Source organism: Silene latifolia, chromosome 8, assembly GCF_048544455.1.
Source record: "Silene latifolia isolate original U9 population chromosome 8, ASM4854445v1, whole genome shotgun sequence".
Lineage (NCBI taxonomy): Eukaryota > Viridiplantae > Streptophyta > Magnoliopsida > Caryophyllales > Caryophyllaceae > Silene > Silene latifolia.
Genome location: NC_133533.1, coordinates 3,877,308 through 3,949,090, shown reverse-complemented (window position 1 = coordinate 3,949,090; position 71,783 = coordinate 3,877,308). Strand labels below are relative to the sequence as shown.

General features: G+C 38.5%; 6 protein-coding genes across 8 annotated transcripts; 3 read left to right on the top strand and 3 right to left on the bottom strand.

Moving 5' to 3' along the window:
• Positions 1-6,248: 6,248 nt before the first annotated feature.
• On the bottom strand, positions 6,249-7,827 carry LOC141594000 (uncharacterized). Its single transcript, XM_074414217.1, has 2 exons — positions 7,589-7,827; positions 6,249-7,068 (listed from the first exon to the last, which is right to left on the bottom strand). The coding sequence occupies exons 1-2, from the start codon at positions 7,795-7,797 to the stop codon at positions 6,381-6,383; spliced, it is 897 nt and encodes a 298-aa protein (XP_074270318.1). The 5' UTR covers positions 7,798-7,827; the 3' UTR covers positions 6,249-6,380.
• Positions 7,828-30,590: 22,763 nt separating this feature from the next.
• On the top strand, positions 30,591-31,958 carry LOC141594468 (uncharacterized). The gene is made up of 2 exons (XM_074414484.1): positions 30,591-30,787; positions 31,268-31,958. Exons 1-2 carry the CDS (start codon positions 30,591-30,593, stop codon positions 31,956-31,958), a joined length of 888 nt encoding a protein of 295 aa, XP_074270585.1.
• Positions 31,959-34,791: 2,833 nt separating this feature from the next.
• Positions 34,792-48,890, top strand: LOC141596071 (ricin B-like lectin EULS3). 2 transcript variants are annotated; one of them, XM_074416092.1, is made up of 4 exons: positions 34,792-35,126; positions 35,573-35,665; positions 35,780-36,002; positions 36,114-36,359. In XM_074416092.1, coding segments are annotated over exons 1-4 (450 nt in total). In that variant the 5' UTR covers positions 34,792-34,994; the 3' UTR covers positions 36,116-36,359. The 2 variants fall into 2 exon arrangements, with proteins under 2 accessions (XP_074272193.1, XP_074272194.1); XM_074416093.1 differs by lacking the exon at positions 36,114-36,359 and adding an exon at positions 48,726-48,890 and having other exon boundaries at positions 34,796-35,126.
• Positions 40,940-48,701, top strand: LOC141596070 (ricin B-like lectin R40C1). Of its 2 annotated transcripts, XM_074416091.1 has the most exons (4): positions 40,950-41,244; positions 41,878-41,970; positions 42,184-42,406; positions 42,521-42,720. In XM_074416091.1, coding segments are annotated over exons 1-4 (462 nt in total). In that variant the 5' UTR covers positions 40,950-41,100; the 3' UTR covers positions 42,523-42,720. The 2 variants fall into 2 exon arrangements, with proteins under 2 accessions (XP_074272191.1, XP_074272192.1); XM_074416090.1 differs by lacking the exons at positions 42,184-42,406; positions 42,521-42,720 and adding an exon at positions 48,400-48,701 and having other exon boundaries at positions 40,940-41,244.
• A 1,523-nt stretch (positions 48,891-50,413) lies between the features above and the next one.
• On the bottom strand, positions 50,414-57,977 carry LOC141596069 (uncharacterized). Its single transcript, XM_074416089.1, has 12 exons — positions 57,382-57,977; positions 55,665-55,749; positions 54,642-54,772; positions 54,458-54,560; positions 54,319-54,333; positions 53,588-53,730; positions 53,300-53,498; positions 52,360-52,434; positions 51,936-52,049; positions 51,514-51,558; positions 51,239-51,337; positions 50,414-50,843 (listed from the first exon to the last, which is right to left on the bottom strand). Exons 1-12 carry the CDS (start codon positions 57,735-57,737, stop codon positions 50,823-50,825), a joined length of 1,386 nt encoding a protein of 461 aa, XP_074272190.1. The 5' UTR covers positions 57,738-57,977; the 3' UTR covers positions 50,414-50,822.
• A 197-nt stretch (positions 57,978-58,174) lies between these two features.
• On the bottom strand, positions 58,175-71,029 carry LOC141596068 (mediator of RNA polymerase II transcription subunit 16). The gene is made up of 18 exons (XM_074416087.1): positions 70,131-71,029; positions 68,019-68,087; positions 67,464-67,552; positions 66,622-66,734; positions 66,362-66,463; positions 65,934-66,024; positions 65,511-65,711; positions 64,970-65,365; positions 64,264-64,876; positions 63,681-63,760; positions 63,438-63,520; positions 62,953-63,189; positions 62,168-62,339; positions 60,785-61,278; positions 59,963-60,139; positions 59,305-59,673; positions 58,776-58,944; positions 58,175-58,647 (listed from the first exon to the last, which is right to left on the bottom strand). The coding sequence occupies exons 1-17, from the start codon at positions 70,523-70,525 to the stop codon at positions 58,798-58,800; spliced, it is 3,828 nt and encodes a 1,275-aa protein (XP_074272188.1). The 5' UTR covers positions 70,526-71,029; the 3' UTR covers positions 58,175-58,647; positions 58,776-58,797.
• Between the last annotated feature and the right edge of the window lie 754 nt (positions 71,030-71,783).

Genomic DNA, 71,783 nt, shown 5'->3' with positions numbered 1-71,783 from the left:
TTTTGCCCGTGTCATTTTCCTTTTAATAGCTCGTGCCTTTTGATGACACATGTTAGGGTTTTTGCTTGCAAAAACCCGGAAGTCTAGCTTAACAACCAAGTTGCGACCACCTTGTGAGACCGTATTAGGCCCGAGACTTGACCTAGGACCGACATAGCTACTAAAATGTGAGGATAGAGCCTCCATATGGCCGGTCCATCAAACCGGTCCCGTTTAGGTTATGAGAGTAGTTCTCCTTACGTGGTATGTCATGTCAAAACGCATAAGTATGGTGCTCATTCCATACCGTAGAAGTGTCGGTGTGCATATTGAGACAATTTTGTTCAAATAAAGTAACCTCACAATAGCCATATAAGCTTTTGTTATGCCCTTGAGTCAATTGTTTCCTTTTGTTAACCCATTTTGAGCCTAAGCCATATCGTTTCTATTGCCAACAAAACAACTACATCCCATAAACAACTCACCTTGGTTGAGTAGTTCGTCATTGTGGTTCTTTTGTGGAGTATATTTGGGTTGAATTTTTGACTCATCTTGAGGTCTATGATCTTAACGCCACATGAGTGAAATGCAACTTTGGCTACTTTTGTTTAATAAGAGGTGAACAAGTCGTGAAAAATGCAAGAAAGAAAATCAAATAGAAAAGAAAAAAAAATGAAAATGAAGAAGAAAATCAAATAGAAAAAGAGAAAAATGAAATGAAAAACAAAAAGAAAAGAACGTATATTTTTATCTCAAATAAGGGGTTGATGGATTTGCAATTGATCTTGTTTTGAAAAGAAATGAATGATTTTTTTGGAAGTGGCAATCCTTGCCAAGCTTTGTGGAAGAATCCTTTTGCATTTGGTACGGTTTAGTGAATTGGTTAGATGTGGCGACTACTCGATCTTTAGCCTCACATTTCCTAAAAATGGTGCTTGCACCAACCCCTTTTCACCGAACCAAAGCCCCATTACAACCCGGTTGTCTCTCTTGTATGTGCATCATTTAACATTTCTCTTGCGGATATTGGATATAGTACCATATTAGATTGCGGGCATGCTTCGCAAGTCGAGTTTAGGAGAGTGATTTTGGTTACTTTTTGTCACAAAAATCACCCCATTCTTTCATTTGAGTGACTAGTGAAACCTGTGAGAGTCGGTCTTTGGTCTCCTTTTGGTCAAAGGTTTGATATGAAGTCGAATCTTGTGTGTGTCGTGTCATTCTTGGGAGTATAGCTAAGTACTTCCCCTTTCCCGCCTAGAATTTGTTTCTTTGGCATCCCGTGTCGTCAATGTTGGTTACTTGAGCTAGAATTAGGGAGTCGACACCTTGGTAAGACCCGGAGGCGACATCCTCCACTAATGACTCTCTTTGTTCGGTTTTTGAAAACAAAACGGCCGCTTAGATGAGGAAAGCGGTTTGATTTTTGTGATGCATCATATATGTTGACTTGTGCTTAATTGAATGATTGCATCAAAATTTTCCGCAAGCCCCCACTTGCCTTGCATAGGAATGCATACCTCATTGTATTTCAATGTGAGTTGAAGGGACGGAGAAGGCCCGTTAAGTGCCTTTCATCGGATATTATTAGTTTAGCTATTCTTCTATATTAAGGGTCTCGGTCTAGTTTAAATGAGCTTACTCGAGGACGAGTAAGGTTTAAGTGTGGGGAGGTTTGATAAATAACATTTTAGTCACTTTTTGCCCCGCATTTATATCCTATTACAACTCGATTTTGTGTGCTTAATTGTCTAATTAGCTCATTTATTTAACTAATTTATAATAATTAGTCATTTTATTTATATTTAATAATTAGTCGGATTTTATATAATATTAGTATTACTACTATTAATTTATTATTATATTAATTTAGTGTACAGACGAGACGGAAAAACAAAGCGGAATAAAGGAAGGCAAATCGTGATGCAAGCAAGGCGAGACGGAATTTGAGAGGAAATAAAATATGGCATGAATGGAGTCAGCCTTTGACTTTGTCAAAGTCAGCTCTTGACTTCACAAACCCAATCCCACATACCAACAGTACACCATCATCAACAATTCACCTGCCATCGTTCTCCACTCACCAAAATCGTCCTTCATACCTTCATCACCATTGTTGCCCAGATTCGAGCCCGAAAACCTGACTCCATTGTCGTCCTCCACCTTCGTTCAACCCTTCATCTGCATCATCAGTCATCACCATCCTCTACAAATCCCGACTCGAATCAAAACCCGCGCCATTTCCACTCCCCTGCTCACCTCTGTCCTTCCTTCCGCTCTATCATCAACAACCTGCAACTCCACCAATAACCAGCCATCACCATTTCCCCGACACCACCATCAATCAACAATTCAACCCACACAAACAACCACGGCAACACCAGCAGCGACCACCTCCATTAAACCCGACATTCCTCAATTTGACCGCGGCTGCATCAACCTCAATAACCACCAGCAGCAACTCCACAACACTTGTTCATCAACCGCCATTTCTCATCATCACCATTTGCCCATTCATTCACTAATCAAACTCCGTCACCACAACAATCAGTCACCGGTGAATTCATCAATTTCGACCTCAGATTCGAACTCGGGATCCAAACTGAGCTTTTATGAAGCTATGTTGCTCGCTGCCGGTGCCCCGGCAGTCGACATCCTCAACCGGTAGCACGCACACCCATTTATCCTCCTTTTTGGTGAAGGCCTCGCTACCGGTATAGGGACCGGCAGCCGTCATACCGGCAAAACGCACCAATTCAACTCCCTCGCATCATTTTTGTGCTCCATGCCGGTGCCCCGGCAGCCGGCTAGCCGGCACAACACACTTCAAGCTTATTTCTTCCCTTTGCTTCATTGACCTCGCTGTCGGTGTCAACCCCGGCCGCCGGCGGGCCGGCACAAGCCCCTTGCTGCGATTTTTGTCCTTAATCGTGTTTTTCCCCTTCCCCTTTTTCCTTTTTCTTTGTTTTTCAATTGTTTGGTTTTGTAAACTTTGTGTCGATTAGTTTTGTATTTAGGATTAGATTTATTATTATTATTATTATCATTTATATTATTATTATTATTATTATTAGTGTCATTATTAGTAGTAGTAATTAGACTAGTATAAAAGACCCAACATTACTACCCATTACCACACATTAGACAACTACCTCATTAAACCCATTACTTACCTTAGAAATTAGACTAGTTCATCTTTCTCTCAAATATTTTAGAACCCTAAATTAATTTTCCTCTTACCCAAGTTGTAATCTTTACTCAAAAATTAATACAATTGTTCTCTTGTTTATCCAAGTTCTTCCCTTTTCATTAATTTACAATTAGTAATTTTGGGTTGTATTTGGGGAATTGAAGAATCCTTTCATTCTTTCAATCCAAAGTTTACACCTTTTGAAATTAAGTGGTATAATTTCTCTTCCTTATTTCATTTGTTTACATTTTGTTTTTCTCTTAATTCTTGTTTAGTTGTTCATGTTAGAATACTACTTCTTGTTGTTTAATTGATGCTAATCTCTCTCTTGTTCATCTTTTCTTTGTTTTTGCTCTCAAAGATTGAATCTTTGAGTTGCTTGTGTTAAAGTTTGTGTCTTTTTGCATTAATCTCTTTCCATCTTAGATTAATTTGTCTTTCCTTATAATTTTGTTGATTAATTGCATGATTAGCAGTAGAATTTATTCTCCCACCATGTTTATGCTTAAAGACTCCATCTTTATTCATTGCCTTGCCTTAAAAACCATGATTAGTGAGTAGTATCCTTACTAGGGTGCGATTAGACCCTAACATGAGTAATTTATCTAATTGAGTTTCATTAAATTAGTTGTTGAGGAGGGGTTGTTGGGTTTAACCAAAGGAATTGGATTGTTGTGTCTATTTGGGAGTAATTGTCGGTTTTGACCCTTGTCCACCAACGGGAGTTGGTTAGGTTGGGATTGATTACATTACCCCTTTTTGGTCGTGTGCCGACTTGGGTTGAGCCCGGGAGGGAGAACCCAAGTGGGGTGCCTTTGTTTTTCGGTTTGAAGTTCACCTTCGGGAGAAGGGTAGGGATGACCGGGAGTTTATCGCGGGCTTAAGCCCTTGATCTTGATGAGAGGTGAGCGGAGTGGGCCCACTTTGGTGAGCCTTGAGTCTTGAGTCGGGGGAAATCGAGTCATGAGCCCGGGAGGGAGTTGATTTGGTATCACTAGTGTCCCACCATGAGCCCGGGAGGGAGTTGGTGGGCGAATTAGAGGCGTCTCCACCCAATACACTTACCCCTTGACAACTAGTTGAAGGAACTCATGATTTATTACGAATGTCGGTGGTTTAGTCGTTCCCTAAGCCTTAATTAACTTGAGTAAATCGTATTTAATAGCTTGCTTTCTCGTTCTATAGTTTAATTAGTTCAATTTATTTCTTGTTATTTAGTTTAGTCCTTTATATAATCATTCATCCTTATTTTATCCGACTTAGCTAAGCATAAGAATCAAAACAATTAGTATTCACCCATGCTCCTTGTGGTTCGACCTCGACTACCCTACTACATTAGTTGAGTAAATTGTTTGATTGGGGGAGTGCGACAAAACCCCGCTTATCAGTAATCTTTTCAACTCCTTGTGGGATCGACCCTTAATAGTGTACAACGATAAAATCGTGCACTTGCGAGGTATAGCTTGACACCATCAATTGGTTATGGTTTCTTACCTTTTTATTTCTCTTCTTTGGGGGAATTGGAGGCGGATGCCATTGCACTGCTCAAGCGGATTCAGAAATATTCTCTGTCTCAGGATGCCGGAGCTCGCTGCTGCTGCTTTTATTTTCACTAGACTTAGCTTTGCTATTGGTAAGGGAGTGGGCGCCCAGATTGTATCTCGGCTACCCACCAATTTCCTGTAAACTTTTGATTGATTAATAAGAGTTTATGTTTTTATAATAATAAAAATGATAATAATAATAATAATAATGATAATAATGATAATGATAATAATAATAATAATAATAATAATAATAATAATAATAATAATAATAATAATAATAATGATGATGATGATGATAATGATAATGTTTATGATAATGATGATAATGATAATGTTTATAATAATAATAATAATAATAATAATAATAATGATAATAATAATAATGATAATAATGATGATAATAATGAAAATGATAATGTAATAATAATAATAATAATGATAATAATAATGGTAATAATGATAATAATGATAATGATAATGATAATCACGGTATTATTATTTTCTGCTTCTTAACGTATGGAATTGTATATAATGCTTTACAAGAAGAAGGTTTACACATCCAAGGTTGTTGTAGAATAGTGGTAAGTATTCTCGCCTGTCACCCGGGTGACCCGGGTTCGATCTCCAGCAACGGCGTTTTTCGTTTTTACTTCTTTTTCTTACTAGCTCGCTGTTTTAATGTTCCATGAATCCATGGCTGGTTAGCTTGATATTTTCATGCTTCCCAAAATGATCCACTTTTCATTATGTCAACGCTTGCCGTTTTGTATTCCTAGTATTAACATTTTGCTTCTTTTTTTTTGACCCATCGGGTAGAGCGTGTCGGTCATATTTCGACCTAAACTAAAAGGTTCGGGTCATGAGTCAAGATTTTTGAGTCTTGCCTAAGGGTGGTCAAAGATAAGGGCCGGCCTGGCGACTGGCCCACCCATAATCGGTCTGCCAGTTGGCCTGCTTTTAACCCGGCTCTGTTGGCCACAGCCTCTGGCCTGATCTACCCTCCCACCTAGGCCGTGCCCGGATGGCCGGATCCATCATTCACCTACCCGACAGTCCGACACGCCCTTTACTCGCCCATAAACCCGTCCTTAACCCTATCTCGGGTCGGTTCCCGGTCCACCTTCACCAGGCCCGACCCATCGCCCTATTTGGGCTATGCCTAGGCTCAGCTACTCATATCCGGCCCCTTCTTGACCTGCTCAGCCCGATCCCGCCTGCCCATTTGACCAGCCCTAATCTTAGAGCATGAAAATAACAGGTTGGGTTAGATTTTGATAGGCCATAGGTGTGTGATGTAAATTTTATGACGTGTTGCATTGTAAATAGTTTTTTTTTAAACCGTCCCATAATAACATTTAGTACTTTATTATATTTTATTTGGTCCTTTTTTTATGATTAAGAGTTATTTATTACGACTTCGTATATTTCTCAATTTATATCCTCTTGTGAATAAAAATTATTTACGACTTCGTACCATCGACCTTTACCAAAATTTCAAAAGATTTTAGTTTACAACGAAGCCTTTATTTAAATATCAAATACTAAACACGTTAAGTTTGAAAGACCGTCACATAATATACAACTACCTTATTCAGCGTGACAGTTTACACATCTTATTTAATGATAGCGGTAATATTGTCTTCCGTAGCACTTGAACATTAACTTCAGTTTCCCAAGTCCGTCACCTCTAACGTAGCAAAGCGATCCATAGTTTCGGCAGCTGCGTTCAATAAACTTTCGTACCCATTAGTGTACCTCTTAACAAACCAAGTCTTAGACATATTGAGTAACGCCACGGTATTAATGTCAATTACATTAACCCGAAACATTGCACTAGCACAATTATCGATATTATTAGGCTCAATTACATCCGCCACAATTAAATCATCCTTGTCGAGCCTCCAAAACTTGCCATAATGCTTTGATTTTATGAACACGGTACCATCACGAGAATGATACACTTCTTGTGCAATCTTCGGGTCATTAGGGTTATCGAACGAAAATTGAAGGCATGGCCTTCCGTTATGTAAGTACGCGCCTATATATTTTCCGTTCTCACCTCTAAATGCCACAATTTTAGGCAATTTGAAAACCGATGACCAGTCTATAACGCTGAAAACGTCACATGAGTCGCGATCAATGTCTTTCGATCCTGCGAATAAACACGAATTGAAAGGTTCCCCGGTCCGCCATAGGGACAAGTAATGGCCGAGTTGGACGTGCATGATTCTAACCTTTATTGTCACACCTTGCTCTATGATTATCGGCTTAAACAACGTACATGACCACTCGCTTTTGTTCTCATTTAGTTGATGAGCTGAGGCCGTTATCCAATTATGATTAGGCGACCACCTAAAAAATTAAAGACGACATTTATTTAAACTCGAATAGTTGTTGATATTTATAGAAAAATCAATAAACAAATAAATTAAAGTTTATTCAAAGACAAAAAAATACGAGTATATCATAAATAAATAAATAAAACAAATTCCCGTTTATAATATGCGAATAAAAAACTACGATATATCATAAAGAAAAAATACGAATAAAGTTTATTCATAGACAAAAAGTAAACTATAACAACATGAATTAGATATCAAAAAAGATTTTTCCCGTTTGTAATATGCATGCGAAAATTAGTAGAAACTTGTACGTCCTAGTTAGCTATGATAACTAAAAAATTTATTTTCCTCAAAAAAATAACTATAAAATTTATTATTTACGTTCCAAACATTGTTTATTTTTTATTAAAATACCCAGGAAAAAAATGTCCAAACAAATGATTAAGAATGTGCGACATTGGATGTAACGAGTAAGTTTCTATATATATTATTATCGGAAAAATTACGAGTACGTATATATAAAGTATTACCTGACTAAGAACCTATTAGTGTAGCGGGATTTGATGTGGACAAGGCCATCTCCACATTGAGCTTGAACAACTTCAAATTGAGCAAATTCAACAGAAGCTTTTTCACCGGAAAATTGTAGAAGGCCGTGAGTTTGAATGTTTTCGTGTCGATAACGCAAAAACTTGTTATTGTAGTTTGATTTCAAGCATACTAGTGCAGGCAATGCCATTTTCTTATATTATATTTTCTATTTTTTTTAATATAATGTTGGATTTTTATGCTTCTATATATCAATTTTGGTTTGCTATTTATAAGGAGTAAAATAGAACTTCAATTTTATACGTACTTTATATTGACTTGTGAGCCAATGAGGAAGCTAGCAGAATAGACGTAATATATTGGCAATTGTTAATTTTTGTATTTTTTTTATTCCAACTAAATCTCTTATTGGCTAAGAAACCAAATGTGACTAGACCTGTCAAAGACTGAACCGATCCATAAATTACCAAATTTAATACAGTATGTTTTATAAAGGCTATAAATGAACACGTGAATAAACAAATTCATTCGACTTAACAATAACCAAACATGTAATTATCTAACGGGCTTGAAAGAGTGGCCGAGCCAGGATTCAATAAACTAAGCGGGACCCAAATTTCAACGAGGACTAAATTTAAAATTTCAGTTCAACAGAGCACCGATCCCCCTAAGGCCGAGTGTACAATAACGTAAGTACGTAACTCAAATAAAGAATCGAAACCAACCCTAGGAATAATTTAACGTACTTGTAACTTGTAAGACTTTACAAGTTTGTGACGCGTCATGAGTTCGAACCCACTTAATAACTCAAACCAACCAAGGAATTTGTGTAAGCAAAAAGAGAGATTTAAACGTGTATGAGTTTCATATAGCCAGCTTATATAGTTGCAAACACGTTTATGTGGTGACTCGACACAGAAGAAATTGAAATTTGGATTGACACTTCACTCTTCTTTGTAGGTTGTACACTTGTACTATATATGTGCAACTTATGTTGATCAGTCGTCTTGCTTAACACGGTTTTAAGTCAAAACTATTAGAGATATTATTCTTAGGAAATATATTATAAGTATTCTGTCTAACTATAATATAATATTCTCTAATATTTATAATATGTTTTCCTAATAATAATATCTCTAATAAAAACCTCTTATCAGTTATTTGTGATGTCGTCGTAACTTAAAACAGTATTAAACAAGAGTTTAGAATAGTCGATTTGTATGGACAACCAAGTCGACGTAAGTAAACATTGTCTTTGTTTTCTTGCTTTTTTATGGATGGTGATAGGGTGCTGGATTTTCAACGTTTTGAGTGAAATATGACTTGAGTAGTTGAGTAATTGATTTTTACGATGAACGCACTTAAAAGACCAATGACAAAATTAAGATTTGCTCGGCCTTGTTTTTTTTTTACTTAATTTCAGCTTATTTCAGTTCAGTTTAGCTCTCTTTAACCGTATATTTACATATACCGTATTCTTTCTAGTCTCGTGATCTTTGGAATGATCTAAGCAATAATCTGTCCTGCAGATTCCTTCATTGGCCATAGTAATTAGTAAATACGTTGGTTTGGCATTACATTAAAAATTTAAAATTGATTATTGTCCCGCGTAGTAATAAATTAATATAATTACACTGAAAGTCGCAGGTTCAAATCTCTCTTTCTTTGTACCAAGTACAGCATAGTATCTATATCTATCTATATAATAATATCGTAAAAAGGCAAGTTGAGCATATGTTTGAGCTGGCAATGTCCTATATCCTCATGATGACACATGGCACCTACTTATTAGCTACTTATAATGTATGGCCTTCTTATTAATTCACCTAAAAAAACTAAATAAAAATAAAAAATCATAGTCATCATTGTCCCTTAAATAATCAAATATAAAAGCATTCATAAAAGTGAGTTAACAACAAATTAAATAGGTAGATGAACAAGCAAAAAGGTTTAAATCAATTAAATCCATCATAAAACTAAATTAAGAGCAACAGTGTTCTAATTAAATAGGTAGGTGAAGAAGTAAATGGTTTAAATATTTGGCTCTTTAATTTTTAAACCGAATAATAAGTCAAATATATATATGAATCAAATTTCAAGTCTTCGGCCACAATCACCTATTTTTTCTCTCTTAATCTCTTCTTTAAAAATCTTAATTTAAAGAATTGTGACATACTTATAAATAGTCCCTACTTCCCCTCACAATTCCCATGGTTAATACAGTAGTTAATTCAACATTATCGACCACATAACGATCAATTAAGATGGCATGGGGAGAGCTATAACAGTGAGGTCTTAATGTTTGGACATTCTTATAGTATTTTTTTGTGGATGAAGGAGATGGTTGTAGAATGCATTGACATTTGATGTGATAATCAAAGATATAAGGTCCGAGTCAAAATGATGGTCATTGGTTTGAGGGGAGAATTGTTAGGATGCAAACCCTTGTCCTACATCGGTAGAATAAAGATGGAAGATCATCTTTATAAATGTCTAAAAATATAATAGTACGAGGCCTTTTGGAAAGGAGCCAAAGAGTAAATCCGTGAAGACTTGGCCCAAAGCGGACAATATCGTATTATTATGGGTTGTGAACACCGGTGCAGCAGAGGCCAACACGAGAATATTCACGCTTTCGCACAATAGTTGACTTGGTCGTCTATAATAGGAGTATGAAACAACCATAGTAAATACGTAGTAGTTGCCAACTTGCTGATTGCTGCAATGAAGCCATGAATGTGCGATAAGGTGCACCACATAGTACAAGAAACTAACAGTGTTTTCATTTAAGGTCTCGTTCTAACTTTCAATTTTGACAGTCTATTGTTCATACTTAAACGAAATTTAACATTATAAACAAGTGACCAATATTTTAGACTTATCTAAAGTAAACTAGAGGAAGTGGCAAGATTTAAGTAACATACCCGTGCAAATTGAATGGGTTTAATACTAGTTTATTATGTAAATGAGCACGAAATTATTATGTTACGATCAACAACAAAAAAGAGTACGAAATTCAAATAAAAGGATACGAAAGATTGGTTTTTCAAACACTTATTGAAAGACGGTCTCTTACAAATTTTAGTGTTTATTATAAGGGTAATGTTAAATACAACCCAGTGTGTTGTATTTAAGCATTAAATACCTTCTAATTTGGGTATTGATTTAGGAATTAAGAACTAAATTACACATTAACTAATACAATTAATGCATATATTAAGAATTTATTTCCTCTTTTGATTTCTTAAATACAACTTAATGGGTTGTATTTATCATTACCCTTATTATTAATGATGGGGCATATTCTGCACCCGCTGACCAAGTCAACACATTGAGCAAGGTCAAAGATATCCACAGCAAGTCAACGGCTTAAATAGCCTAATCGACGCAGCCCGTCGGCCTGCCTCTTGTGCCTCGGCTAGGACACCTTGTCCGCCGGGGCACACATCCGCGAACTTATATCCAAGACCCCTCGGCGACGAGTCAACAGGGCTCCCCGGCCTGCCATGGGTCCCTCGGCCGAGGGTAGATCAGTCTTTCCACCTGCTAGCCACTTGGCCACTTGGCCACTTGGCCACTACGTGACAAAAGGTGAAAGTCTATAAATACTCTTCAACTATCATTGAGGAAAGGATCCACAATTGAACCTAAGAATCACTATTCATCTGGTAATATCTTCCTTATCTCTCTACAATACGTACTTTGCCAAGTAACAACCACTTACCTCTCTAAGTTACTGACTTGAGCGTCGGAGTGAGTTCGCTCGGCCCAAAGCCGAGCCCTCAGTTTGTTCATCGTTTCAGGAGACCGCAAGGAGGATTCAACTAAAGACGTCATTCTACAAGCACGGGTGGTAACACATAACTGCTCTGGAATTACACCCGGAACAATTAATAAGCGAATAGTGTTTTCTTTTATTTTATTTTTTTGCAGTGAAAATTTATGATGTACAAAATAGTTGTAAAAATTTATGATTTACAGGTGGTCATTTTTATACCATGCATTAAGTAGCTAGGGCCTTGTATTAATTGTAAAATTGTAACTTTGTGACATGCTTGGCTATAAAAAGGTTCTCAAACTTGACAATAATACACAAACAAATTAAACATCAATTAATCAAACTTCAAAAAAAAAAAAGTTTTGGCTGATATGGAGATGAAGAAGAATATGAGTGCGGTCGCGGTGGCGTTGTTGGCCATTTTGGTGTTAGTCATCATGACACCTGAACCCGTGATTGCTACTCGCCAATTTAATCCCCTTATGAGCATAATACTTGATGATGCATACATCCGACCCCTTACCTCGTGCAGGGATGCTGGTACTTTTTGCAATACCTTTAGAGACTGTTGCGGAACTTGTAGATGCCTACATAATTGGTTTGAGGGGAGGAGAGTCTGTCACACCGCCGATAACCATAACTCCTGCTAAGTTTACGTAATCAATAATAAATGGTGTGTTAGTTGTTACCCCCGCATGCATGTACGTGTTAGTTTATGGAATAATCCTAAGTATTTTAGGAAAATAATAGTCAAGTAGTTAAGTAAGCTTTAGTTGTTAAGTCTCGAGTACTATTTAAAGAGTTTTTGTACTCCCTTTCTAATTATCAAGCAATTAAGAAATATTTCCTTTTCCGCTATATCGATTGCCACCGTGTCATGAATGTCATTGCCCTTTTATCGGTTTTAGACTCCAACATATCATGTAATTGAACTTTGTACTATAGACTCCAAAAGGATTAATAGAATCACACCCGCTAGTCTTCTCTTTGTGCCATAGCTGCATGTATTGGCAACTATAATAATAATTAATAAACACGATATGCAATCAATGTGAAGTGTCAGAATAAAATAGATATACGCATGGACGGATTGAATAATTACTCGGTACTTGGTGAACGTCGTGGTTGCTTGGAAGTGCAAGATACAATTTGTCATGTCGAAGAGTGACACAATAATCTTTTCCATATCCCGGCCTTTTGCAATAAATCCTATAACTTGGATGTCCATGACTACCATGAGGATGATGACAACCATCATGAGGACCATGTCGACAATCGTCATGACAACCAAGTGGTGTTAGTTCAGTGATAGCCGGGTTAAACCTTAAGTTAACTTAGAAACGCAGGATTTGAGAGGTCCCGGGTTCGACTACCAGTTAGGGCGATGATCACTTGGTCACTGCAGCCCTCGAAGGGAGTTGACTTACATGGTTCATGTGGTGGTGCGGGAATGCATGGGTACTCGGGATTCAACCCCTCGTTAAAAAAAAATATTCCCTAATATACGTAGTGCTTATTTACGTTGACTTGTCGTCTATGACGTAAACTATTGGTCATAGTAAGTTGCGTGGAAAGATAATGTTAAGTTTCACATACTACAAACAACAAATTGTTCAATTTCTAATTTCTAGTTCAAGTGTTTCTACTTAAAACGTGTTTGGATAATGATATATTTGTTCATTTTCAAGCCGAAATAATTTTGTTTGGTTACGGGTTCTTGAGCTTCGTGTTATCCTTCCTATTTTCAAGTCGAATAATTTGATTTCAGTTAATTCAACTTAGTTTAATTCAATCCAACTCAATTCAGGTTATGTGTGTGGGATCACTTTAGTTATTTTTTTAGCTTAGTTTACTTTCACAATAGTAGTATGAATTATTATCATTCCCTACTATTGACTAATAAAGCTAAAAATGAAAAATGATAAGTATTGACCAGCACAGAAAAAGTAAAAACAAATACTTGCAACACTATAATTCTAAGGAGATTTCATCCAAAAAGGTTTATCACAGTAAGTAGATTATACAACCAGTTGTACAGGTTATATAGTACAGAATCCGAGCTTTATAAAGCATAACTCGAGCTAACACTTACAAATTATGAGCTTTATTTGAAAGGATCTGAGCTCCATTATAAAAATATTGAACTTAAAAAATTATAATGAAACTAAAAAATAATATATGTAAGCTCAATTAGATTTTAATATTTGACATCAAAAATTAAATATAAATGAAAAACTATAAAAGTCGGAAAAAATACACAAAAACTCATTTAAGTTTGTTATGGCCAGTTGTATAGTAGAATTTGTGGGTTTATCATGGGTGGGCTGTTTCTTTACATTCCCCTTAACCCTAATCTTATGGAGTAGTATCTATCGTCACTGGTAAAAGGTAAGTATCGTAAAGATTACTCTTACAATATCTATATTTGATTTTCAACCGCATATTCAAATATGCCATATTCCTTATCGTTTCGAAATCTTTGGAATGATGATCTATTATCAGTGTAGTAAATACGTAGCAGTTAGCAACTTGGTGGCTGCTGCAATGAAGCCATGCATGAAGATGCAATAAGCTGCAGATATATAGTAAAAAGCACAGTGATCTCATTTAAGGTCTCCATCCAACTTTCAATTTTTACACTCTTGACTTCATACTTAAAGTCTTAATTAAACGTGTCTACACGGTAGGTATTCGAGTACTGAGACAGCTTGGAATTACATTAAATTTGATTATTGTCACACGTAATAAATTAATATAACTACACTGAAGGTCGCAGGTTCAAATCTCTCATATAATCGGTTAGGATATTTTTTAATAGTTAGAGTGAAGAATAATTATTACCATGAGATGAGTTCGTTTAATTTGGTTTCAATTCGTTATTTAAGTTGGTTTGCAATAGGGTTAATTATTTCAAGCCCGATCAACTAGGTAACTATGTGTTTAGTCATTGTTAAATCGATCTTATATGTTTGTTTACGTAACCCCTACCCGTTACAAAACAGATGAAATTGAGTCGGTTTACAGGTCGGTCCATTGTTGATTGTTCGATAAGTTATTGATCATTCCGATTTCTTAGACAGTAAGAGTCGTCTTGATCTAGACAGAAAAATCAACAATTGCTTATATTATGTCTGTTCTTAGCTTCCTCATTGTCATTGGCCCTAGAAGAATGGTGTCCATTCACACTTACATAATACTCCAACTCAATAGAAAGTCGTTGACGTTAATTTTGTAAAGAATAGGATAAAAGTAATATTTGCATTGATAATTCGTATGAATACAATAGGTGGGTATATATATAATTAGAAGAACTTGACGATCAAGGTAACAATCCTAGAATTACTATAATTACAAAGATACTGTAAATATAAAATAATTACAAAAGATTACGAAGGATCTTTAACAGCCTCCCGCAAGATGGACGAGCTAAAAGCGAGACCAAGGTTGGATAACAAAAACCGATGTCGATAGCGTAGCAAAGGCTTAGTGAGGATGTCAGCTAGTTGATCATCGCCAGAGATATGTGGCACTCGAAGAGTGCCCTTTTGAACTTGCTCACGAACAAAGTGAAAGGCTAACGCTACGTGTTTCATTCGTGAGTGAAAAACCGGGTTAGCTGCATAGTGAGTGGCACTTAGGTTATCACAATAAATGACGGGAGTACCGGATGGAAGCACACGAAGCTCAGAGAGAAGGGACTTGACCCAGGTGAGTTCGGAGGTGGTATCGGCCACTGCTCGAAATTCCGCTTCAGTCGAAGATAAGGCAAGAGCTCGTTGCTTTCTAGAAGACCAAGAGATCGCATTCCGACCCAAATAGGTAACGTAACCCAATAATAATACTGTGTATTTTACAAATTCGAAATAGACCTGACTCTTATTTTATCTAAACTCAAAATAATAGGAGCCGTAACTCGTCCAATTAACCCGTTTAACAGGTCTATTTGCAGTGTTTTCATGTAACAACTTGCTGCAATGAAGCCATGAAGGTGCAATAAGTTGCACATAGTACCAAAAACAGTGATCGCATTTAAGGTCTCCATCCATGAATCCAATTTTCAATTTTTACCTTCTAGAGTTCATACTTAAACGCGTTTACAATCGTATAGCACGTGGGAATTACTTTAAATTTGGATTTTCTCTGACGTACTAATAAATCAAATAATTTATAATTTATATGGATTACGTTAAAAGTCACTAGATCAAATCTCTCTTCCTTTTTACGTTAAAATTTGGTTCAAGTTATTAAATGGTTAGATGTTACATAAAATTGTTACCTTGAGTTGGTTTATAAATTAGTTATTGAGTTAATTTGTCATAGGCTTACGTGTTTCAAGTTCGACTCGGTAACTACGTGTTTGGTCATTGTTAAGTTGAATTACTATTAACCCCAACAAATTTCTGCTATCCGATGTAGTTACTTTGTCGCTTTACGTTACGTTATTACTAAAAAAAGTGCATTTGAACAAATGAGTCAAATGTCATATGTATAATAACTCTTTTTACTACTGCCAAAAAAAGGGAAAAAAAAGTTAAATTACTATGTTTGTTAACGGGCCTTAACCTTAATAAAAACGAATTTAATTGAGTCAATTTACGGGTTGGTCCAATGTTCGAAGGTCTCCATTTCTAAGCTAGTAAAACTCTTGATCTGAAAATAAATAAATAAATAAATAAATAAATAAATAAATAAGACAATTGCTGCTTAGTAGGTTTTGCTTAAGACTATCTATTAAATAAGCTAAGACCTCTAATAACCCTCCTTTAGTTTCTGCCTCATTTAAATCGATTATGAGTTCCGTAAGATGTCTATTCTGCAGCCTCGTTGTCATTAGCCCAATGTTGTCAGGATCGGGATTCTACTTTGGATCGATGGGGAAGGTAGGATCGAATCGGTAAAATCAGATTGTAGAATCGCAAGATTCTACAAACTCATTAAATATAATTTTTTATTTGGTGAAAACATATACTTGAAACCAAAACACTTATTTATTAATATTTATTCATAAAATATTGGTAAATAATAAATTTAGTATCATTGTATGAACAACTTACACAAAATTTGGGTTTTACGGTGTCATTATATAAAAATATATATTAATTTTTTTATTATGGAATCGGATCGTAGGATCGTAAAATTGTAGGATCGTATTATGATCCCATCTCTAGAAATTTTCAAATTAATAGGATCGTAAGATTCTACAACTATAATAGAATCGTAGGATCCAGGATCGGTCAAACATTTTTTTTATCATAAAATCGTAGAATCGTTGGATCGAATCGCGATTCTGACAACAATGCATTAGCCCCATAGTCGATGGTCCCTATTCACACTTAAATAATACTCCCAAGTCAATAGAAAGTAGTTGACGTTATTATTTGTGATGGGGCATATTCTGCACCCGCTGACCGAGTCAACATACTGAGCAAGGTCAAAGATATCCAAAGCAAAGTCAACACCTTGGACAACCTAGCCGACGCAGCCTGTCGGCCTGTCACTTGGGTCCCGGCTAGGACAACTAGCCAGCCGGGGCACATATCCGCGTACTCATATCCAAGACCCCTCGGCGGCGAGTCAACAGGGCCCGCCGGCCTGCCATGGGTCCCTCGGCCGAGGGTAGATCAGTCTTTCCACCTGCTAGCCACTTGGCCACTTGGCCACTACGTGACAAAAGGTGAAAGCCTATAAATACTCCTCAACCCTCATTGAGGAAAGGATCCACAATTTAACCTAAACACCTCATAATCTGGTAATATCTTCCTTATCTCTCTACAATATATACTTCGCCAAGTAGCACACAACTTCTCTCTTTAAGTTTACTGACTTGAGCGTCGGAGTGAGTACGCTCGGCCAAAGTCGAGCCCTCAGTTTGTTCACTGTTTCAGGAGACCGAAAGGAGGATTCAATCGAAGACGTCATTCTACAAGCCACGAGTGGTAACAAACATCTGCTCCGTAATTACACCCGGAACAATTGACGCCGTCTGTGGGAAAAAGATACTAGAAGCTAGTCACATTCATTCCCAAACAAAAAAAAAAACAACAAAACAAAAACCCACCCAAGAAACTAAGAAGATGTCGAAACAGCAAGAAGTATTCGTGACTGACGAAACTGAATTCTGCCAAGATGATACCGTCCACAATTCTGGGGTTGTGCAACCCCCCACCGGCCGAGTGACTCAACCAGAGTACGGGATGCCAATAATACCAGACACGCCGCTGCCCGCCGACCAAGTCACCATCATGGGACATGTGGTTGATGCAGCTAAACTGAAGCTACTCCTGGACCTAATTGGTAGCACGCCGACTCACACTGTCACACCGACAAGAGCGGCGGCACCCGTACAGGAGACGAGGGCCCAAAATGTGACTCCGAGAAACTTGAACGGAGCACTGGAGGAAGCTAACCCTGTCAAGACGCCGGGGGAGCCCAGAGTGCTAGTGGTAGACCTTAGTCCTTCCCGCACTCGTGGGAGGACAGTGTCGCCGCGGCACCAACGAGGCATGCCCCAGAGGAGTGAAAGGAGTCCGACTCGCCAGAGTCGGAGAAGAAGCCCGACTCACGAGAGTCGGAGAAGAGGCCCTTCCCGCAACGGGGAGAGGAGCCGGACTAGGGATGCGAGGAGCCGATCGCCGCGTGCCGTTCGACACGTGGTCAGACAGCCCTTCCATGCCTATGTCCTAGAGATCCCGGTGCCGACTAAGCTGAAGTTGCCACCCATATCTCACAAAGGAGAAAGCGACCCAACCGACCATGCCGAGGCTTTCGAGTCTTACATGTCGGTGTGGGAGCAACCTGATGAGGTTTGGTGCCGAGTCTTCCCAACGACTCTGCATGGGATGGCACAAAGTTGGTACAAGGGACTACCCGACGGGTCGGTATACTGTTATGCCGACCTGAGAGATATATTTTTGGCCCAGTATTCCTGCAATAAGAGGAGGGCCGTCGAGACATCGGATCTCCTGACTATCAGACAGGAGGGAGGCGAGTCTCTCCGAAGTTATGTGAAGAGGTTCGACGCCAAGGTTCAGCAGATTCGTGAACTGAACAGCGAACTAGCGGCCTTCGCACTGATGAAAGGCCTCCCCATAGGGGACTTAAAGAACGAGCTCATCAAAAGCGGAGGCCTGGGCCTAGATCCGCCAGGAAGATGGCTGACCAAGCCATAAAGGTGGAGGACTATCATAAGACCTGGGTAGGCCACAGCGAGGCTGGGCACTCAGAGAAGAAGAGCCACCGGGAGGACAACCCGGATGAAGGACGCCGTGACAATAACAGGTCACGGTCTGACAAGTCCGCCAGGAAACAGAACTCGGCGGGCGCCGGGGGGAGTTCGGGACCATACTACCAAAAGCGGTTCAATGGTCACACCCCCCTGGTCGTATCTGCCGCCGAGGTATTCTCCCTGAGCACAAAGGAGGGTCAGAAGTGGGAAAGGCCTCCCAGGCCGAGGGGGGACGGTGACACGAGCCAGTACTGTGAGTACCACGGCCACACCGGTCACTTAACTGACAATTGCCGGCATCTGAAGAATGCCATTGAAGAGCTGATCCGGAAGGGGAGCTGATAATACCATATTTCACCGTATTTTAGCCCATACTTTATCTCTTATTTGATCAATTTAATAACTCGAGTAAGTTTTATTTAGTGATTTTAGAATAAAATAGAATATTAGTTACGTTATATTAATTTGTGTCAATGTATGCTTTTTCTCTGAATTATGGTATTGATGTTATATAGGTACCGGGTTGAGACAGAATTAAGGCGGGTTTGAGTAATCGTGTAAAGCAAATGATGCAACAAGCCAACAATGGCCAAGTCAAAGTCAACCCAAACCTTGAAAACCCAATCAACCAAAATCAATCCCCTGCTTCATTCTTTCCCCAATTTTGCAACAATCACTCTCCATTAAAAATGGCAATTTTCAATTCATTCATCATCATCATCTTCAATTCACATTCATCACCCAACATTCAGAAATTCGTCCATAATTCCTTAAACTCCATTAATAATCACCAAATTCACCACCTCTTTATCATCTCCTCTGCGCTCCTCCACCGCACACCACCATCACCTGCTCCTCCGTTTTCCGTCGCCATCAATTCAACCACCAATTCATCCACCACCATTAACCACATCAAACACCTCCAATTTCGAACCACTATCACCGTTCAACCCGACTTCAGACCACCACCGGCATCTACCGCACCCTTCAATTGAGCGACAGCTCTCGAGTCCGTCTCACCTGAAATTCACGCAATCTCAGGCGACCACCACAACCCGACTCCTTCACAACAACCATGGTTGCCATTTTCGTTCCCTGCATTAACCCAGAACCGATCTCAGCCATGAATCACCACCTCCAATCGATGCATCTCCGGAACCGAGCAACCATCTCCGCGCCGGAATCTAACGAGCCCACAACAATCCTCAACCCAGAAATCATCCACCGTGGAGAAGAAGGGAATGAGCAAGAAGCAAGAAGCAAGAAGCAATAAGAGGATTTATTGCAGCCGAGGAGCATATCTATGCCCGGGCGGGTGAACTTATGCCCGGTCGGGCGAAATTATACCCGGTCGGGTACAATCTCGGAGGAAGATGTTTTGGCTTTTTGCGGAAGAAGACAAAGGAAATGTGGAAGCTTGGATTGTTTTTGTATTAGCTGTGTGTCGTGTCCTCTTGTGACACTTTAGAGGATATATTAAATTATTATTATTATTATTATTATTGGTTGTTGTATTAGTGGTATTATTAGACTAGTATAAAAGAGACATTACATTAGACACTACCTTAAAAATTAGACTAGTTCATCTTAGTCTCTCTCAATATTGTAAAACCCTCATATTTCCTCTCTTATTTTCATTCAATAAAAAGTTGTTATCTTTCTTTAATTATTAGTTTAATTCTTCTTTTGTTCATTTGAGTTCTTCTCTTTTCATTAGTTTACAATTAGTAATTTTGGGTTGTATTTGGGGAATTGAAGAATCCTTCCATATTTCAATCCAAGTTCCTTTCTTTGCTATTGAGTTGGTATAATTTCTCTTCCTAATTTCATTTGTTTACATTTGTTTTTCTTTCAAGTTTAATCTTAATTGTTTATGTTAGATTGTTGTTATTCTCTCTCTTGTTCATCTTTTCCTTACTCCTCCTTGTTGTTTACAAGATTGAATCTTTGATTTCTCATATTAAAGATCGAATCTTTGAGTTTATTGAGTTAAAGTTTGTGCCTTTAGTTTAACCTTCATTGTCTCTTGAATTAAATTGTCTTTCCTTATAATTTAAGTTGGATTGTTGCATGATTAGTAATAGGATTTCTTCTTCCACCATGTTTATGCTCAAAGTTCCCATCTTTGTTGTTTCTCTTGCAATTAGGAACATGATTAGTGAGTAGTCTTCTACTAGGACTCGGTTTGACCCGACATGAGTAGTTTCACTAATTGATTTTCATATGGGCTAATTGTTTGGGGAAATTGGTGAGGGTAGTTTAGAGGAATTTGCATGTTTAAGGTTTGGCTTTTGGGTAGTGTCGACTTGTGACCCTTGTCCACCAATGGGAGTTGGTTAGGTTGTAAATTGGATACCCGAAATTTGACCTTGTCACCAACTAAGGTTGAGACCGGAAGGGAGAACCGAGGGAGGGTGCCTCTAGACTAGCGTTTGAAATCGACCTCCGGAAGGAGGAGTGGGATGACCCGGAATACGATGAGTACTTAATGATCTTGACCAAATTCTTGACCTCCTTGGAAAAATGCATGTTTTCGTGGTTGTTGGGTTTTGAGTTAGGAATACCAACTTTCGAACCCGGGAGGGGGGTTAGTTGGAGTAGCTAGTGTCCTTTTGCGAACCCGGAAGGGAGGTTCTAGGCGAATTAGAGCCATCTCCCCCTTACCTTTCTAACCCGTTTGATTAGCCGAGACGATTAGTATGTGGAATTACTTATATTTGTGGGAGAACCGAGTTCTAGTCCTTCTCTTTATTTGATCTAGAGGCGTCTCCACCCAATACACTTCCCCCTTGACAACTAGTTGAAGGAACTCATGATTTATTACGAATGTCGGTGGTTTAGTCGCTCCCTAGGCTTTAATTAACTTGAGTAAATCGTATTTGATAGCTTGCTTTCTCATTCTATAGTTTAATTAGTTTAATTTATTTCTTGTTATTTAGTTTAGACCTTTAGATAATCATTCTTCCTTATTTTCTCTGACTTAGCTAAACATAAGAATTTAGACAATTAGTAATCACCCTTGCTCCTTGTGGTTCGACCTCGACTACCCTACTACATTAGTTGAGTAAATTGTTTGATCGGGGGAGCGCGACAAAACCCCGCTATCAGGAGCCTCAGCAAATATGTTGCCGGAGGCCAAAAGACTGATGCCGGCGGCTCAAATAAGAAATCCGTCTTTGAACGGATAGGAGTAATCCATGTTGTCATCGGGGGCAACGAGAACGGTGGGTCCGCTCATGGGCACAAACGGCACCTGAACGAGCTGTATCAGGCCATCAACTTTGTGCCCAAAACAGCGATCCCCGCTTCCAACATCCCCGATATAACTATTGGGAAGAAGGACTACGAGGGAGTCATCGCCCCTCACAGCGACCCACTTGTAGTCCACATGGACATATCCAACCACCTGGTCAAGAGGTGCCTGATTGACACAGGCGCCTACACGAACATCATGTTCAGGGAGTGCTTTCTCAACCTCGGCCTGAAGGTTGAGGACTTGAGCCCCTGCACCAATCCATTGTACAGTTTTTCCGGGCCGGCTGGTACCCCGGGGTCAATCAGCCGCGGTGATGTTCGGCGAGGGAATGCGGCTAAGAATGTCCTATCTCGAGTTCGTGGTCATTGACGGCTCGTGCCCGCCTACAACGTTCTCATAGGCCGAGTCACTCTGAGCGAGGCCGATGCAGTAATGTCCATCCGGGCCCTGCCACTGATGTATGTCTCGGACCGGGGGGAAGCGCATAAGCTCGTCTCAAAGGACGAAAAAGACGACGTAGTCAACGTCCAGATATCCGCCAGAGGGTGCAACATGCAATCCCTCAAAGTGGCGAAGAAGTCAGATAAGGGGAAAAGCCCATCCTTACAACAGGAGGGTGACCCAATGAACACCAACAGCGTCAGCATGGTCGAGGGGGCCGAGACCGAAGAAGTAGAAATTGACCCAGGGTGCACCGTAACTGTCGGTGTCAACCTGGAGCCAAAATTCAGGGCCGCTCTCCTAGACCTGCTGAGGAAGAACAAAGACGTCTTCGCTTACTCAGCAGCCGAGATGCCAGGCGTGAGCCGGGAGGTGATTGTTCACAAGCTGAACGTGCTCTCCATCGCTCGCCCTGTGAAGCAGAAGATGAGGAACTCCTCAGCCGAGAAGGATGAGGCCATCAATGCCGAGGTAGATAAATTACTAGCGGCTGGCTTTATCATGCCTTGTACTTATCCTGAGTGGTTAGCTAATGTTGTAATGGTGAAGAAATCATCGGGGGCGTGGAGGATGTGTGTAGATTTTACCAATCTTAATAAAGCGTGCCCCAAAGATTGTTATCCCTTGCCTCGAATAGATAGTTTAATCGACGCCACGGCAGGCTACACTATGCTGAGCCTGCTGGACGCCTTCTCAGGGTATCACCAGGTATTCATGGCCGAGGAAGACATGCCTAAGTGCGCATTCATCACCGGTAACGGCACATACATGTATAAAATGATGCCGTTCGGTTTGAAGAACGCCGGCGCAACTTACACAAGACTGGTGGACAAAGTGTTCCAAAATCAGAAAGGGCGAAACATTGAGGCTTACGTCGACGACGCTATTGTAAAAAGCAAGTCTGACAGCGAGCACTTAGCCGATCTACACGAGACGTTTTGTTCACTAAGAAAATACAAGATGAAGCTTAACCCAATGAAATGCAACTTCGGTGTCTGGTCAGGTAAATTCCTCGGCGTGCTTGTCAGCGCCAGGGGAATTGATGCCAATCCAGAGAAAGTCCAAGCCATCCTGGACCTCCCGGAGCCGAGGAATCGAAAAGAGGTTATGATGCTGACCGGGAGGATGGCGGCTCTAGCCCGTTTTATCTCTCGGTCAGCCGATAAAAGCACCCCATTCTTCAAAGTGTTGAAGGGGAATAAAGACTTCACCTGGGGGGAGGAACAGAGCACAACTTTCAAGCAACTGAAAGCTCATCTTCAAACTCTCCCAACCCTGTCCAGGCCGATGCTGGGGGAGACGCTATATCTATACATAGCAGTTACCTCGGCCACGGTCAGTGCCGTGATCATCAGAGAAGAAGACAAACAGCAACACCCAATCTACTTTGTCAGCTATACACTGTTGCCCACCGAAAGGAATTACCCACTGATTGAAAAAGCAGCCTTTGCCGTCGTCGTTGCCGCAAGGAAACTGAAACCTTACTTCGACGCACATCCCGTGACGGTCTTAACCGACCAACCATTGGAGAAAGCATTGGAAAAATTTGAGCAATCCGGCAGGCTCATCAAATGGGCAGTAGAGCTATCCGGCTTCGGCATTCAATACAAGCCGAGGCCCTCGATAAAGGGACAGCGCTATTTGTACTTCCGGCCGAGTGCACATATAAAGAAGAGCAAAACCCCGGAGTATGGGAAGTATACACCGACGGGTCCTCCACGACGAACAGCTCAGGAGCCGGCATCCTTATCATCAGCCCAAACGGGAACGAGTTTGAGTACGCCTTGAAATTTACCTTCTCGGCCTCAAACAACGAATCCGAATACGAGGCGGTGATAACTGGAGTTGAGTTAGCTAGAGCCGCCGGGGCGGAACATATCATTTTGAAAACAGATTCACTTTTAGTGGCTAATCAAATCAGAGGAGAGTACGAGACTCGAGACGACGGGATGGTAAGATACTTGGAAAGGGTAAAAGCTGACACTTCAAAATTGAAATCTTTTCAGATACAATGCATTCCCAGGTCTGAGAACAACCAAGCCGACGCTCTCTCAAAACTCGCCAGTTCAACCATCAAAAATGTCAGTCGAACCGTGCTGGTGGACATCAGGAACACCAAAAGCATTACTGAGACCGTCGGCATGGTGGGCGACATAGAGACCGAGATGACGTGGATGACTCCAATAATGAAGTACAAATTGACAAATGAGTTACCGGAGGACCGCAGTCTCTCGCAGAAGATAAAGAGGATCGTAGCAAGGTACTTGGTGTTTGAAGAAGAATTATACATGAGGTCCGTGGTAAGGCCACTCTTGAAATGTGTCGGCCCAGCCGACGCGGAGCTAATACTGACAGAAATTCACGAAGGCATCTGTGGTCATCACATGGGGGCAAGAACACTAGCCCACAAAGCTCTCCGAGCCGGCTACTTCTGGCCCACCATGCTTGAGGATTCCAGAACCAAGACCAAAAAGTGCAACAACTGTCAAATGCATGCTCCGGTGATACATGCACCTTCCCGAGACCTGCAGCCGGTACTTAGTCCCCTCCCTTTTGCACAGTGGGGGATGGATCTGCTAGGGCCATTTCCAACGGCATCCAGGGGAAGAAAGTACTTGATCGTCGCCGTTGACTACTTCACCAAATGGGTTGAAGCTGTGGCGGTACCTGCGAAGACCACGGCCGCCGTAAGAAAGGTAATCTGGGAAAATGTCATAACTCGTTTTGGGTTACCCCAAGTCATGGTATTTGACCACGGCCGAGAGTTTTGGAGTGACACAATAATGAACTGGTTGGAAGAACTTGGTATCAAATTTGCATACTCCTCCGTCGCCACCCACGAGCAACGGACGATGACGGAGGCAGCCAATAAAACAATCCTCAACGGTTTGAAGAAGAAACTTGAAGACCTAAAGGGAAGATGGGCCGATGAACTACCCGGCGTCCTGTGGTCCCTTCGAACCACGGAGAAAGAAGCAACGGGGTACAGTCCATTCCACTTAGTCTACGGGTCCGGCGGCCCCGCAATTGAAGCGGCGGTGCGAGCATTCGTAACGGCCACCTTTAACCCGGTTGAAAATGATGAAGGTCTGAGAACCTCCCTAGACCTGGTCGAAGAAAGTCGAGATACAGCACGCCTCAGCTTGGCAGTATACCAAAACCAGTTGAGAAGAGCCTACAACCGAAGAGTCCACAAAAGGGACTTGAAAGTAGGGGATCTAGTCCTACGAAAGTCAGCCGCCACCAACAAAGGAAACATTCATGGTAAATTAACGGCCAACTGGGAGGGTCCCTACAAAGTGGTTAAAGAAATGAGGCCGGGTACATACCGGCTGACCGACATAGAGGGTGTGCCTTTGATGAGCCATTGGAACACTGACAACCTAAGGAAGTACTTTGTGTAGCGGCGGAGGTGTCCAAACCCATTGTGGGCACCCCAACGCGTGATATTATCTAATGAAGAATCATCCAAGTTTTCCATCAAAGTGCTTGTCCTCTCCATAATCGTTTCGAGGTAGACGCCGACGGTTAAAACCGGGCAGTCACCCCAAGAAGTAGAAGAAACGTATACTCAGTGCAGTTGAGACGCAATTCTAGCCGCCTCGGCCAACCGAAGGCCCGGCAGAGGAAGCGATCAATATGTTTACAGATACGCTAACATGTTCACAACGGCAGTTGGGAATCGCAAATCGGACGCCTCGGCAAGACCGAGAGTGAAAGAGGAAGCGACAGACATGCCAACATGTTTAAAGACGTTAAGTACAGTTGAGACGCATTCTAACTACTTCGGCCAACGCCGAAGGTAAAAACAGAAAAGAAAAAGAAGCGCTCAATTAATAACGCAAGAAGACAAGTGGAAAATCCGCTAACATGTTCACAACGGCGGTTGGGAATCGCAAATCGGACGCCTCGGCAAGACCGAGAGTGAAAGAGGAAGCGACCAACATGCCAACATGTTTAAAGACGTTAAGCCCAGTTGAGACGCATTCAAACTGCCTCGGCCAAAGCCGAAGGTAAAAACAGAAAAGAAAAAGCGCTCAATTAATAACGCAAAAAGACAAGTGAAGAATGGTGATCAAAACCCCGGCAAAACCGAGGGCCAGTAAGACAAACTTTATTAAAAAAGATTACAAGGAGAATACAGACGACGGCCGTCCCCATAGGGATAAGCCGAACACAACCTACCAAAGTTTTTACGAAAAACACAAGGAAAGGAAAAGCAAAAGGTTACAGACATGTCAATAAAGCGCCAAAAGATGGCAGGGAAGCAAGGCTTAATAATTGGCCCCCGAACAGCTAAAGCTATCCGAGATGCCGGGTGAACCTGGTGACAACCGCCCGTCTCCCTATGCCTGTTGCTGCTCGCCACCGGCGACATCAGCAGTATCATCCTTGGTGGGTGACCCAGAAGATGACTGGTCAGCCTCAGCTTCAGCTGCCCTCATTCTCTCAGCCTCCTCATGGGCCGCCTTCGCAACTTCAGCACGAACCGCTTTCTCCGCAGCCTCCTCCTCCTCTTTCTTCACCTTTGCCTCCTCAGCGGCCTTCGCCTCCGCGGCCTTCTCTTTAGCTTCGAGCTTGTCATCCAACAGCTCGTCAAATTTTTGCCACGGAAAGGAGCCATCAAGAAAGAGCTCCCCTATCACTTCCCTGGCCGCTTCTTCGGCCAAGTTCCGGTATTGGGCGCACATGTTAGGGAGAATCTCGCCTTGGAGCTTCTCAATGTCCTCCTCCCTCTGGGCGATGACAGCCTCTTTATTCCGAACCACCTTCCCCTGGGCCTTAAACATGGACTTCCATTCGTCCCTCTTCTTAGCATTGAAGTCGGCGACCTCCTGAAGCTTGTTACGCTCCTCCAGCAGCTTAGCAGTTTCAGCCGCCGCAGCCTCGGCCTTGGCTCTCTCAGCGAGGACTACCTTTTCAGCGTCCTCCCTAAGTTTTCTCTCAGCATGGACTGCCTCTTCGGCCTCAGCCTTGGCCCTCTCAGCTTTCTTCTCCGCAGCAGCGAGTTCAAGCCTGAGCCGCTCTAGCTGTGGGGCAGCTTCAGCCATGGTCTTTTCTTGCTACACAATGAGAGCACCGGCCACATCAGCCCACTTCGACAGCAGCCTGGCCAAACTCAGGCCCTCCGACCTAATCTGGGCGTGGGTAGGCTTCGGGAAGGAGGAGACAACGCTGGCATCTTTACCACCCGTCTGCACAGGACGCTTCTCAGCACGCCGATCAGCAGTGTGTCCGGCAGACGAAGGCGGTTTATCTACAAAAAATTCAATCAAGGCATCTGTGTCAACATTCATGGACATACCAGAAAGCCTGTCATCAGGAACGCCTAATGAACCGGCCAAATCTAAGCTACAGGTTAAATCTGTACCAAGCTTGGCCTTCTTGGCCGGAGGATCCATTTCTTTGCCGGAGGAGTGAGCGGCGTGCAAGAGCAGGCAAAGCAATGACAAAGCGCAATGTTAGCGGTCGTCTCTTTTCTCTTACGAAAGAGAGGAGACTCATCTGCCACGGTGACCTCATCCTCGGCAAAAATATCGACGATCTCCACCGTCACCTTTTGGACTGAAGGGAGTGGAGGTGGAACTGATGCCGACGCCGTCGCCGCCGAAGACTTTGTTTTCCGCGTTCGGCGCAAAGATGTTACCAAAGAACCTTCGCTGGGCGCCGACGTATCTAAGCCCTTCAGCTGCTGATCCATGAGATCATTCGGCGCCGGTCTACGATCACGGGGCTGGGCCTTAGGATGCAATTCAGCAACGGTCTTGTCTTTGGCAAGCCCCATTCTCCGGAGGATATCCTCAGACAGGTCTGGGTCAAAATGGTCTGCAAAAGGAACGAAACAAGAGTTAGTGAAAGAAATAAATCAAAGTTCAAGAAACAGAAACATTAAAAGCAGAATGGGCCTCACACCGACCCCACTCACCCCGTCCGAGGGCCGGTATGAGGCCGACATGGCAGAGCAGCTCATCCTGAAGAATGATCTGCGTCGGGGGAATCCATCTCTTCGGCACCCCATTCTTCTCCGCCTCAAAAATGACCTCATCGCAGACTTCTCATTCGCATTAAGAGGGACCTTGCTGGCGTCCATCTTAAGCTTACTCCGGGTGACCCATTTGTCGTGCTCCGCCTTACTCTCGCACCGCAAATTCACTTGGTGCTGGAAGGACCGGGGCAGCGGATAGTCATCCGGCACCTCAACGTACACCCACCGCTCCTTCCAGTCCTTGCAGGAAGAAAGCTTATCAACATAGACGTACCCCGCCTCCGTCTGAACGCTGTACCATCCAATGCGACCAGGGGCTGACGGCCGAAGGTGATGAAGCCGGCGGAATAAGTTAACCGTCGGGACCTCCCCCTTGAAGAGGCAGAGCCACACAAAGCCGACTATAGTCCTAATGGCCAACGGGTGCAGTTGGGCCACGGCGACGTTCATGGCTCCAATTATGGCCATAACGTATTCATTCAGCGGAAACCGGAGCCCGTACTCCAAGTGACGGATGTATACGCCGATGCAGCCCTTGGGAGGGCAACATACGGCCTGACCCTCCTCAGGGATAACAATTTTGTATCCCCTGCCGAAGTGGAAATGGCCCTCGAAAAGCGTCTCGCCAGAACAACTGGCAAACTTGTGGGTCCAAGCACGGTCAGGGCAGACCTTACAGGCGTCGCCGTGATCCATGATGTACTGCCTCCCCTCATTAGGACGAGTCCTTCCAACATCATCACCGTCATCATCATCATCATCATCATCCTCCTCCCATTCCTCCAAAACTCTTGGATCAACCTCAGGAGAAGGAGACCTAGGACCTCCAACGTTCAACGGAGTGACAACCAATACCTCCTCCTCATCAGAACGCGACGGGGAACCCCCCGGCGCAGGCTTACTAGGTCCGGCACCAGCAGAAGACATGTTCACAACAAAAACTTAAACAATTGAAAAGTTGGAAAATTTGTTTGTTTACCTTGGGAAGAGTGTCACGCCGAGTAACGATTCTGAAGATTAGAAGAGAGAGAAGCCCTTTGAAAAGTTTAGAGAGAAGAAAATTTTAGAGAAAATGAAATTGGTGGCCAATTTCAGGGGCTAACTGCCCTATTTATAGAGGAAAGCCCATGAAGAAGGACCAATCAGGGCACAGCCCATGAAACGTCAGCCAATCAGCAAACAGACACGTGTCAGACATGCAACCATGGAATGTCAATCGTCGCAACAGTTGAACGTCAATCAACGCAACAGGGACCAAACGTCTTCAACACGCCCCTTCATATCTCTCTGCCTATCCATCTTCCTCAACAAACTCCTAAGTATCCGTTCTCCGCCGGCCACTTGATCAACCAAGCCAGATAGCACCGGCCGGGGCAATCGTAAAAACAACCTAAGCACTCTCCACCCTGGTCTCGGCCAGCGTCATTTTCTTTTCCACATCGGATGTCCATTACACAACCATGTGGAGGGGGGATATGGTACGGCCATAACATGACCAAGCCGAGGTAGAAGAAGCCGGGGCAGAAAATTTTTCAAAATTGCGCAGAATACGCTCAACACTCATCGAAGGTCCATACCACGGCATAGACTACGCTGGGGGCAAATTGATGGGGCATATTCTGCACCCGCTGACCGAGTCAACATACTGAGCAAGGTCAAAGATATCCAAAGCAAAGTCAACACCTTGGACAACCTAGCCAACGCAGCCTGTCGGCCTGTCACTTGGGTCCCGGCTAGGACAACTAGCCAGCCGGGGCACATATCCGCGTACTCATATCCAAGACCCCTCGGCGGCGAGTCAACAGGGCCCGCCGGCCTGCCATGGGTCCCTCGGCCGAGGGTAGATCAGTCTTTCCACCTGCTAGCCACTTGGCCACTTGGCCACTACGTGACAAAAGGTAAAAGCCTATAAATACTCCTCAACCCTCATTGAGGAAAGGATCCACAATTTAACCTAAACACCTCATAATCTGGTAATATCTTCCTTATCTCTCTACAATATATAATTCGCCAAGTAGCACACAACTTCTCTCTTTAAGTTTACTGACTTGAGCGTCGGAGTGAGTACGCTCGGCCAAAGCCGAGCCCTCAGTTTGTTCACTGTTTCAGGAGACCGAAAGGAGGATTCAATCGAAGACGTCATTCTACAAGCCACGAGTGGTAACAAACATCTGCTCCGTAATTACACCCGGAACAATTTGTATATATGTAAACTCTAAACTGAGATATTATTACAAATTACAAATAAAATAAAGCATAAAAATCCAATCTTAAAGAAAAAAAAAAAATTTAGAAAAATGGCATTGCCTGAAATTATATGCTTAAAATCAGTGTACAATAACAAATACTTGCGTTATCGATATGAAAACATTCAAACTCATGGCCTTCTTCAATTTTCCGGTGACAAAGCTTCGGTTGGATATGCCCAATTCGATGTTGTTCCAGCTCGATGTGGAGATGGCCTAGTCCACATCAAATCGCGATATACTAATATGTCCTTAGTCAGATAACACTTTATATACACTCGTAAATTTTTAAATATGAACTTACGGAGTAATATTTATGTTTTATTTTATATGAGTAGTAACCATACATATTTGAAATAGTTCCACGCTCGTGTCCTACGAATCCCAAATTAAATTTTGGGATATTCTATCGTGTAGTCGGGAATTATGATCGGTCAAGCTTTATTCGTTCAAAAAGCTTTGACCAACCATAACTACTGGCTACGAGTTCAAAAATTGGTGATTTTTTTTTTCAAATTCAAGGCCTTGACGAGATAATTGGTTTGAAAAAAAATTGCCGTTTTCTGAACTCATAACAGAGAATTATTGTCGGTCAAAGTTTTTTTGGGAAAAACGAAGGGTACACCTTAGAAAACGAAAAAGTTCAGGGCTACACGAGAGAATATTCCTTAAATTTTAATAGTGACATGAGAATATGAGTTATATGTTGTCATTGTTCATTTTTTTAGGTGGTCGCCTAATCATTATTGGATAACGCCGTCGGCGGATGAACCAAATGAGAACAAAGGCGAGTGGTCATGTACGTTGTTCAAGCCCATAATCATAGAAGACGGTGCAACCAAAAAGGCTAGACTTATGCACGTCCAACTCGGCCATTACGCGTGCCTATGGCGAATAGGAGAGCCATTTGATTCGTGTTTGTTTGCAGGATCGAAGGACACTGACCACGACTCATGCGACATTTTCAACATTATAGACTGGTCATCCGCTCTGAAATTACCTAAAAATGTGGCATTTAAGGGAGATAACGGAAAATACATAGGCGCATTCTCACATAACGGAAGGCCGTGTTTTCAATTTTCGTTTGATGACCCTAATGACCCGAAGGTTGCGCAAGAAGTGTTTGGTACTCGTGATGGTTCCGTGTATATAAAATCGAAGTTTTATGGCAAGTTTTGGAGGCTTGACAAGGATGATTTAGTTGTGGCGGACGTAATTGAGCCTAATAATATTGATAATCATGCTAGTGCAATGTTTAGGCCTAATGTGATTGACCTTAACGTTGTGGCTCTATTAAATATGTCTAAGACATGGTTCATTAAACGGTACACTTCGAAGGGGTATAAGGACTTGTTGAATGCCGCTACTCAATCTGTGGATCGCTTTGCTACATTAGAGGTCAAAGACTTGGGAAAATGAAGTTGGTAATGGTTCATGGGTTAAGTATTATTTATCATCTTAATTTGTTTAGTAATAAAGGTTACTCAAAACCTTCATCTTGATTGTAGTATTTATGGTGTTCAATCATTCAAAAAAATGGTTATTTTCTGCTTCACGGCTCTGTTTGGTAAAACTAGTTGAAATGATAGTCGAAAATTGAAAAGTTAACTGATCACCTAGAAAACATGACTGATAATTAAGTTAAGATAGCTGAAAGTTAGGAGTAATTAATAAGGTAACTAACTATATAAAAATTGTTGACAAACGAGCTCAAAAGTTAGCTGATTTTTGGTAAAATGACGAAAAAAAGGATATGATTATTTAATATTACAGTTTTGTTCATTTAAGTTTACTTAATGTAGTTGCTATTTCATATACAAGACTGATCCGAGCAACCGTCCGTATGATTTACGGACGTTTTTTGTCGCGGGACCCTAAAATCTCGAAAATCGTGTATTATACACTTAAATTTTGGCAGTTTGGGAAGTCTTACCGAGTCATGTTTGTTTTCCTACAGTTGACACGCTTCATGAGTTACCGTATTCGATTTCTACCCTAATAACAAGTATTTATCTATTTTTAAGGAGCAATCGATTTTCGTTTCAGACTCATTTATCGCGTACTGGCACCATCAAATATCCTCTATTGTTTCTCAAAAATTGTGTGGATGCTTTACCTGACCCGAGAAACAATTCCTATGATTTACGGACATTTTGTTTCGGGACCCTGAAATCCCGAAAAACGTGCATTATAAACTTCAATTTGAGCCGTTTGGAAGGTCGTATCGAGTCATTTTTCTTTTCCTCCCAGTTTTTCTACAATCCGTATGATTTACGGACATTTTTGTTACCGTATTCGATTTTCAGCTCTAAATAAGAAGTTTTCATCTATTTTTAAGGCGTACTTGATTTCCGTCAAAAACTCGTTTATCGCGTAACGACAACCTCAAATGTCCTTTGTTGCTTTTCAAAATTTGTGTGGCTGTTTTATCTTACCCGAGGAACCGTTCGTACGATTTACAGACATTTTTGTTCCGGGACTCCGAAATCCCGAAACCCGAGTATTTGAGCCGTTAAAGAGGTCTTACCGAGTCATTTTTGTTTTCCTCCAAGATTTTATACCACATGTCAACGTTCGCTTCATGAGTTATCGTTGTCGATTTTCACCCCTAAATAAGTAGTATTCATCTATTTATAAAGAATATCCGATATTCGTCCGAAACTAGTTTTTCGCATACCGACACACTCAAATGCCTTATGTTTCTTCTCAAATTTGTATGGTTGCTTGATCTGACCCATGGAAACCGTCCATATGATTTAAGGACATTTTTGTTCCGGAAACCTTAAATCTCGAAAACCGTGTATCATACACTTACATTTGAGCCGTTTGGAAGGTCGTACCGAGAACCTTAAATCTCGAAAACCACGTGTCAGCCGTCAGGGATCGCTTCATGAGTTACCGTATTCCACTTTCAGCACTAAATAAGAAATATTCATCTATTTTTAAGGCGTACTTGATTTTCGTCCGAGACACGTTTATCGCGTACCGGCACCCTCAAATGTCCTTTAATGCTTCTCAAAATTTGGGTGGCTGTGTTATCTGACCTGAGACATTTTTGTTCCGGGACCCTGAAATTCCGAAAACCGTGTATTATACACTTAAATTTAAGCCGTTTTGGAGGTCGTACGGGGTCACATTTCTTTTCCTCTCATTTTTTCGACCACGTTTTAGGGGTCATTTCATGAGTTAGGCGTATCTAAATTTCGTCCGAAACTCGTTTATCGCGTACCGGCACCTTCAAATGTCCTCTGTTGGTTCTCAAAATTTGTGTGGTTGCTTTATCTAACCCTAGAAACTGTCCATATGATTTAAAAACATTTTTGTTCCGGGACCCATAAATCCCAAAAACCGGTGTATTATACAATTATATTTGTGCCGTTTGGGAGGTCGTACAGGGTCATGTTTCTTTTCCTCCAAGTTTTTACCACGTGTCAGGGTTCTTTCATGAGTTATCATATTCGATTTTCAGCCCTAAATAAGTAGTACTATTCTATTTTTAAGGCGTATATGATTTTCGTCTAAGACTCGTTTATCGTGTACCGGCACCCTCTAATGTCCTCTATTGCATCTCAAAATTTGTGTGGCAGCTTTATCTGATCCGAGAAACAATACGTAAAAATTTCGGACATTTTTGTTCCCGGACCCTGAAATCCCGAAAACCGTGTATTATACACTTAAATTTAAGCCGTTTTGGAGGTCGTACCGGGTCATTTTTCTTTTCCTCCCAGGTTTTCTACCACGTATCAGGGGTCGCTTCATGAGTTACCATCGGGTCGAATCAATCGGGTCGGGTTGATTTTTACAGGTCTATTAATACAAGTTTCCTTTTTGTATAAGATAATATTTTAATTACTAAAATTTTAAATGTTTTTATATACTTGTAGAGGGTAATAATAGGAGCATAAATTCTTATATAAGACGGGAGTATCCATCTCAATAAACTTAAAAGTATAATGGTTAGATATTAGCAAATAACTTTATTTATCTATACAAATGAGATGTTATTTGACCCGTTTTAATTTTAAGAAGTATATATATCGATGCCTTATGCCTAGATATTAGCAAAAAATCTTTCGTATCTATGCAAATGAGATGTTATTTTGCTCATTTTAATCTTTACAGATATATCAGTTTTAAGAGAAACTAATCGTAAAATGAGACATGTCTCGTAAAATTTAAAGAGAGTCGGTAAAATCATAAAGTTGCATAGCACGTTGTTTCCATTGTATTGTAACAATGTCGTTGTCACATGATTGGTTGTATATATGACTCATCATATACAATAATTCATTATGCATAAAACGTGACGGAAAATATGTGGTTATCTTACAATATGTTTGTAATATAAGTTTGCTAAACAACCTCCTCTAAATCCACCATTATTATCCAAAGAAATATCAAATATATTGAAATTATTATCAAATACTCCGATCCGTATTACTTAATCAACTTTCAATGGCTTGCGGATGTCCGACTTACAAGCTTTACTGCAAAAGGAAGGGAGCTAGTGATGAGAAAGATTATTGTGTCACTGTTCGAGATGACAAATTGTGTCTTGCACTTCCAAGTAACTCTGATCCTGCCCAGGTAATTTAAAACCGTCTTCGACTACTTAAATTATTTCCGTCTTTACCGTTATTCTTGCTTAAAACCATCTTAACCTACTTACAGCTACCTATACCTGGCAAATGGGTTAATCAGGTCGGGTCAACTCGGTTTTGTTGAATTTGGGCCAGATCAAGTGGGTTGATACCAAGTTATTTAAGGATAGCGGTCAGTGTGCGATAATAAACATTCTGGTCGGCTCAATTTGGTTTCGATTCATATAAGTCATTTATTCAGGTGCGGGTCGGGTTCGGGTTATTCAGGCAGAGTATATAGCCTTTAATTTTAAGCTATAAGTAAAAAATGAACCTCAATGCATTAAAAAAGGTCATTTTAAACTTAAGACGATCTCAAATAAAATTTCGGGGTGTAATTATTTGTTTTCCATCTTGTTTTGTGCTTCATTTTCTCATGGTTTGTGTTTGTAGTTGTGGCAAAAATTCGAGAACCGGCACTCTGGATTTATGCTGGTTAATAAAGCCACCGATAAGTCCGTTAAATACGAAGGTCAAGGTGATGAGGTAACTTACCGTTAAATCTTTTGTTTTTCTCAATGCATTCTGCTTTTATCTTTTTTTTTTTTTTAATTATTTGATCCGTCTTTAAAAAGATTTTGTGTTTTCCATGTAATGAAGTTAATATTGGTGAACAAGCCTATTTACGTTGATAAAACGGTCGTGTGGGATGAAAGTGAAGATATAAAATCGGGATATAAATATATAAGGACACAAACCGATCATAACATGGTTATGGATGCTTGGGAACGCGAGGTCTCGGATGGCGCGAAAATTTCAATTTACCCTGAGAAGAAGAATGCCAATGATAAAGACAATCAGCTCTGGAAATTCGTCCTCGCATGTAAGACATTTTATTAAATAAAACCGTTGTACAATGTACGACATTAAATCGTTATTCTATTGATTTACTAACATAATTAAATTGTTGTTTTGTCGAATTGCTTAATTGCAGGATTCTGATTTTGTATGAACTCGACAAGAAGATTGTTGGATAATTGGCAGTCTATTATTATTAAGATTAAATGTATTCCTATTTGGCATAATAAAAAGCATTATATACAAATTGATGCGACACCGAATTGTATTAGTCACTAGTACTTGACTATGTCTAGTGTTATGTACTCCGTATGTGTATTGTATCTTCATGTAATAATAACAAGCATTCGTACTAACGGATGTGAGTAATGTTTTGATGGAATGTTTGTATGACTATATTGTTACGGCCTAGAATTGTCTAAAACCGGAGCTGTGTGTTAGGCTCCGGGCCCGGGTCCCGGACACTGGAAAACGAAATATATGTATATTTTGTTCACTTTATTCGATAATAACAATAACTGATTCAATTAACCAAAATTCAAAAGGTATACAAATACAAAACAATGCAATATAAGTATCACAAGTTTTATCAATGGCCCACATTAATGTATTAATAATATCAGCTAGTCTTGCTATAAACTGATATATCCGTTTATAGCTAAAGACGGGTTAAATGTCTTAAAAATGGTGATATTTTTTGTCCCCACCATTCCACTTGTTACTTGTCTTATTATGAACTAGTATTGGTGTCCGGCTTCGCCCGGGCTACCTCTACTTACCATTAAATTTTCTTTTCATTAAATAAAATTACTTAAAGTTGCATAACCCATAAATTTATCATTAATATATTTTTGTATGACATATCCTAAAATTACGATTAAATAAATTTTGAGACAAATTCACTACTCCCGCTATTAATATTTTACTCTTATTAATGGAACAATAGTAATAACATTTCACTACTTGCCCGTAATCATTATTACTTTCACTACTCCCGCCGTAATTATTGTTACTGTCACTACTGCCGCATTAATATTGATAATTTCACTACTCCCGACTTTCACTATTGCCGCATTAATATTGATTATTTCACAATTCCCGTTGTTGTTTCTACCACTTTCACTAATCTCGCTGATAAAATTGTTAATTTTACTATTCAAATGAGTGATTACTATCATATAATTATATATGTCCAATGTTACTACAATTCTTTTCTTTACTGACGAAATTACTTTTACTACTTAGGCATGCAATTTTAAGAGAATTATATATTTATATAAATATATTACATATATGCATTCAATCAAATCGAAAGAATTATGCAATAATATATTTTTGTATGTTAAATAATTAACATTTCTATACATATAATAAACTATAAAATTTAATAAAATTGCATAGATTTTAAATTTAATATATAATTTTATGATGATAATAATTAATACCATAAGTGTACATGCTTATACTAATTAATTATTTTATTTTAAGGAAATTGACCATCTTCTAGTTTTTTATAAATATTTAGGAAAGTTACCAAGCATCTTTTTTCTTTCCTTGAAATTGACCATCTTAATTAATTATTTTATTTTAAGGAATATGACCATGATTTAGTCTCTTACAAATGTTTAGGAAAATTACCAAACTTCTATATAATTTAGTTTTAACCCAAACTATATAATATTTGCATTGAGATCCCTTAATCGGGTCCATCACACGGTGCTAGTGATTTAAAACTATATAGTATAATTAATTTGTATAACTTTCTTTAATTACATTGAAGTCCCTTGATTTTTGGAATTAATATATAGTATTGATATGGTATTGTATTTGATTCGTTTTTAGTTATAAACGGATATGTTTCGTCTAAAATGAGGTTTAAAGTAGTGGCGCATTCACAATATGAATGTGATGTTACTGATTTATGATAGCTAGGTATCACTGAAATATAGCTATACGTTGGATACGTGAAAACAAGCTCGTCCCCTGGTCTACCACCAAATATCCCTATCGCAAGTTTTATCGATGGTCCACAATAATGTATCACAATCTCAAGGACGTGTTCTATTGAAAGTAGATCTGTTAAAAGATGACCGACCTGAAAAACTGATCGAAATCCGTCTGAAAATAACTCGCTTTTTTCCAATCCGAAAACGACCCGACCTGATAATAACTCGCATATTTGGGGTTAAGACACATCAAACCCGTGACCCGACCTGAAAATAGGTAAATTTATTAAAATTTTATATTTAATGCAACAACAACAACATCAGAGCCTTAATCCCAAAATGATTTGGTGTCGGCAGACATGAATCATCCTTTAGAATCGTCCATGGGTAAACGCACACCTAAATGCGAAAAAAAATAGAAAAGAAAAAGAGAACAACAAAACTACAAAAGGAGTGAAACATAATTTAATACAAATAAAAATTAACATAAAATGAAAAAAAAAATCAACTTTAATTTTTTTGAACAAAATATGCTTATACTTATTTTAAAGCATAGTTTTATTATTACATGATTAATCACTCGAATGATTACCATACAAATATAGTCGCTGCTTGTCATGTACTGATATTTCGTATAACGTTGTGATATTGAATATACTATGGAAAAAGTGTTTACTCTTACTAACAACATGTATTACACATTTTCACTAAATAATTATAAAAATTAAGAATAATTATATGTTTATAATTAAAATTAAAGAAAATAAATATTTTTAAAATGGCGTTAATAAAATTAAAGAAAATAAAATACTTTTAAAAAAATTTAACTTAAAATTTTTTTGAATAAAACATGCTTATACTTATTTTAAAGCATAGTTTTATGACATGATTAATTACTCGAAATTGGGCTCCATATAAATATGGTCTACTCTTAGAATGGTTGTTCCTATTTTAGACATTTTTTTCCGTATAAATGCCCTACTGTAATGGTGATTCTGACCACTGGGGGCACCGGCCAAAGTAAATCTAACATTTCTGAAGATTGGACGGAGGAAGTAGTTGTACAATTATATTTAGGGTGATGATATAATTCTATTACAAAGGTTTATGTAATAATAAACATATTTGTACGAACATCAACAACAACATCATACCCGCCTTAGTTCAAAATAATTTGGAGTCGATTTACAATCCTGAAATGAATCATCATTTGGAACCGTCTGGGGTATCCAATTGGGCTCGACAATATATCAGTAAGTGGATCATACATTCAATGTACTACCACCAATTTTTAATTTCTGAGCATTATAATAAAGTTTTTGAGTTTTGTTTTAAAAATTATGACTTTTACTATAAACTTTCTGAGTTCATTCACTAAAACATTAAGCTCAAAAAATTTACAATAAAACTCAAAAATATTACATATAAACTTCGTTAAATTTGGGCTTTGACGAAAAAATTAAAATGTTAGTTATAAACTTTAATAAGCCCAGAAAAATACACATATGCTCAAAAACAAATAAAGTTTGAGGTAATAAGCTCAGAAAAAATATAGATATGTTCAAAAACAAATAAAATATGAGGTAATAAAATGTATATGGGTAACATATTTCAAACATAGGATTTTAGTTTTTAAAAATTGGATTATGTCCACCATTGATTCAGTGGTTGAATATTATGCATTTTAAATTTATTTTTAATCCAACCTAATCATTAATTTAGAATCATTCATATAGTTAAATTTATACATTGACTCTTCTAGAACTTTAAACTTCTACAATAGTGCTCAGTATGTAAGCTGAATGTCAAATTGTCTAATCTTAGTTTCTGAAAGATAGAGGTTATTACATGCTTAGAACTACACTTAGTTTCTGAAAGAAAAACTACATCATACATATTATTATTATACAACATCGCTTTGAGTTTATTGATTGTAGGAGCAAGCGAATCATTAAAACCCTACAATTCTACGAGATGAGTCTCATTTAGAGTGAGGGGATTGATCTGGCTCAATCCTCGCAAAATCATCCTCTTTGACATCAGAGTCAGAACTAGAAACCATCATGTCATCATTATGAATAGCCAAATGGAAAGAGCTGCCTCCGAGTTCCAGGTAGTATATAATACTCCCTCCATACCACACCAAAGATAACAGTTGATTTATCACATTTGTCGAGGCATGTTTTGTAACGTGAATAACTTTAGTTACACACTATTAAAAATTATAAAAAATTGATATTCTTATGCATTCATGACAATAAATCTAACAAGATCTCACATGACTATATTTTGTCTTATAGATTAAGAATAGTATCAAAGATTCCCTACGACCATGAAGAATGCCAAAATCAATTGTTACCTTTGGTGTGATATGGAGGGAGTATAAAACAACAATAATAGAGTACTTTAAGTAAACTGCATAAGAATGTCAAACCGTCTTAAACTTCTATAATAGTGCTCAGTATATTTTCATTTTTCAATAATAAATTTGCCAATGTTAAAATTAGTAAGACATTCAAACTTGAATGGTTAAACGAATGTTGAAGAAAGGTAGTGAAACGTGCGATATCTATGGAAGTCGTTGATTCTTTGACTCGTTTTATCTTAAAACGGATACGGATATATCCGTCTTAAGAGACTTATTGATTTTTTTTTTTTTTTTTTTTTTTTTTTTTGCTACATCAAAATCTAAAGTCTAGGTCGGCCGGGAATTATCTCTTTAAAATTTAAGAGCCAATAAAATCATAGAGTTGCATGGCAAGTTTTTTCAATTGTAATGTAATGTCCATGTCACATTAGTACATAACCCGTCTTTTTATAGTATCCAAACAAGGAATGGTCCTTCCAACGAAAACCATATATGAAGATACACGAAATCGTTGTATAAGAGAATTACCGATAATGAAGATATTACTATGATTCTAAATCTGGCATTATCCCAAGAAAAATGACAATTCTTTTATATAGAATCCAATAAAGGAATGGCCCTCTCAACGAGAACCACATACGAAGAAATTACTATTCATTATGTAAAACGTGACGAACTATTCATTCATTCAATTAGGGTTTCATCTTACACTATATAAGTTACCTAAACAACCTCTCTAAATCCACCAACATACAAAGAAATATCAAATATATAGAGAGAGAGTATCAAATATTATTTATCAAATTTCAATGGCGGACGATTGCGGATGTCCAACTTCCTTTTACAGGCTTCACTGCAACAGGAAGGGGAAAGATGATGAGAAGGATTATTGTGTCACTATTCGAGATGACAAATTGTGTCTTGCATTTCCAAATGACTCTGATCCTGACCAGGTTTAAAACCGTCTTTCCAGTTATTCTTGTTTAAAACTGTCTTAAACTACTGACATTATATATAGTCTTTAATTTAAAGCTATTAGTAAATAATAAACCTCATTGCATAAAAAAAAAGATATTCTACGTGATAACCTCGTGTTTTTTTATTTTCTACATAGTAACCACGTTTTTAAACAAAACGTCTTTGACTAGTCATAATTCACGATTAAAACTTCTGAACGCGGCGATTTTTTTCAAATAAACTGGTTTTACGAGATTTTTGATCTGGAAAAAAAAAAGATTTCAGTATCTAAACTCGTGGCAAGAATTATGGCCAGTCAAACTTTAAACTTTGACTAACCGTATCTCTTTGTAGCGTATTCCGAAAGCGACATTTATTTTTTCAAATTAACCGCGTTAATGATATCTTTGATTTGAAAAAAAAATCGCCGCTTTCGGAACTCATGGCTGTGAGTTATGGCCAGTTAAAGACGTCTTTGGTGAAAATGCGGTTATCATGTAGAAAATAAAAAAAAAATACGGAATTACCACGTAAAATATCCAAAAAAAAAAACATTTTAAACTTAAGACGGTCTTAAATAAAATTTTGCAGTGTCATTATTTGTTTTATGCTTCGTTTTCTCATCGTAGTTGTGGCACAAAGATGAGAGGGGCAGCTGTGGATTTATGCTGGTTCATAAAGCCACTAATAAGGCCGTTAAATATGAAGGTCAAGGTGATCAGGTAACTTAACTTATTATCCGAGCTCATATATATTTGTTCTAAAAAATACTATACTTGATTATGAAAAATTTAACTTTATGAAAAATTATTAAAGTTCGTCTCAATAAAATCCTTGAAATTTTGTACGAGTAATGCGACTCATATATCGTGATTATTGTTGAATATAATTATATAAAGAAGGATTTGTGTGTCATATATAATGCATGCATGCAGTTGGAATTGGTGTACCAGACAATTTGCCCTGAGAAATCGGTGTTGTGGTCTGAAAGTGGAGATATAAAATCAGGATATAACTTTATAAGGACACAAAACAATGTTAATATGGTTATGGATGCTTGGACCGGCAACATATTCGATGGCACTATCGTTTCAATTTTCCCCCAGAAGAGGAATGACAATAGTCCCGAAAATCAGCTCTGGAAACTCATCCTTGCATGTAAGCGACATTTATTAAATAAAATCGTTGTACAATGTAATAATGCTTGTACGACATTGAATGAGGTGTATTATCGTCTTATCGTTGTTTTGTCCAATTGTTTAATTATTGCAGGATGAAGGGTATGAACTCAAGACGAATGAAGATTGTTGGATAATTGGAATGAAGTCTTTTAAATTTAAATGTATTTTTATTTGGAATAATAAAAAGCGTCATATACAAATTGATGCGATAAAGTCATTAGTACTCGATTATGTCTTTGTTATGTATGTGTATTGTATTTTCCTATAATATTAACAAGCATCCATACTAACGTTTCACACTATATAATGGAGTATACATTTGATATACAATTTTTTTAAAAAAAATATGCAATTTGGAATAGTACATAATTAAAATCAATGAGAATTAATATGATTGAGATTTAACGTTTACGCTCATTTATTAAAAAAAAAAAAAAATTGGAAAAATTGTGAGCATCATATTAATAAATTCCCTCAAATAAATAGATACAAGAGTAAAAAGAATTTTGTATGATTTACTTATTTTCTTAGAAATAATAATATGAATTAAGTGATTTAATACAATTGAATCGAACCACTTATTTTAAAATGGAATTGTTTGCCTTATTATTCACTACTTTTAGCCAATTCTTAGAGTTGTTCCACTCAGTAAGGATCATCTGTCCCATTATTGTGTCCCATTGTGTGTGTCACTCCACTCACCTTTTGACATATCACTTGTTTCAAAATAAAATATTGCAATAATTATATTAGTTTGTTGATGTGTTAGAACATGATTGGAGTGGCACACACATTGGGACACCAAATGGGACAAAGGATCCCGACTCTATTCCACTACTCCTATTTTAGGCATGTTAAGAGCAAGTCCAATAGTGTAGCTTAGGGACCTGCTTGCAATTTCTAGTTGCTACACCATTGGAGAAGGTCATGAAGATTGGCTTGGCTTAAGCTTGTTGCAAGCTACTTGCTTATATGGCCCCACAATTATCAATCAACCAATAAAAAATATTTCAATAAATTTTTGATTTATTATTATTATTATTATATTTATATTATTCAACAAAATCTATTGCTGCTACTACTACCTCTAATTCTCTAAACGTATGGCTGCAATATAGCCTATATTTGTTCCATGTTAACAAACAATCCCCTAAGAGAATTTGCTTAAAAAAAGGCATGAAAGTGCAAGAAAAGATGTCGAGCGATACTTTGGAGTTCTTCAAGCTCGTTTTGCAATTGTCCGTGGAGCCGCTCGGTGTTGGCATAAATCTACGTTACATGATATAATGGATGCGTGCATCATAATGCATAATATGATTGTCGAGGCTGAGAGACATACATACTTAAGAAATTTTAATCATAGTGCTTTTTGGGAAACCGGTACTATTGATGTTCAACAAGGGCATATTGGAGATTTTCGAAATTTTCTTTCTATGGATGCATGCAAACATCCGAGATAGAAATTTTCATCACCAACTAAAAGCCGATTTAGTGGAACACATTTGGAAGTCATCCCATTTAATGGATTAACGGTGCTCCGCCGCAACAACTCATCAATTTTCTCGTATTTATTGTATGTTTTAATTAACAAAATAAAATTCATTAAGTTTTTTTTTTATGCTTATGGAAAAATAATTTGATATGTGGGTCCCATCAAGCTAGTATTAAAGCTAACTAAACCATTGGAATTGTTTACTAGTTTAGAATGGTTGTAGCTTGTGGATTTGCCAAGCTAGTTGATTGTTGCTTACCATTGTACTTGCTCTTAGAGCAACTTCAATGGTCCCATATAAGGACTTGCTTGCAATTATTATAAATTATCAAGCATGTTGCTTACCGTTGGAGTATAAAAATATGTTACCGCTTGTAAGCTGATCATGTAGCTTTGTCAAGCTACGTAGCTTGAAATGAAATACAGTAAGTAACTACAAAATAATAAAATAATTTATATTATAATATTTATATGTTACGTGGGGCCATTTAAGCTACATCTATCGTAGTATGCCATTGGAGGATGTTGTAGCTTGAAAGCATTGTTGCTTAGAAAAATAATGGGGTAAGACAAACTACAAAGTTTTGTAGTTTGTCATTGGAGTTGCTCTAAAAATAACGGATTTTTTCTATGGTACCCCTGTGGTTTATCACTTTGTCCATGGTACCCCTGTTTTTAAGAACTAGGTTTGGTGCCCGGCTACGCCCGGGCTACCTTTATTTAACATTTAAATTTTATTTTCTATGAAATGTGATTTCTCTAAATTTGGTTAACACATACATTTATAATTTATATATTAAAATTATGATGAGAGGTAAAATTAATCAACAAATTATGAGACACGTTCACCTCTCCCGCTGTTAATATTATTACTTTCACTACATCCCCTGTTAATACTATTACGTTCACTACTTCTTCGGTTACTGTTGTTTGTTTTACTATTCGTGCTATTTTTACGGTTAACCCGTTAGTTTTGTCAAGCTCGTATATTTAAATAAATTAATATTTTCTTAAAATCGAATTGTTAGTTAATTTTTCATTCTCTTTCCGTTGTTCTTACTGTTACTTTCATTAAATGTGTTGTGACTACTATTACTTTCACTTCTCCCGCCGTCATTATTTTTTCTATCACTACTCCCGCATTTATTATTGTTAATTTCACTATTCCCGTTGCTGCTTGTATAACTTTCACTACTCATGTTGCTATATATATTATTGTTATTGTTCCGGGTGTAAATCCAGAGCAGATGTTTGATACCACTCGTAGCTAGTAGAATGATGTCCTTGCTAGAATCCTTCCTGCGGTCTCCTGAAACGATGAACAAACTGAGGGCTCGGCTTCGGCCGAGCGTACTCACTCCGACGCTCAAGTCAGTAAACTTAGAGAGGTAAGTCGTTGTTACTTGGCTAAGAGTGTATTGTAGAGAGATAAGGAAGATATTACCAGATGAATAGTGGTTATTAGGTCCATTTGTGGATCCTTTCCTCAATGAAGGTTGAGGAGTATTTATAGGCATTCACCTTTTGTCACGTAGTGGCCAAGTGGCCAAGTGGCTCATTAGGTGGAAAGACCGTTTTACCCTCGGCCGATGGACCTGAGGAGGCTAGCCGAGGGTCTTGGATATGAGTACGCGGATATGCGTCCCGGCTGGCTAGTTGTCTGGCCGAGACCCAGGTGACAGGCCGATGGATTGTGTCGGCTAGGCTGTCTAAGTCGTTGACTTTGCTATGGATACCCTTGACCTTGCTCGATATGTTGACTTGGTCAGCGGTGCAGAATATGCCCCATCAGTTATTGTTGCTTTTACTACTCACATGGAAGGTTACTGTCATAATAGTTGATTATCTAGTTGTATTAGAGTTATATATTTAAATAAATCTGAAATATTAAATTAGAATATTATTTAAGAGTAATCATTATTATTTACTAATTAAATTACAAATCTAATGAATTATGGAATATTATATTTTTTGAAAATCTGAATTGATTTACTTACCTTTAAATAGTTTCCAAAATATAACATATACTTATATTATATTTATGTATGTTAAATAATTAACATATTTATATACTAATTAATACCATAAGTGGGACCCGTTTATTTAAGAAAACTCGCCATATTCTAATATTCTCTAAATTTATACTTTTAACCAAAACTATATAATATTTACATTGAAGTCCCTTGTTCAGGTCCATCACACGGCGCTAGCGATTTAAAACTATATAGTATAATTAATTTGTATAGATTTATTTAATTACATGGAAGTCCCTTGGTTTCTGGAATTAATATATAGTATTGATGTGTCTATGGTACCCTTGAGATTTGTTGTTTGTGCCAATGGTACCCTTGTTGGGTTATGGGCGTTAAATTAAGACTAACGGAGTTAGATTAAGGCCAATAACTTTTTTGGCAGGAAAATTTGTTTTTTAACAACTTTACTAAAAAATGGAGTTTGCACCAAATGCCCCCGAGGTTTGCAATATACCATTTTCTCATCCAACAGCTATTCATCATCTTCTTTTTCACTATAATAAACACATTCAACACCTCCATTGAACAACTTCATTCAAAGTTCATGTCACTAAAACCCTAATTAAATAGGAAAAATCAATGCATGTTTAAGGAAAATTACAATCATCAAATCACTATTAAGCATATAGAATATCATGTTAATTTTGGTTTGACGAAAAATTTGATAATCTATTTCGGAAAAAAATCGTACCTTTTTTATGAAGATAACCTTTGATGAGTAATCAACAACAAGGAAGAGATTTAATTTGCTTACAATCAAAACGAAGAAGATAAATTAAGGAGAAATTTTGTTGGATATGAATGAATTAAGGAAGAACTTTGTTGAAGGTGGAAAAAAAAAAAAAAAAAAAAGAGTACACAGGAAGCTTTATGGTTCTTTAGGGTTTTTGGTCTAATGTGTGTGATAAAAGAGGATAAAGGGGATTAATTAGAAGTATAAGAGTCATTAGGAATAGGTTTTCCTGCCCAATTGTGGACTACTAACGGAAATAGTAACGGCAGTGGCACACTAGGCACAAATAATGAACCTCAGGGGTACCATAGATACATTTTTAAAAAGAAGAGTACCATGGACAAATTGACAAACCATAAGGGTACCATGGGAAAAAAACCATAAAAATAAATGTTCTACTTCAATGGTGATCCTCACCACTGACCAAAGTAATTCTAGTAAACCAAAGTTATACATATGATTAAACTAAACTAATGAATTGGATCTTTATTAAAGTTGTTAGATTATGGGTGTAGTAGGTTGATTTTATCTCTCTTGTACCAGAAAAAATGGAATTGGATCTTTATTAAAGCTCACATTTTACCAGAAAAAAAAAGGGTTTTTCTCTCTTGTACCTTTAAATTTTTCACTTTTCTAAGCTGTACTCTCGCGTATCACAGATTACTAATTGTACCCCTAAACTTCAATCTACCATATTTCGTCAAATGTTGGCGTTAAGTGCCAACATGGCATACATGGAATTTCATCAATTACCTTATCAGCTCCTAATTTTTAATTAGTTTATCAATTACATCTGAATGTATCAATAATATTTTCAGTGGTCAACTGTTATTTCAACTAGTTTTACCGAAGAGAGCTAAACAAGGACTTATCCAATTATCTCGTTAAATTTAAAGAGGCACGTTTTTCCCATTGTAATGTAATGTTGATGTCAATGAGTACATGATTCATCATCTATGATAAATTCATTTTCCTTATGTAAAACGTGAAAGAAAATATGTGGTTATCTTAATTCTTACACTATATATAAGTGACCTAAACAACCTCTCTAAATCCACCATTAATTATTGTGTATCCAAAGAAAAATCAAATATATTGAAATTATTAAATACGGAGTATTACTTTTAACTTTTAATGGCTTGCGGATGTCCAACTTACAAGCTTTACTGCAGAAGAAAGGGAGAAAATGATGAGAAAGATTATTGTGTTACTGTTCGAGATGACAAATTGTGTCTTGTACTTCCAAATAACTCTGATCTTGCCCATGTAATTTAAAACTGTCTTCGACCACTTAAATTATTTCCGTCTTCCTAGTTATTCTTGCCCATGTAATTCATGGTCTTTAAATTAAAATAAACTATCGATAAATGAACCTCATTGCCTAAAAAAAGCCATTTCAAACTTACGAGTTAAGACGGTCTCAAATGAAATTTCAGAGTACGTCATTATTTGTTTTTCAACTTGTTTTGTGCTTCATTTTCTCATGGTTTGTGTTTGTAGTTGTGGCAAAAATTCGAGAACAGACACTCAGGATTTATGCTGGTTCATAAAGCCACCGATAAGTCCGTTAAATATCAAGGTCAAGGTGATGCACTCCATGCATTTTGCTTTTGTCTTTTTTTAAAAAAAAAGAATTATTTGACCTGTCTTAAACTTAAGACGTATACATCCGTCTTTAAAAAGATTTTGTGTTTTTCATATAATGCATGCAGTTGATATTGGTGAACAAGCCTATTTATCTCGATAAAACAGTCGTGTGGGATGAAAGTGAAGATATAAAATCAGGATATAAATATATAAGGACACAGATCGATCCTGATATGGTTATGGATGCATACACGGGTATCATCGATGATGGGACCAAAATTTCAATTTACCCTGAGAACAAGAAAGTCAATGCTCCACCAAAAGAGAATGCAGATAATCAGCTCTGGAAATTCATCCTTGCATGTAAGACATTTTATTAAATAAAACCGTTGTATAACGTATGACTCTTATTTGCCACTTATTGTTGTTTTGTCGAATTGCTTAATTGCAGGATTCTGATTTTGTATGAACTCAACAAGAAGATTGTTGGATAATTTGTAGTCTATTATTAAATGTATTACTATTTGGAATAATAAAAAGCATCATATACAAATTGATGCGAGACGGATTGTATAAGTCACTAGTACTCGACGATGTCTAGTGTTATGTATGTATGTGTATAGTGTATTGTATCTTTCTATAATAACAAGCATCCATACCAATTACCAACGGATGTGAAGAATGTTTTAATGGCCGCTTAGTATGACTATATTTTTTTTTTTTTTTTTTTTTTTTTTTTTTTTTTTTTTTTTTTTTTTTTGATGACGAGGAGGTTGGATCCTCCCGGATCTGACCCCACCCCCTTAGGCGCCGTGTCTGTGAGTTCTTTTCCATGGGGATTATTCCTCTCAGGGCGTCGGTCAGGAAAGTGTTCATCTAGGGAATCGAACCCAGGACCTCGCAATTCCTCCTTAGGAGGCTTTGAGGTTACCCTGGAATTCCACTAGACTCACACATCTTGGGTTAGTATGACTATATTGTTGTGGCCTATATATCATGCTATTTATTCTCCTTTAAAACCGTCTTATACAACAATTATCTATAATAGATAGATCTATTAAATACCGCATTCACAATATGAATGTGATGTATGCTAGTAATGCCACGATGATTTATCCCCCCACAAGAAAGAATCGGAGACAATTATTAATATGATCGATCAATAGGATTCCCGATGGTTGACCGCTAAATTGATCAAGGACATCTTCGATTCAATGAAGTGAACTTAGTTTTGTTATTCACGCGATACTATTCTTTTGTCTTCATCTATACAAATAGTAATATTTAGCCCGTTTTAGCTATTAAATTGATATCTTCATCTTAAATAAGAATTTGTGATCCAAAATTGGGGGTCTATGTTCAGACTCCTAAAACATGTGGCCTTTAAAGGTGAAATGGGAAGTATTTGGGCGCCTATACGTAGAGGTGGCAATCGGGTCATTCGGGTCATATCGGGTCAGCATACCCTTTCGGGTCGAGTCGGGTTCGGGTCATTATCGGGTCGGGTAATTTTGGGTCAAATGATATATCGGGTCGGGTCGGTTCATTATTGGGGCCGATAACTTAATTGCATTACTACAATTTTTTTACCATTAAATTTAGTTTTGAACCTATTATTTGGTTTAATTACTTCATTACTAAGTCAAATATATCAATTTAAACACAAAATCACTTTCATTTTGATCAAAATTAAACTTAATAATTGTCGGATCATCAGTTTAATCGGGTCAGTATCGGGTTGGGTCAATATCGGGTCGGGTCTGGGTCGGTCACTGATTATCGGGTCGTGTCGGGTTACGGGTCGTCATCGGGTCAGGTCGCAATATTTCCGGGTCGGGGTCGAATCGGATCAGACTTGCCAACTCTACCTATACGTACTAAGAGTCCCATGCCTACAATTTGCGAATACCAACCAGTATGACCCGATGGCAACCCATATAATATTTACAAACCCGGATGGTACAGTCAATTTTCAGGTCACAGGCAAACGGAAAGTTCTGGCAGTTGGGTCAAGATGATTGGATCATGGCCGATGTTGACCGATAATGAGATAGTCGAGAATTTGGATTTAATATCCACTTTTGAAACAAAACATAAAAGAAAAGCTGTGATAGTATAGAATTTGTACACCTTTTCCTTGAGAATATACTCACCGTTATCCCAGTATGTCTCGAATAACGACACTGGTTGAAAAAATCACGATTATTTCAAAATGTATACACTCGAGTCTTATATATCCTTCCGTTCTCAAAACACTATACATGATTGATTCTAGTGGAACTTCGGAATAAATTTAGGCATGAGAAACATGAATATTACAGATTCTAAAGGGACTTGAAAGCTTTTGCCGCAAGCATCTGTATGTCGATACAACTTAACTGGTTACAAAAATCTACGGGGACAAGAAGCATCCCCACATAACCTGATTTTCAGCTTTGACACGAGAGAGCAAAGTAGGCATTTAGCAACATTGACTGAAAGACGGGTCAAGATGCCCTTGGCTGCTTAAACCATTGATCGAGAGACAGGTCAAGACGCCAATAGCCGCTCACTCCACATCAACAAAAATCTAGAGCATCACACAATTGAAAACATTAACCAAAATAGCAGTATACAACACCAAAGCATTTTGTCTTCATTAGTACACTTGTCGAGTGTTATACCATAATTTAGTGACACTTCCATAATCAAATATTCATGTCGACCTCAAAGCATTTCAAGACTGATAATTATTACTGCCATATTGACGATTTCATACGACGACTCATATCTTAAGAAGTTAAACCTTCTAATTTAAACCGTTGGATCTTATATGAGCTCCATATCTTAAGAAGTTAACGCTGCAATGCTTGTTGTGAAAAAGGATTTCGTAAGCTGTTTACCACGTCTCCCACCCCACACAATAGATCTTAAGGGAAGTATCCAAAACAAACTGGTGCTTTAGTAAGATCTCAGGGTACATACCTCTAAATCTGGTAGAGGCTCATATGTCTTCTTCTCAACGGAGTCAAATACTGTTATCCCAGTGATTTTCTGGACCCCAAGTTTCATTGCAATAAGGTTCTGCAGCAAACAGCGCAATGAATCATTTCGTAACTCAAAAATAATCCATTTTACTGCCAATTGTCTCATAAATTAGCAATGTGAAACAAATACATTCAGCTGATAACAACTTCATCTGATTCTCAGAAATTGTGATGTTTCAGAGCGCAGATTTTGAGTTTCAGAGAACTCATTACCATTTGAAGACCAATTGGACTGAACGCCTGAATCTCTGGTAAAGTCTGCTCAAATGTATCAGATATCCAAGTTAGTAACAGGGATATCAAAATGTTCAGAAGACAACATAAATTTAAAAACAGAGAACCTGAGCTACAAATGTTTACAACTTTATGCAAAGGTCTAGAAATCAGTTGGGGAAGTAAACTGGTCATGGTTTTTCCTGGCTCAAAAATCTCACATTTTCACAGACAGCATTCTACTAGTTCCACTATATATTAGATCCTTGCCAACTTGTTCTGATATTAAATAGTAACTCTATGACTTAGAAGTGTCTTCGAGACTTCGACTCTGAGATATTTTCCTATTGGATTTATAACTGTTTGAATTTTAAAATCTCAAAAAAGGGATTCATATTTTTTAGCTGCAAAACAACACTTACCATTGTCTGTAGGCCATTAACCATGAATGCTCTCTCTCCATTGGTATCACCTGAAAACCAGATTTCAAACGGCCCCAAAGTCCTGTCTGTCTGGTTTGTGAGACTCAGTTGCACCTGAAACAGTTCGTCAAATTGTTAATTACCAGCAGAACATCATTCACGCCTATTCGGCTTACTATCCGCTTATCACCTTATATATTCTTATTTTAAATTACAGGATAGGTAAATTACTTGAATGACAAATGTAAAGAGAAGTTGACAATATTTTTTATCATCTATTTCATAACAAACTACTATCAACAAAAAAGGCTGCTTAATAGTGTGAAAAAATTACTCCTCTTTAAAGTCACTCTAAAGCCTCAAAAAGCGTCCTCACAAATCACTAGAAGTTCAGTTCAGAAACATCATTGGAAAAAATATTCACCTCGAAGGGCTCGTGCAAGATTATAGCCTGTGGAATTCTCACCACTTGCAAGTCAATCTCTTTGCGAGCAACAGGCTGTAAACAAAATTACATTAGATTCATAGGGAGGGCAAAGAAAATTTTATAAGAAAAATACTACAAAAACACTCTTGCGAGAATGGTGACATCCATAGAAAGTGAAATCTTATAACCAGCAATGCAATCCATCAGAAACTATGTATCATGTATGTAAAGACTCCAACTGATGTTGTAATTTTTAAGTTTTTCAGACTAATTGGAAGAAGGGCTCACTTCTCGGAGATGAAAGAGTGAACCTTAGCAGAAGTGCAGAACCAAACAACTTTCTCAGGAGACGGAAAATGATGATGCAAACCACTTGCTTCATCACCTCAGGCAATAGTCAATACCCACCCAACCCTCCACCAACATGTTTGCATGTGAAGAGTTAGCTGTTAGCCACCACTCTTAGTTCAATGCATAAAATTTTCTGGCAACAGGCTTGCCTCAATGTATCTAATGTAACGGAGCTAGTGGCTACTCCTTTGCAGATTGAAATCAAGGTTTTGCAGAATTGACCAACATACATATTAAGTCCATCAAAGATCTGTAGACACGGAACTTTAAGAAAATTTGCAGATGATGTATTTCTACTAGTTATAACTATATTTTTACCTTAAAAATTCTACATGGTAAACTGGCAACTCTTGGCTTATGTCTACAAATTATCTGTCGCTAAATAGTACGAAGTACACCGTAACATTTGCTCAAATTACATGATTACCACTTGCCACGTAGGCATTGTAATGCGGGGAGATTGGGGCGATATAACAGAAAGATCAATAACCAACATGACTACAAAAAGGTTGTGAATCAGGAGCATTATTTGGGCCAAGTATAATTGTCGGAGGTGAGCATCAGTAAGACAAAATCAAGTACTTACGCTGCCAAGAATCTGTTGTGTCTGTAAGCGTCCAGGCTCTCCCAAATTTGTACGCCAAGTTATTTGAAGTTTACCAAGAACATTGCTTCCCTCAATTTTAAGTTGTGTAGACTCTTGCGAAGACAGCGTCAACTGATATAAAAAGTTGTAAATTCCTCCTCCAGATTTTATTAATACTGGGGGCTTGAATTCTGTGTCACTGTCGACTATGAAGGTTAAATACTGAAGAAGTAGCAGCATGTGTATAATAAAGGAGTAAAAGGACACTGAGCTGATCTTCCAACCAACCTAATAATTTTCTTTTGTACAGGGTGCATATCAGCTGTTAGTAGTGTGGCACTCCAATGTTGAGCTGGTTGAAATTCCACTTGGTCCATAAAAAGGTTTGATTTGGTGTGATTTTCGATACATGCCTCAAGAAAAGTGAGATCCTGTGTAACAAGAGCAACAAAGTTTTTCCTAAAGAGGTGATCATTAACCAGAAAAGACCAACTTTCTCGAAAAATCGCCTCATGATTATGAACATTTAGGGAGTACAAATAGTCATCGAAATCCTTTTAACATTTTAAAATGCAAATACTAAAAGTTTTGGACAGCTATAAAGCATCTTTGTAACACCGTGTTCATCATGTACAAGGAAGCAGATATATCCTTTTGAAGATCTAAATTTACTTGCCCTTGTAACATTTCAGCTAATGCATTCCAAATCTCTTTACACAGACAAATATGCATACTACCTTGACTTTAACCCTTTTATACAAAAGCACATGGCTAGGGAAGGAAGGGCTTTATGTCTCAATTCTGAAGTTTTACTGTAACTCATTACTCAGGCACATAACAAATTAGCTGATTCAAGCCTAATTTCAGTTGCTCAGTTCAACTTGATGAGAAATAGTATCACAATGGAACCGAAAAAACAGAATTCCAGATTGACTCCCGCAAGTAAAATCCAATCTGAACCTAAGCAAATCGTGAAACTTTAAACTTACAATCTCCAGATGCTACTGAAATCAACCTACCTTGACAACACGGACCTGCGCCAGGAAAAAACGAATGAAATTGTAAGTAAAAGCTACACACTGAAAATCCATAAGAAAACAAACAGAACAATACTGAGATATATTTGAGGCCTTGTGCTGTAATATGACCAGGCTATACCTTTGTCCTAACTGAGAGTGGATTGGCGACAATGAACTTGAAAAACTGAGGCAGATATTTCCGATCACCATCTCCATCATTATACAAAGCAGTGCAAACCAGCCTGTAAATGACACAACACAAAATTAGAATTTATTGAGGATAGATATATAACATACCAAGGACCATCAGAGACCCCACTTACGTGTGTGCCCCAAGTTCCTTGACATCATGTTCAACAATGAAGTCATAACGGCCTCCAGCGCGTATTGTTTCGACAGGTGATTTGGATGTATCTAATAGCAATATCCTCTGCCTCTCAGTTTGAATTTCTGCCTGCGACCAGTGAAACATCAAAGATATGCCTCATTCCTTTTTCATACGAGTGTTTAGAAGGCAAGTGGTGCATCAAAACCAATCTGATTATAGCTTTGGCATAGGGTGCAAGTTAAGGTGGTGCACCTAAGAGAATGGGAGGCACATACAATTCATCCTCAAGTTTATGAAATCCGCATAAACAAAAAGTCTCGCAACTTAGAAAAAAGCATAAGCTAATTAACAAAATTCCCTGAAGACCCTCATCATAAACGACGACTTGCATGAAAATATCATATGTTAAAATCAACAACTGTGAGAATTAAGTTCTCAACACTAGTTTAAGTCATTGAAGATGCTAAAATGCCGCATCTCATAGAAGGTATTGCTACTAACATGATTAAACCACCATTGATTCACCACATAAAATGTGCCAAATTCCCACGGGTTGCTACTCAGTTGGTCAAAAGTATCCCTAAAGCTCAAAGAGCAACAAAGGCATGAAACGGCTTCCCTATGTAGCCTTACATACTTACTCGGCTCTATGCATGTGTTTTTATAGACATAAGAAGTATAAGGAATGGTAGAAGGGGTTCTGACTAACATTTTACCAACTCACGGATCTGGCTAAAGTGGAGAAAACACAACAGAGTAATATATCTTGATAATATGAACCTCAAAACAGAAGTAACATTGAAAAAAGCAGTCACTCTTCCTCCACAAAATTCCAATCTTCCACGAAATGCCACTTTTATTCCTTATCAATACGAGACCTCATATACTGCAAGGGAATTTATTCATATGATAAAGTAAGCCTCTCATCACTATTCACCGTGAATTATAAGATCATTTTTTATCATTAGTTATTACTAAAAGGATATGCTAAAAGAGATGAAGCGGGCAAACAACAAACCTTGATGACAATATCCCTCACTTCATAGCTAGAACTGTTATTGATACTAATGTAGCTGCAAAACGTCTCTCCCAAATAAATCGCCCTAGTTATAAAACAAACAAAAAAACTACATTACAACAAAAACAATTCGAATAATTAATCAGACTAGATACTCAAACAGTACTGACATTTTTATCTAGTAACCCCTCATATCTTCATCACCATCGTTCATCTTTAAATGAACATAATTATGATCATGACAAAATGCAAGAAACAGTAGTAAGTAGTAACACTATCAAAATTAAATCAATACTGCCTTTTCTCGCATTCAAGCAAAGACTGTTAAGACTGTATCCCTTCCTCCCTCACATCAACATCCTCCATTTGATATAAAAGTCTCGCTTAGATAAATCACCTTAATTATCTTTTAAACAAAACCTCACATTACACCAAACACTTAGAAAAAATTGATCCTTCTCAATCTCATATCTTCATCACCACCATCACCATTCATCTTTAAGGGTGTGTTTGGATTGAGGGAATTGGAGGGAAAAGAAAGAGAGGGAGAGTAGGGGATTGCAAATTCTTTGTTTGGATAGCAAATGAGGGTGGAGAGAAATGGAGGGGGAGAGATTTAGAGGAATCCATTTTCCCTCCTCTAAGGCAAATTAAAATCTCTCTACAATAGGCAAGATTTGGAAGTAAATGGTATCCAAACACCCACATCCCATGTGCCCTCCCCTTCCCTTACCTCCCTTTCTCTTCCCTCCTTCCCCCTCCCCTCCCTTTCCCTCCACTTTTACTATCCAAACACACCCTAAGGGTGTGTTTGGATTGAAGAAATTGGAGGGAAAAGAAAGGGAGGGAGAGTAGGGGATTTAAAATCTCTTGTTTGGATAGCAGGGTGTAGGAAAATGGAGGGGGGAGAGATTTGGAAGGATCCAATTTCCCTCCTCCAAGCCTAATCAAAATCTCTCCAAAATAGGCAAGATTTGGAGGAAAATTGTATCCAAACACCCCCACCCCATTCCCCCTCCCCTTCCCTTCTCTCCCTTTCCCTTCCCTCCTTCCCCCTCCCTTTCCTTTCCCTCCATTTTTGCTATCCAAACACACCCTAAATGAACATGATGACGATAACAACGACAAGAAAATGCATTGATGTGAGTGGTGATAGTAATCTAACTACCAAAATCAAATCAATACTTCCATTTCTCGAATTCACACAATCTCACATCACCTCAATGGCGTATCAAAGCGATCAAAATACATGTCTTCGGTCTTTTACTAATATTTATTTTAAAAACCATTTCGGAAGTTATTACTGTATAATGTATATTGCATTACAAACTGCTCCAACAATTTCTGATTTCGATCCAAATCTTCTCTCCACCACTACCGCACAAAAATGCCAAAATGCGATTAAAACAACATGATCACCGTAAATGCAATCAAACTACGAACTTCAGTTTAACAAAACATCGAACAATTCCTTAAATTACTATATCGCACTTCAAATCTGGACTCCGTCACCGATAAAACCGATACCTAAACAAGATTAAGCTAAACAAGAGAGAAATCAACTGTAATCAAAAAATCAATCTTTTTTACCGTAAACAGCCTATCAATGTAAACGCAATCAAACTACAAACTTCAAATTCTGACTACGCCACTAATGCACTCGATTCCGACAGCTAAACACGATTAAAATAAACGCGCGCAAGAGAGAGATTCAAACCCGAAGGATTGAGGGAGGACGAGGAGTCCGGTCAAACCGGACGCCGAAACCGGATCGGATAAAACAAACCGCGACTTAAACGAAACTTCACCAGCTACTTCTCCGCCATCTGCGGCGGTTGCGGTGGCGGTGGCGGAGGGAGGGAGGTCGGAGAGGCGAGATAGGAGAGAAGGGAGAACAGCGGCGGCGGAAGGATCGTCGAAAAGGTCTTCGCCGATGAGAATATCGGCGGGATCGAAGAGAAGCGGCGGTTCAACGTGGAGAGAAGGACGACATAGTCGCATTACACGGAACGCGAGTGAGTGGTTGGATTGCGACGCGCCACCGCTTGCGGTGGTGCTCGTGGCGGAGCTCATGGTCGTGGTCGTGTTGATAGGAGAGGACTCGGAGTGAATGTCGGCTCGGTGGACTTTTTATTTGAAGAGAGGCGAGAGTGCGAGACGGTTTCTTAATAACGTTGTACGATTTCTAGCACTAGTCTAGTCTCCGTATGATAAAATGAGTTCAACAAAATTAAATCGAGTTAAGGTGTATTAGTTGAACTCTAAATCTCGAATTGTATTATATGTCGAGTTTTTTTCTTTTTGTTATTGAGTAGTAAACTCTCGAGTAATACGTGAACTCGATTACTTTAATACTGAGTACATCGAATATCTTTTCTTTTTTGTTATTAGGTAGTAAATTTTCGAGTAATGTTGTCAATCGTCTACATTCTGCCCTTTCATTTGAGAGCAAATGGACTAAAATCAAATTGATCTGAACTCTTTAAGATCTAGCTCGAGTTTTATACAGATCGAAAATTTATTCATGCTCGTTTTTAACTTTGCGTAGAAAATAGAAAATATTCTTCGGAGAATAATACAGATATTTTATGCCAGCACGAGTCATAAGCATTAAAAACATACTACACGCTACAAATTTACACTGAACTACACCATCCGCTTTGTATATGTTTTGTAAGTCGCGAAACACAATTTACAAAATTTGAGGTAACATCTCGACAACATACATCAATGAGTTACAAATGAAACAAATAATACCATGCAGCTCCAGAAGCAAGAGGTTCAGCCACCAAGTTATTATGGCACGTCGTCCAGTCATAATCCCGCTTTGAATGCCTTGATGTTAAGAGAGTATACTAACCGCTTTTAATAAATCCCGAGACTATTAGCGTAGCTTTAGGCATGATTACTTTTCTCAAAAGTCAAACCTCTTCATATATGAAGGATGACGTCCCAATGGTTCGCTGTTTGGCTCATTAATAACCTATTTACCGGAATAAAAGGGCAAGAACGTCATTAAAGGCTGATTCTTACACTAGCACGAGTGCAGGTAACTTCGATGGAAGTAATGCTACAATGCTATCAATAACTATGAGGGTGCATGAAACATACCTAACTAATATAACATATATAGTTACACAACCCGAACCCATGATCCGCCACACATGGGGCAACCGTAATTCCAGCGACTTATCCACCACGTCTCTCGATCATTCTGATTGGATGAACTGGTGGAGCTTGGTGGCGTAAAAGCTGAGGTTTGTCTCAAACATCTTATACACTGCATTAGAAACGGAATGCAAGTATCAGTTCAAGGAATTAACATACCAGTCTAAGAGAAGAACATAAACATTAGCGAAGAGGAAACATTGACCACACATCGGCACCATAGCATCTTCATAGTAAGTCCTAAATTCCGTCATGGCCGAAACTTAAAAGATACGCATGGAAGACATTACTACTAAAGACGGTCTTTCTAGTGTGTTACAAGTTTTAGTAAATTCCAGTATTCCACTTATTTCTAAAGAATTGGTGACGGCCTGGCAAGTAAGGTCCAATGTTTGGGAAATAAAAGAATTTGGAATTGGTTTTTACATAGTTCCCACTCGGGTTCCAACACAAGGCTCATTACTATTCATACCTTGTACCAAACACCTTCCAAACCAGCCTTCCAGACAGCAGTCACCACATCACGCCGAGATCCCATAATACCAAGGTAAGCTCCAAGACCGACTGAAGTGTTCAAGCCAAAAGCAGCATCTCTTTCAGAAAGCCTGCGTTTCCTTGGCCATAGACTCTGAACTCCATAAGAAACATTGCAACTTTCTACAGATCTTGGATCAAGCGGGTCACTGGAAGTGAATAGCTTGTAACTATCATCCATATCATCAAGATCGGACCATGGCCCGCCAAACATGTTTCGGCGATGCCACTCTTCTGCTGGTGGGTGAAGTTCCAACTCTCGTAGCAATAAGCCGGCAGCGTCCGCACCTCTAGGCCTAGGCATATTCTGCATGAAGAGAGCCAGAAAAAATAAGATCAGAAAGTCATTGAAAGATACACACGTATAAATGAATCTTGAATGAGAGTCATGAGACTAACCCAAAACCCTACTTATTAACTATGGGGTAAATGGGTTATTTTTACATTTGATGTCTCATACATTTTATTGTGCATATAAATAGAAAAAATTAGAAAAAAAGATCCTTGAGAATTTCCCTCAATCATATCAAAATAGTTTTATTTCGTCTTTGGTCCTTTGAAGGCTCCCTATTTGAACTATGTAATACTGTACATACCTGCATATGTGGGCCAAGAGATGCCTCAACAACCTCTGGCAAGACAGTATAATTCCCATCAATATAATGTAGCCGAACTTGAATATTGGAACTCCCAACTTGAGAACCAGGCAATGGGTGAGCCAGCCCAGCTGTCCGTCTACAAAGATCAATAAGTATTTGAAACAAAACTTTCACCTGCAGATGACAATCGAGAGCACTTCAGCTTCACTATAGGGACTTAACAGTGCATATCTGAATGAGTGACACACTGGTCCTAATAAAAACAATCAAAATGATCAAATCCCAAAAAACTATTCGACATCGATTTCAAATTTTTAACAACGAAAAAAACCGCTTTTATCAGCAGCAACAGCTACGTCGTTAGTAACCATTTGAATTGTCAACAACAAAGAAATTCATAAAAAAAAAAATTAAAATTAAAAAAAGCCTTTTTTTAAATAAAGAAAAGGGAACACAATACTAACACTAATATCATACTCCAATACAAGTCAATAAAAATAACTTGGGAAAGGAAAACTTAAGATATAATCAAAAGTTAAGGTTTTTCAGGTGCTCGCTAGTCGCTTTGTTATTGGATTATTCGGATATGACCTCGGCCAAGTCGGGTCATTTCGGGTATGGACGGGTCAAACTCGGGTCACGTCATTCAGGTTTTTTAGGTCGGTTTGGCTCATAATATTATTTGAAAAATGTTTCAAAATTAGTTTTTTGGGCCATTTTGGGTTTGAGTTACTTTGGATTGTACTTTTCAGATCTGGAACGGAAGTAAGTCGGGTCGATTCTTCCAGGTCTAGTTGTAAGTGATGTAAGATGTTCTACCTCTTCAAATGTGTACCCTTGACCAGCATTACCAGACCCCAATCTGGCCCGGCTGGCAGGGCCTTCTTCAACTTTGACGCCACCAACTATCTGATCCGGCCTACCCCCGGTCGATGCAGGTTTCATTTGGCCAGGATGGTTCTCTTCAACCTTGCCTAGGGCACCAGCCTGAGACTTTTGCATACTTGTATCATTATTTCTTTGAACACTTTGGATGTAACGGGGTAGTTGTGTCCGTCGAAAGAAAAAACAAAACAGCAAAAGCTGGCACAATCTATGAAGGAAATGGCAGTCGCCTATAAGCCTAACAGCAGGGGTACCAGGAAAAGTTCCAGTATTTATGCTGATTGGCATAAACGAAGTGGGCCCACTTAGAGGGCTAGGTGCGGAAGGGGAAACTCCATCAGTTGTACCACTAATTTTGGCAATAGCACCCTGTACCCAAGCCTGCATCTGTGTGCTTCCTGTTGAGCTTGTAGTACCACTTTGACCCCCTGAGAGTAATAAGACAAAACAACCGAAGGTTTATGCAAGTGAGGCTCCATATACAAGAAAAACCAATTAAGATTATAGGAAGGGATTGCACTGTTTGTGGCATGGAAAGGAAGTAGAGGTCCTAAAGCTTTTTTTTTTATAAAGATCCTAAAGCTTAGGTAACAGCATTTATGATGCGCCCAGGTAAAACCTCTATCTTCTGGTGTAGTCAATAATAGTGATTCAATCTATTAACAAGTCCTTAAATTTTTGAAGTAAAGCGCAAATAATATCACAAGTTCCATAAGTATTTTCCCATTATTCCATATCACGTGGGATAAAATTAAAAAGTCATTTACCTTTTCTTGTTCTGAATAAGAACATCACTGAAAGTACAATGTTACAACTTACAAAGCCTCTTGACTATTTGGCGGGAGCCTTTCAAGTCTTGAGGAGCATTTCTAATGTCAGTTTAACTATACAGTATGGTAGACGGGAAGTCAGGTTTGTTTAGTAGTTGAATGGCCTCTATTCACTTAGGCATGGTATCTTCACCCCTACAGGATTATTACTTGCCTACTTGGCTAAGACTAGCTATATTTTGGGATTATGATGTAATAAAGCAAAAATGCTCGCTAAAGTAAGTGCGCTACTTTTATAATGAAGTGAGAGTCATTTGATACACCTATCTATGGTATTTTTATAATGGGTCATTTAGAAACAGTCTCTTTGTATTGCTAACACTGGTCTACATTCAATCTCCCTACCCCGCAACTTTCGGAAGCCCTTGAGACACTGAGATAATGTTGTTGTATCGTTACTATTACCAAATAATATCTACAATAACAATCACAAGTATCTATAAAGAGCTAGTAGAGCAGACTCCAAAGAAATCTTTTACATACTAACCCTGACTTGGAGCAGGAGTTGCAGAACTTTGCGTAGGACTAGCCACCATAGCACGGTTGCCTCCAGTTCCTGCTTGCACGGCATGATTAGCTAATGTCCGACAAAAGCTTGCATAGCGACGCAAGCGTGTGATAAAATGTGAGGCAAGATCAAGAACAGCATCAACATAAGCCTGAATCCGAAGTATAAATTTTTTTTTTCAGGTTCCAAGTTGTACAAAAAAAAAGGTAATAAATTGAGTGAAACACTCAATGAAATAAACATAAACACTATTCAACAAAGTTAAATGCAAGTAGAAAATGAAATATGTTCCATGACATTAACAGTAGGTCCATACTTTTAGTTCATTTCTTTCAGTCTCTCAGATAAGTAAAAACCAGGTAATGCCAGAACTTAAGTCAAAGGAATAACTGCATAAACATCAATGTTACGACAGAGAGTACACATACTGTAAGACTTTCATTCTGAGTAGTACTCTTATACATTTAAAGAACAACGTTAATCCAAGAGAGCAAGTTGATTAATCTGAAATAAGTGAAATCTGTTAAAATCCCACAAGTTCGCAGAACTACTAATGTGCGTCACGTGATTTTACGAATTTCAAAATAAAAGTGACTATTTACAAATCTGAGCATTGCATATAGCCCAATCGATCAAGGAAAAGGCTGCAAGCAGTAAAAGAATAAAGACAGTCGGAACCAATCATGATTTCTCAAATTATGTTGAATCAAATGAAAAGAAACAACAAAATCATAGCAACTGATGGAACCACAGAAGATCAATACCTGAACACTCGGAACTAATGCTTGTTCAACAGCCAGTGATTCAGGGTCAATAGCGGTTAATGTCTCGCCAGATGCTTGCCATGGTTCGGGTAATAAAGCAGAAGGATTTATCAAAGCGGATTCAATTCCCCTCCCAAGCATGTCTAACAACAACCTTGCCTGCATATCAAGAACCATAGCTCTGACTTCTTGAGCATTTGTACCTTCCAAGAGTCTGCACTTTATCCTGTCTAAACTCTGCATTAAGAGAATACAAGGTCCTGTCAACTTTCAGCCACCTCAAAAGCACAGAGAAACTAAGATGAATTATAAATGCATTGCCCTCCCCTACCCTCTATGAATGAAAAAATAATAATATGCACACATAAAACAAAAGGGGTATACATCAAGCCGCAGCAACTGATTCCTAGATCAAGTCTCGAACACCATCTGTGATTCTGTGAACGTAAAAATAGCAGGAAAAGAGAGAAAACTTGTGAACTTACTGGTCCATATTGCTGCCTGTGCTGCGTAGATGGCAGAGAATGGAAGTCTGAATCTAAAACCGCAATAACACTGTTCAATGAAACTGGAAACAGAAAGTAAACTAATTAGAGAAATCGTGAAAAAAGCTGCCAAATGTGCTATGTTCACTATATCCATACACCTTCGTCACCAAATAGTGGGAGCTAGAAGTTATTAAAATAAGCTAGTTATTGTGGCATCAGCAATCAAGTTACTTTTCGTACCGATTCCATCTTCGGCAGCACTTTGGGTGCAGCCAACCGCATCCCACCAATCTACTCCAACTAATAGACTCCACCAAAACCTGTTTTGAGGAGGAGGATCAAATAGAAAACACTAAGAGTGAATAGCTGACCAGTTCAGAAATGATTACATAGTTTATTCACAAACACATTGACACTTGCTCTTTATTTGCTCAGTTCCTACAGACCTGAAAAGAACTACTTAAAAAGTTCATAGCGTACTTGGCAATGTTTTATACTACACTACTATGGACTACCTCAGTCCCATTCTTATTGCTCCCATTTTACTTTGTTCGTCAATCAATGTCAACTTTGACTATTAATTTTTCTAGATTTAAGAGAAGATATGGAGTAAATTTTGTCACACAAAAACCTATAAAATCATAATTAAAAAAGTTGTCATTATTGTATAATACTCCGGTATAAGAAACTATGTCAAAGAAATTGACATGCGTTGACCGTCAAAGTCAACTGGGGACAATATAAATGGGATAAGACCGTAAGAGTAACAAAAATGACACTGATCATCAACCCGAAATATAATAAACATTAATATCCACTTTACCGTTCTGCAATTGCACGTTCCCAGGTTGATGAATCGGCTTTTGATTCATCACTAAGGGCAGCGGGAGGGAGAACACGGATAATCTTCAACATAGTGCAGTCTTTAGCAATATCATGCCATACAGAGGCTGAGCAGCAACTAGTTGAAGAAAAAGCAGGAGCAGCTATTGCTGACCCAACATTAATCTGGTAAGTATCCACTGGTGTAAAATTGGGTCCGGAGAAAATATGAACTGCACCTCGTAAAAATGCAACCGCAATCTCACCGCCATGGGCAGAATATATAATGCGGGCAAGAGTTCTGATATCACTGGGCATGTTGAAGTGATCAAAGGTGGTTCGTTTTGCCTTAGCAACAGGAGATTCTTCAGGCTGCTCATCAGAAGTGGGTCCCACTGATGAAGTTTGTGGATGATTGAAATCATCGGATAGTGGAATGCTTTCATTGACCTTGGTTTCCCATACTGTTTGCATCGGAGGCTGTCCCCCAAAATTGGAAGGACTCCCAAATATTGGGTGAAGAACAACAGGTTTAAGACAGGATTCCCAACGTTGCACTCTCCATCCTGTGACTGAAGGGCCCTCGTCAGGGTCATACGGGGACATGTACTGTCCTATTAAATGAGGACGAGAAAAATCAAAATACATAAACAGCCATGATGTCGGTCAATATGATAAAAATGAAACAGAAGTTCAGAGTGAAATACCCTCAACTATTACAACAGTAATGACTGATCCACCACGCGTAGGATCAAAAGAAACAGCTGTGACACCAGAGCCCCATGTAGTGGTTGCAGCTGATTGTGATGCTGCTTCTGGATTTACGTAGGCTGAAAAATTTGAGACTGGGGAGCAACAAAGAGACACATTTTCAATAAAATCTTGATATGAAGGCTTTTTCCCCTGTTTTCCTTCAGATATGAATTTTTCCTGACACCAACACAAATACGCTGCAAGTGAGGCAAATCCTGACCAACTAGGAGGATTAAGCGACGGCGGGGCCATAGAGCTTATTGTTGTCTTCGGAGTTGCGTTGAACCCATTTCCAGGGTCAGGAGTAACCTCCCATACCACAACTGTTGATGGATTTACAATAGGGATACCTGTAAACCATAAAAATTTGTTGGGGGTCATCTTGAAAGTTTATCACGTCATTATTATATAAAAATATTAATAAATTATACTCTTTTCAACAAAAAAATAGTTTTATGGTATGTTGGGACCTGGACATGGATCATCTCAGTATACCTGCTACATGCATTGTCCCTGAATCAGTTACAATAGCATCGGCCGCCATGATCCCACTTGGCCCTGCCCCAAGCATTCCTTTGCTTGTGCAAAACCACTTCAATTTCTCCCCAGCTGCCGGTGGGGGCCACTGTGACCAGTGAAGCTGGACTGAGCCTGACGTGAAGACAGAACAGATACAGAGCATATTGGGCCACCTATCTGGTCAAGTGAATCAAAACGACCCGTCAGATAAGTATCGTATAACAAATACCAAAACAAGTAAAGCGAGTTCATTATTTCAGCAACCCAACAACAAAACCTTCATCTCAAAACAAAGGCTAACTGCAAGAACATATTCATGCAGATTATATCTACAACGCCAAATATCACAAAAACTGTCAGGCGAGACGATCCATGTCCCATAATTAACACGTCACATACCTGAATTTTGAGGCTGGTGTGGAAGAAACTTCTCCTCGAAAGTGGACTTCATGTTCACGGAACTACTGGATTTTGCAGATAGCCATCTATACTGGTCACGCAGAGGTAGAATATCACATAAAGACCCGAATAATATTTTGAAATTTGAATAGAGGTGAGTGCCACTGCTTCCTTAATTTTGTATCTAATAATTGGTCAAAGACAGTTGTCTGGCTGTATCTGCGTGTCCCTTAACTTTTAAAAGGGAGCGTCAGGCACTCAATGTTGTGTCACAACCGACACCATGTCGGCAAGTCTGAGTAACAGAGGTCCCTCTAAACATACTTTGGTGCTATTATTTAAAACTATTTAGTACAAAGCCAATCACAAGCATTCAAGAAGAGAGCATAATACATTCATTGTCGAGAGAAGATAAGTAGAACATTTACCGGAGAAATGCCAGACAGCCACTTTGTTAAAACTGCAATATCTTGCCGCCATTCATGTTCGCGCTGCCAGCAACTAGCGTCGCGCACCAGATTAACTGGTCCCTGAATAGAATTGCAACAAGTCTCTTAACGCCACGTAAAGGCAACGAAATATGAATATCCATAGATATTTATCAGCTGATAAAGAAGCATATACAAGAAAATATTAAAAAAATGAAGCATGTGCCACGCCCTAATCATTGTCAAAAGGGTCATCTGACCTGAGAAGGCTGCATCCAAATTGTAACTCTTCCATAAAAATTTGCAATCAATAAGGCTCGTGGACAGGATGGTGGAGACCACTCAACAAACTGAACGGAGTCACGAGGGCTATCTGACAAAAACATGCGGAACAGGTGCATAAGAAATTCAAAAATTATAATTAACTTCAAATAACTAAAGCAAATCAAGATATAGACCGAAACAAAATGCCACAAAAGAACAGTCAAGACTTTGTCGCTGAAACTCTCATAAACCAAATAATGTAGCAAAACCAATGAAAATATCAAAATTGATGGCATTAGACACCTCACTACTCAGTACTCACTGATTAGTGATTACTGCTCTCCTCTTACTGGTCACTGCTCACCACCAAAAGATAGTATGTGAGGATTCTCTCTCTGTCTCTCATTCCCCTGATATACCCGTGACGTATTTGACTTCTCAAACTATGATGCTCCATCTAATTACCTTTAAAAAGCAAGACATACAAACTGTAACATTCCCCTTATTCCCCATGAGATATATGATGTTCAGTCTCACCACTCCAGAGAAAGCAAGATGTGCACAGTAACATCTCTCATCATTACCTCTACCAAATAGGACACTTGATGATAGCGAATTTGCCACACACACACAAGACAGACAAACTGTAACATTCCCCTTTTTGTCTTTTAAGTGGAAAATTCTCCTTCCTAATGGACCTAATTCCATCATCATTACACATCACAAACATGCATCAGTTCCCCAAGAATCAAGCATAAAAAGGTGTAGTAAGCCATGTTACATGTAATCAAGAGCAATGTGACCATTATAAAAAAGAATCAGCATTCAAAAATGATACCTGCTATAACATTAAAAACAGCACTCTCAGTCGGTCGCTCTGGAATAACAATATGTATAGGAATCCAAAATGGTGAATTTGCATTAGAGCTACAAGGATGAAGAAATCAACTGCATTAGAGCAACAGGCACTCAAGAACAACTAAGCAAAGCAAACTAAAAACAATATATCAGCCACTAAGTGAAGTGTCAGTCATCACGGTGAACAAAATACTGATAGGCAAAATGCTAAACACGCCACCACTTCATAATACAGTAAGCACACTACTGACAGCTGAGATTCAGCGACGATTGAATATCACGAATTCATGATAACGATAGCATAACGTCTCTGACATCCTTACTAACTCGGTGGTGCTGTACTGTTGTGTGCATATACGTAGAACTACCACACCCGAGCTACAACATTAATTAATGCTAGTAAACAGGATATTTTTCCACACATGCTAGTAAAACCTACACAGGTGGATGATAGTCTGACACTACTCTGACATACTGATCACTTGTTCATTTTTCAAAAAGAAAATGTGATTATGTAAGCCAGCAGTGAGCTAACCTTGGTATTCTTGCACACGTCTCTGAAGCACATGCTACGGCGTTCAGCTTTCCACACCAGGCAACAGCACTTGAACAGAAACCCAATAAAACCCAAGAATAATTAAAAAGACATACTGGTTAAGCAGTAACTGATACTCAACTAAGCAGTCAGGAAAACAAAGACATGCTCAGCAATATGGCACAGAAAAGCAGTCAAGGAAGGATGTATTGAAAATGTTAGCAATAAGCCAATAAAGCAACAAGACAGTCCGTGACTAGCAATTTTCAACAAAGACAGACACAAAGACAAGTCGGATGAATACCAAATATCAAAATTCAGCATACAGAATTACCAACATACACAAGAGTTTTTCATGAAAACACAAATGTCAACGCCACCACATGTCATCTCTTCATCACCTTATAAAAACTGGTGAAACAAAGACCGCAACTGAAATTGCTGCCAGAAACGTCCAGAAGCAAAGACTTGACATATTTCTATTTCATGGGAAAATCAATTCAGTCCTTTGTAGACTTAACAGCAGTCACAGTTAGGCCAATTTGCAACTAATTCAAACGCTAAAGTTAAGGATCATTTGAACCATCACCGAGAGTGGCAAGACTAAACCTCGACAAGTAACCAATACCTTATACCCCAGACAAAGGTGAGGACCAAAAAAAGCCGGAGTTCTTGCAGTGAACGAAATAAATCAGGGCAACTAAATCAATCCAAACACCCCAGCAGTATGAAATTACCTCTCATTTTGCACAATCACACCAATCCAAATTCCACCAAACTGAATAAAACCTACTTCAAGCTCCCAAAATCCTATGTGATTCATTTACCTCTCATTTTTCCACAAACTCATTTACCTCTCATTTTATCTCTCATTTTTCCGCAATCAGGACCACAAATTATACGAAACGCCACCAAAAATAATCAAGTAAAGCCCCCAGCAATACAATACTTCACTTGCAAACCTCAAAAAGATCAGAATTTTGAACTTCTCTGCATCAACTGATGAATACCCATTTCATATAACCACCAACAAATACTAAAATTTATCCAATTGCATACTTCATTTGTACACAGTCTACACACCCCCACAAAAATCACAACTTCTTACATTTCTGCATCAGCTGATGAATACCCATTTCATATCACCGCAAACAACTACTATAAAAGTATAAATGATGCAACAGAATCTATGTTACTCCAACTCTTCTTATTCCCTAGCGTGTACCCTTGTCTGACACTCAACACTTAAAAACCTATGTGCTAAAACTACAATCAGGTCCACAAATTATACAAACCCCCACCAAACAATAATCAACTAAAGACCAAAGCAATACAATACTTCATTTGCAAACTCCAAAAAGATCAGAATTTTGAACATTTCTACATCAATTGATGAATACTCATTACATATAACCGTGAAAAAATACTAAAAATTATCCAATTGCATACTTCATTTGTACACACCCCAAAAAAATCACAATTTCCTACATTCCTGCATCAACTGATGATTGATGAATACCCAATTCATATCACCACAAACAAATACTAAAAATGATGCAATACAATCTATGTTACTCCGTCTCCTCTTATTCCCTAGTGTACCCTTGTCTCACACTCGACACTTAAAAACCTATGTGCTAAAACCACAATCAGTTCCACAAATTATACAAAATCCCACCAAACAATAATCAACTAAAGACCAAAGCAATACAATACTTCATTTGCAAACTCCAAAAAGATCAGAATGTTGAACATTTCTACATAAATTGATGAATACCCATTACATATAACCGCGAACAAATACTAAAAATTATCCAATTGCATACTTCATTGGCACACAACTCACACTTCTAAATCAGCTGATGAATAACCATTTCATATCACCACAAACAAATACTAAAAATGATGCAATACAATCTATGTTACTCCAACTCTTCTTATTCCCTAGCGTACCCTTGCCTAACACTCGACACTCAGACATGAAAACAGCAGAATCCGACACTTGCACAAAAATCACAACATTACACATTTCTGCATCAATTGATGAACACCCAATTCACATAACCACAAACAAACATTAAAAATGATCTCAAAACACTAAAATCAAACTACCTGAAATTTCGACAAAGCTCGGGAACACTCATCCTATGAAGCAAATTAGATTTAGGTTGATTCAATTTAATACAAAAAACAGTAGCATGATCACTATTACTATTACTATTACCACCACCACCACCACCAGAAACATCATCCATAACATCATCAAAACCATTTGATGATTTCTCCATCATCATAACTTCAGTTTCTTGTTCTTCCCCTTCAATTCCACAATTACCCTTTTCACCCTCAACTAATCCAACAATTTTATCACTATTATTACTGTTATTATTAATTTGATTAGGGTTTTGAGGGGAAGAAGAAGGGGAATTATTATTATTATTATTATTATTATTATTAGTGAGTTCTTCAGAGGGTTTAATAGTAGAAGTTGAAGAAGAAGAAGTCATATTCTTGAAACAATAAACAAATCCCTAATTTATAATTTGTTGTTTGTCTTTGATTGGAAAAATTAAAAAGAATTAAAGATTGGAAAATTGGGGGAAAAAGTGGGAAGTTGAAAGTTGAGATTGAGGGTGACAGCAATGACAATACAATTCAAAGAGAGAGAGGTAGTGGGGTAAGTGTGACAACAATTGAATTGGGTAATTGTTGAATTGCGAAAATATTAGGGGATTTGGTGAGAAATCTGAGAGTAATTTTTGATTTTTGGTGAAAAAATTGGAAAAATTAGGGTTTTTTTATTGTTTGTTGGTAAAACAAGAAGGGGACAAAATGAGAGAGAGGAAGAAAGATTCGAGCAGGTTGTGTCTGGTGTGTGAGTGTCTTCTTCAGTTTCAAGCAAAGGGTTGATTGGTTGCACATGGGAGGGTTCTTGTACGGGTTGATAACATCACTCGAAAATATATACAATGCCATTTGCGATAGTAAAATAAAATGAGTATGAATGTCACGACTCTCCAAATGTTACTTGGCTAAGTTAATAAAGTCATGAGATATGATCTCGTATCGTGAGTTTAACTAGAATGATCAGTGGCTAAGCCCATTGGCCCTGGCCCGGCCCCCGGTTTTTGAAGGGCTTGGGCCTTTAGTTTTGGCCAAAAAAGCCCATGGGCCGGCCTAAAAAGGCCCAAAATATTTTGGAGCCGGGTTTGGCCCAAATTTTGGCCCGGGCCGGCCCATATTTATTAATAATGAATATTTTTTCTAATAAAACCTATTAAAGTAGCGTTAAAGTTATACCCAACTCTTTACAAACTCAAGTATATTTTTTTAGATTTATAAAACAAAGTATACATGACATTAATCATATCTAAGAATGCATGATTAAGCATTCTAAAGTGGCGATTTTTGTTATTATTTTATTTTAGAGAGCAATTCATATGCATTTCATCATATTTTGTGCAATTTTATACAATATGTATGTTTTAAAAGTTGTAACTGAAGGTATTACGCTAATTATTTCCTAGGGTAAATCGTAAATTTTAGGGCCTGAAAAAGCTCATTTAAGCCCAAAAGTCCGCATTAGCCCATAAGGGTCGGGTTTGGGCTTGCTAAATAAGCCCACACATCTGGCCCGACCCGGTCTGGCCCACACAAATGGGCCGCTTTTGTTAGAAAGGCCCGGCCCAAACCCGCATTGGCCCGGCCCATGATCACCTCTAGTTTGAACCAGTCAACATTAAAATTGCCCTTCAGACTCCCTTT

Coding starts and splice junctions, on each gene's coding strand:
- LOC141594000 (XM_074414217.1), bottom strand. CDS start 7,797: ATGGCATTGCCTGCACTAGTATGCTTGAAATCAAACTACAATAACAAG. Junction 7,069..7,588: donor ACTAATAGGTTCTTAGTCAG/GTAATACTTTAT, acceptor TTAATTTTTTAG/GTGGTCGCCTAATCATAATT.
- LOC141594468 (XM_074414484.1), top strand. CDS start 30,591: ATGGCATTGCCTGAAATTATATGCTTAAAATCAGTGTACAATAACAAA. Junction 30,788..31,267: donor AAATCGCGATATACTAATAT/GTCCTTAGTCAG, acceptor TCATTTTTTTAG/GTGGTCGCCTAATCATTATT.
- LOC141596071 (XM_074416093.1), top strand. CDS start 34,995: ATGGCTTGCGGATGTCCGACTTACAAGCTTTACTGCAAAAGGAAGGGA. Junction 35,127..35,572: donor GTAACTCTGATCCTGCCCAG/GTAATTTAAAAC, acceptor TTGTGTTTGTAG/TTGTGGCAAAAATTCGAGAA. Junction 35,666..35,779: donor ACGAAGGTCAAGGTGATGAG/GTAACTTACCGT, acceptor CATGTAATGAAG/TTAATATTGGTGAACAAGCC.
- LOC141596070 (XM_074416090.1), top strand. CDS start 41,101: ATGGCGGACGATTGCGGATGTCCAACTTCCTTTTACAGGCTTCACTGC. Junction 41,245..41,877: donor ATGACTCTGATCCTGACCAG/GTTTAAAACCGT, acceptor TTCTCATCGTAG/TTGTGGCACAAAGATGAGAG. Junction 41,971..48,399: donor ATGAAGGTCAAGGTGATCAG/GTAACTTAACTT, acceptor TAATGCATGCAG/TTGATATTGGTGAACAAGCC.
- LOC141596069 (XM_074416089.1), bottom strand. CDS start 57,737: ATGAGCTCCGCCACGAGCACCACCGCAAGCGGTGGCGCGTCGCAATCC. Junction 52,435..53,299: donor CACAACAGATTCTTGGCAGC/GTAAGTACTTGA, acceptor TTTTGTTTACAG/CCTGTTGCTCGCAAAGAGAT. Junction 51,559..51,935: donor TTAATGGCCTACAGACAATG/GTAAGTGTTGTT, acceptor ACATTTGAGCAG/ACTTTACCAGAGATTCAGGC.
- LOC141596068 (XM_074416087.1), bottom strand. CDS start 70,525: ATGACTTCTTCTTCTTCAACTTCTACTATTAAACCCTCTGAAGAACTC. Junction 63,761..64,263: donor GAACGTGCAATTGCAGAACG/GTAAAGTGGATA, acceptor TCCTCAAAACAG/GTTTTGGTGGAGTCTATTAG. Junction 63,190..63,437: donor ACAGGCAGCAATATGGACCA/GTAAGTTCACAA, acceptor CTCTTAATGCAG/AGTTTAGACAGGATAAAGTG.